The sequence below is a fragment of the Convolutriloba macropyga genome, chromosome 9 (genome assembly GCF_964194025.1).
Source record: "Convolutriloba macropyga chromosome 9, txConMacr16.3, whole genome shotgun sequence".
In the NCBI taxonomy this organism is placed as follows: Eukaryota; Metazoa; Xenacoelomorpha; order Acoela; family Convolutidae; genus Convolutriloba; species Convolutriloba macropyga.
The window spans coordinates 23,612,710-23,676,021 of NC_134476.1; the positions used below are offsets into that span (position 1 = coordinate 23,612,710).

The 63,312-nt window shown below is 38.4% G+C and overlaps 11 non-coding genes across 11 annotated transcripts; all 11 read right to left on the reverse strand.

Moving 5' to 3' along the window:
• Positions 1 to 2,556: 2,556 nt before the first annotated feature.
• Positions 2,557 to 2,675, reverse strand: LOC142347331 (5S ribosomal RNA). The gene has a single exon (XR_012760327.1). It is a non-coding gene; the product is annotated as a 5S ribosomal RNA (ribosomal RNA).
• A 1,135-nt stretch (positions 2,676 to 3,810) lies between these two features.
• Positions 3,811 to 3,929, reverse strand: LOC142347332 (5S ribosomal RNA). The gene has a single exon (XR_012760328.1). It is a non-coding gene; the product is annotated as a 5S ribosomal RNA (ribosomal RNA).
• Positions 3,930 to 6,381: 2,452 nt separating this feature from the next.
• LOC142347052 (5S ribosomal RNA) lies at positions 6,382 to 6,500 on the reverse strand. The gene has a single exon (XR_012760078.1). It is a non-coding gene; the product is annotated as a 5S ribosomal RNA (ribosomal RNA).
• Positions 6,501 to 8,911: 2,411 nt separating this feature from the next.
• On the reverse strand, positions 8,912 to 9,030 carry LOC142347333 (5S ribosomal RNA). The gene has a single exon (XR_012760329.1). It is a non-coding gene; the product is annotated as a 5S ribosomal RNA (ribosomal RNA).
• Positions 9,031 to 15,214: 6,184 nt separating this feature from the next.
• LOC142347334 (5S ribosomal RNA) lies at positions 15,215 to 15,333 on the reverse strand. Its single transcript, XR_012760330.1, has one exon. It is a non-coding gene; the product is annotated as a 5S ribosomal RNA (ribosomal RNA).
• Positions 15,334 to 19,911: 4,578 nt separating this feature from the next.
• LOC142347336 (5S ribosomal RNA) lies at positions 19,912 to 20,030 on the reverse strand. The gene has a single exon (XR_012760333.1). It is a non-coding gene; the product is annotated as a 5S ribosomal RNA (ribosomal RNA).
• A 1,142-nt stretch (positions 20,031 to 21,172) lies between these two features.
• LOC142346910 (5S ribosomal RNA) lies at positions 21,173 to 21,291 on the reverse strand. The gene has a single exon (XR_012759945.1). It is a non-coding gene; the product is annotated as a 5S ribosomal RNA (ribosomal RNA).
• Positions 21,292 to 37,186: 15,895 nt separating this feature from the next.
• Positions 37,187 to 37,305, reverse strand: LOC142347005 (5S ribosomal RNA). Its single transcript, XR_012760034.1, has one exon. It is a non-coding gene; the product is annotated as a 5S ribosomal RNA (ribosomal RNA).
• Positions 37,306 to 39,568: 2,263 nt separating this feature from the next.
• On the reverse strand, positions 39,569 to 39,687 carry LOC142347337 (5S ribosomal RNA). The gene has a single exon (XR_012760334.1). It is a non-coding gene; the product is annotated as a 5S ribosomal RNA (ribosomal RNA).
• A 19,625-nt stretch (positions 39,688 to 59,312) lies between these two features.
• Positions 59,313 to 59,431, reverse strand: LOC142347338 (5S ribosomal RNA). Its single transcript, XR_012760335.1, has one exon. It is a non-coding gene; the product is annotated as a 5S ribosomal RNA (ribosomal RNA).
• Positions 59,432 to 60,566: 1,135 nt separating this feature from the next.
• On the reverse strand, positions 60,567 to 60,685 carry LOC142347339 (5S ribosomal RNA). Its single transcript, XR_012760336.1, has one exon. It is a non-coding gene; the product is annotated as a 5S ribosomal RNA (ribosomal RNA).
• Positions 60,686 to 63,312: the final 2,627 nt, after the last annotated feature.

The following is a 63,312-nucleotide window of genomic DNA, read 5'->3' on the forward strand; positions in this document are numbered from 1 at the left end:
TTTCTTCTTAATCCACTGATCGTTCAAGAAGTGTTTTGCGATTTGCGCGTTTTGTTGTTTTTGTGTTTCACTAAGTGGCCTTTTGGCGCCTGGTCTGTACTGTTTGAGAACAGCATTATTATCAAGCTCTAAAGATTGAAACTTCTCTGTATTAAGATAGGCGGAATCATTACATTCAGCGTTTTGTATGTTGGTTGAGGTTTTGTCAGCGTTTTCTGTTTCTTGTTCTATGACTGTAGCATTTTCTGTTGTGCCACTACAAATTTCTTCTGTATAAGTTTCTTCCACTTCCTCTTCATCTATGGTCAAGTTGCAAGAGGAGGTGTCACTGATTGTTTCAGTTTCGGGAGCTTTATGAAAATTTGTTGGTTTCTGCTTTTCAGCACGATTATTCTTTGTTTCTTTGTTTATGTTTTGCACATTTTTGATTCTTTGTAGCTGGTTTTGCCATAAGTAGCACCAATCTTTATGGTGTCCCCGATACTGTAGTTTGCTTTGTTCACAGTAACTGCAGTTATGTAATGAGGGAGCATGGAACTTGATCTCTAAGCTGTTCCATTCTTTGAATTCTGCGATCCGATTTTCATATGACCAAGTTTTCAATCTTTCCTCTTCAGTTGCGTTTTTCACTGTCACACTCAGTGTTGCATAACCATTGAAGATGAGATCGCCTCCTATGTTGTCTTTCATTCGAATAACTGCGGGGCTATGTTCTATTCCCTCTGGAAGATCTATTAGTTTCAGGGCTTCAGTGTCTCTGCAAACATAAGGGAGATTACTGAATTTGATATTGTATCTTCTAGGATAGAATGATTTTTCTGTGTTGAGGAAATGTTTGCCCATAGGAAAAACGGTTTTGCCTAGTAAATTTAGGCCTCTGGATCTAATCGAATGGTATTGCTTTTTGACAGTTGGTGGTGAAACAACAGTCAGCGAATGAAGTCTTTTGTCTCTTATGTATGCGAATGTTTTGCTGATTGTTATTTGATTTCGTGCTTCTTGCGGGAATTCGTGCAGAATTGATTTAGCACACTGAAGATAGGCGTTGTTCAAAGAATCTGTGTTTGAAATAATTGATTTCGTAAAAGGAGGAATAATTTGCATGATCTGGAATTCGCTTGAGTTGGTTTCTTTCGACAAGCCTTTTTGAGTGATTGAAGAATACATATTTTGGTTTTCGCTGGGAGTAGGCGTAATCAACGAGGGGATAGTGTTCTCCCCCATAGGGGAAAACTTAATTGTTTGAAGACGAAGACTTATGAAAAGTAGATTGTGACAAACGAAAGGTTTCTCAAATAAAAATTAGTGTTTTGGAAAACTCAGAAGTTAACTTAATAAGAACTCTAAGCGCTCTACAGTAAAGGAGAGAGCAACTTAAAAAGAGGAACTTAAAAAGCTAAAGCTAAGGAGGAAAGGGATTTAAAAGAAATTTTGAAGAGTAAAATTAGGAGAAAAAGGTAAAAGAAAAAGCCAGGATTTTAAATCTTAGTGAAAAAGCAGCTTTTAGTGAAAAATCTCTTTTTATAAAAGACTCACTCCCAAAGGACGTTCCTGCACAAAGTGGAGTACTTGCTTTCGCTTTCCTATCACACTTTGCGGTAATAATCCGAGAGTGACATTATCAGAATGTTTATCATCATCACAACAATTAGGCTAGCGTTAGCGGAGTGCAGCCTAAAGAATGGAACTGAGCGATTTGCACTAACTTAAAAGTTAGTTTAATAAAGGGAAATTATACAATTAGTATTGATGTTTCCGAGACAGTTCCAAATATCAAATATGCATAATACGCAAGCAGGGGAACTATTATAATGGCCTTTACAAGTATATGGGGTGTGTTTGGAGCAATGGTTACTGCTGAAATTGTCATTTACAAAAAGTATCCGCGCTCGATGAGGCTTAACTTTTTCGATCACCGAACTTTGTATTGGTCACCAAATCGTCAATTTTAGTCCGATTTAGCTCATTTTTTGTGGGCATGCTCCACTTGAGCCATAATTTGGGATAAAATAAAAAAATCTGGCACCGCGAACCATTTTGGACAAGTTTTTACCGATTTCCAAAAAAGTATCCGCGCTCGATGAGGCTTAACTTTTTCGATCACCGAACTTTGTTTTGGTCACCAAATCGTCAATTTTAGTCCGATTTGGCTCATTTTTTGTGGGCATGCTCCACTTGAGCCATAGTTTGGGATAAAATAAAAAAATTTGGCACCGCGAACCATTTTGGACAAGTTTTTACCGATTTCCAAAAAAGTATCCGCGCTCGATGAGGCTTAACTTTTTCAATCACCGAACTTTGTATTGGTCACCAAATCGTCAATTTTAGTCCGATTTGGCTCATTTTTTGTGGGCATGCTCCACTTGAGCCATAGTTTGGGATAAAATAAAAAAAACTGGCACCGCGAACCATTTTGGACAAGTTTTTACCGATTTCCAAAAAAGTATCGGCGCTCGATGAGGCTTAACTTTTTCGATCACCGAGGCTTTTTGAGGCTCTAAAATGTGTAAATATCGAATAAAAGTATTCTATGAGGTTTGAATACTCAAAAGAAAAAGCCTACAACACCTGGTGTTCCCAAGCGGTCACCCATCCAAGTACTAACCAGGCCCAATGTTGCTTAACTTCGGTGATCGGACGAGAACCGGTGCATTCAACATGGTATGGTCGTAGGCATTTGCGTAAGCGGGAGCGAATTTATATACAACAGTATTGTATTGTAGTCTCATATTCATATACAGGATCACTTTAACTCGCCGCCTTGTGGTTTGCAAAATAGTCACTTAATACATGCAATTTTAGCCACGGTTGTGTTATAATTTATGCAATTCGTAGCCATACAGTGTATTATGACAAACGCGCAAACTTTTTGCTTCCAAACATCCACAATACAGTGGAACGGCCGCAAAACAAAGCACAGATGAATTGGGTACGAGGAACCTGTATAACCGGACATTGAACCGGAAGTATGACTTCAGTGGGTTTAGGCCGGTAATTGGGAAAATCAGTAGCGAGTTGCTTTTAGCCTAATTGTTGTGATAAACTTATTAAATAGGTAAGTATTAACTCTATTTGATAAGTTTTATTTGAATGCACTCTGCGTTAGCGGAGTGCAGCCTAAAGAATGGAACTGAGCGATTTGCACTAACTTAAAAGTTAGTTTAATAAAGGGAAATTATACAATTAGTATTGATGTTTCCGAGACAGTTCCAAATATCAAATATACATAATACGCAAGCAGGGGAACTATTATAATGGCCTTTACAAGTATATGGGGTGTGTTTGGAGCAATGGTTACTGCTGAAATTGTCATTTACAAAAAGTATCCGCGCTCGATGAGGCTTAACTTTTTCGATCACCGAACATTGTATTGGTCACCAAATCGTCAATTTTAGTCCGATTTAGCTCATTTTTTGTGGGCATGCTCCACTTGAGCCATAATTTGGGATAAAATAAAAAAATCTGGCTCCGCGAACCATTTTGGACAAGTTTTTACCGATTTCCAAAAAAGTATCCGCGCTCGATGAGGCTTAACTTTTTCGATCACCGAACTTTGTTTTGGTCACCAAATCGTCAATTTTAGTCCGATTTGGCTCATTTTTGTGGGCATGCTCCGCTTGAGCCATAGTTTGGGATAAAATAAAAAAAACTGGCACCGCGAACCATTTTGGACAAGTTTTTACCGATTTCCAAAAAAGTATCGGCGCTCGATGAGGCTTAACTTTTTCGATCACCGAGGCTTTTTGAGGCTCTAAAATGTGTAAATATCGAATAAAAGTATTCTATGAGGTTTGAATACTCAAAAGAAAAAGCCTACAACACCTGGTGTTCCCAAGCGGTCACCCATCCAAGTACTAACCAGGCCCAATGTTGCTTAACTTCGGTGATCGGACGAGAACCGGTGCATTCAACATGGTATGGTCGTAGGCATTTGCGTAAGCGGGAGCGAATTTATATACAACAGTATTGTATTGTAGTCTCATATTCATATACAGGATCACTTTAACTCGCCGCCTTGTGGTTTGCAAAATAGTCACTTAATACATGCAATTTTAGCCACGGTTGTGTTATAATTTATGCAATTCGTAGCCATACAGTGTATTATGACAAACGCGCAAACTTTTTGCTTCCAAACATCCACAATACAGTGGAACGGCCGCAAAACAAAGCACAGATGAATTGGGTACGAGGAACCTGTATAACCGGACATTGAACCGGAAGTATGACTTCAGTGGGTTTAGGCCGGTAATTGGGAAAATCAGTAGCGAGTTGCTTTTAGCCTAATTGTTGTGATAAACTTATTAAATAGGTAAGTATTAACTCTATTTGATAAGTTTTATTTGAATGCACTCTGCGTTAGCGGAGTGCAGCCTAAAGAATGGAACTGAGCGATTTGCACTAACTTAAAAGTTAGTTTAATAAAGGGAAATTATACAATTAGTATTGATGTTTCCGAGACAGTTCCAAATATCAAATATACATAATACGCAAGCAGGGGAACTATTATAATGGCCTTTACAAGTATATGGGGTGTGTTTGGAGCAATGGTTACTGCTGAAATTGTCATTTACAAAAAGTATCCGCGCTCGATGAGGCTTAACTTTTTCGATCACCGAACATTGTATTGGTCACCAAATCGTCAATTTTAGTCCGATTTAGCTCATTTTTTGTGGGCATGCTCCACTTGAGCCATAATTTGGGATAAAATAAAAAAATCTGGCTCCGCGAACCATTTTGGACAAGTTTTTACCGATTTCCAAAAAAGTATCCGCGCTCGATGAGGCTTAACTTTTTCGATCACCGAACTTTGTTTTGGTCACCAAATCGTCAATTTTAGTCCGATTTGGCTCATTTTTGTGGGCATGCTCCGCTTGAGCCATAGTTTGGGATAAAATAAAAAAAAACTGGCACCGCGAACCATTTTGGACAAGTTTTTACCGATTTCCAAAAAAGTATCCGCGCTCGATGAGGCTTAACTTTTTCGATCACCGAACTTTGTTTTGGTCACCAAATCGTCAATTTTAGTCCGATTTGGCTCATTTTTGTGGGCATGCTCCGCTTGAGCCATAGTTTGGGATAAAATAAAAAAAAACTGGCACCGCGAACCATTTTGGACAAGTTTTTACCGATTTCCAAAAAAGTATCCGCGCTCGATGAGGCTTAACTTTTTCGATCACCGAACTTTGTTTTGGTCACCAAATCGTCAATTTTTGTCCGATTTGGCTCATTTTTTGTGGGCATGCTCCACTTGAGCCATAGTTTGGGATAAAATAAAAAAATCTGGCACCGCGAACCATTTTGGACAAGTTTTTACCGATTTCCAAAAAAGTATCCGCGCTCGATGAGGCTTAACTTTTTCGATCACCGAACATTGTTTTGGTCACCAAATCGTCAATTTTAGTCCGATTTAGCTCATTTTTTGTGGGCATGCTCCACTTGAGCCATAATTTGGGATAAAATAAAAAAACCTGGCTCCGCGAACCATTTTGGACAAGTTTTTACCGATTTCCAAAAAAGTATCCGCGCTCGATGAGGCTTAACTTTTTCGATCACCGAACTTTGTTTTGGTCACCAAATCGTCAATTTTAGTCCGATTTGGCTCATTTTTGTGGGCATGCTCCACTTGAGCCATAGTTTGGAATAAAATAAAAAAATCTGGCACCGCGAACCATTTTGGACAAGTTTTTACCGATTTCCAAAAAAGTATCCGCGCTCGATGAGGCTTAACTTTTTCGATCACCGAACTTTGTATTGGTCACCAAATTGTCAATTTTAGTCCGATTTGGCTCATTTTTTGTGGGCATGCTCCACTTGAGCCATAGTTTGGGATAAAATAAAAAAAAACTGGCACCGCGAACGATTTTGGACAAGTTTTTACCGATTTCCAAAAAAGTATCCGCGCTCGATGAGGCTTAACTTTTTCGATCACCGAACTTTGTTTTGGTCACCAAATCGTCAATTTTAGTCCGATTTGGCTCATTTTTTGTGGGCATGCTCCACTTGAGCCATAGTTTGGGATAAAATAAAAAAATCTGGCACCGCAAACCATTTTGGACAAGTTTTTACCAATTTCCAAAAAAGTATCCGCGCTCGATGAGGCTTGACTTTTTCGATCACCGAACTTTGTATTGGTCACCAAATCGTCAATTTTAGTCCAATTTGGCTCATTTTTTGTGGGCATGCTCCACTTGAGCCATAGTTTGGGATAAAATAAAAAAATCTGGCACCGCGAACCATTTTGGACAAGTTTTTACCGATTTCCAAAAAAGTATCCGCGCTCGATGAGGCTTAACTTTTTCGATCACCGAGGCTTTTTGAGGCTCTAAAATGTGTAAATATCAAATAAAAGTATTCTATGAGGTTTGAATACTCAAAAGAAAAAGCCTACAACACCTGGTGTTCCCAAGCGGTCACCCATCCAAGTACTAACCAGGACCAATGTTGCTTAACTTCGGTGATCGGACGAGAACCGGTGCATTCAACATGGTATGGTCGTAGGCATTTGCGTAAGCGGGAGCGAATTTATATACAACAGTATTGTATTGTAGTCTCATATTCATATACAGGATCACTTTAAATCGCCGCCTTGCGGTTTGCAAAATAGTCACTTAATACATGCAATTTTAGCCACGGTTGTGTTATAATTTATGCAATTCGTAGCCATACAGTGTATTATGACAAACGCGCAAACTTTTTGCTTCCAACCATCCACAATACAGTGGAACGGCCGCAAAACAAAGCACAGATGAATTGGGTACGAGGAACCTGTATAACCGGACATTGAACCGGAAGTATGACTTCAGTGGGTTTAGGCCGGTAATTGGGAAAATCAGTAGCGAGTTGCTTTTAGCCTAATTGTTGTGCAGACGACATTACTTGCTCAATACGCATATCATCGATTGAAGGGCTATTTGACACTGTCAAAGATTTTTGCGATTGCACTCAACTAGAAATCAACGTGAAAAAGAGTGAGATCCTGTCAACGAGAGACATAGCTTTCTATAAAACTTTACGTGTAACAAAAATCCTGGGCATTAAATTCTTTACTGATAAATCATCAACAAACTTACTTGATCTCATCAAAACACAAATTGCCATTTACATGCGCTTCATTTCTCGATCGAGAACTTTAAGAGCAAAGAGACAAATCATTGAAACTTTTATCCTTCCAAAGTTCCTGTATTATTCAAGACACACGGACACAACAGTAAATATTCTGACGAATGTTCAAAAACTCATCAACAATCTACTAAAAACTGGTGACAAAATGGAAATTAGAAGTGAAGTTCTTTACCAATCTGTTGCTGTGGGCGGTATCTCTCTTCCACATATTACATCAAAAATAATCTCAGCAAAACTGATAGACGAAATTAACTCATCAAACGAGAACGATGTTTCCTTTCCAAATGACTTAACAATTTTGTTAAAATCTTTAAAGCTCAAAGTCTCTCAAACTGACAACAGTATCCTTCTGTTTAAGAACAACATCGAAACTTCCCTGAGACTTAACAAAGCCTTAAGAACAAGTGAGATTTACTTGTATATCATTGCTCAAGTTTTTCCAACAAGTTTTATCGAGGACCGCTTAAACAAATCCGTCATAAAGTACAATTGTTCAACGAAAGAATTAACTCTCTTTAGCAAACATATCTGGAAATTTTACAAACTTTTGCCACAACAACAAAATCTTTTATATCGCCTTGCCTTCAATTGTCTTGTTGACAAACAGATTAGATGGATGAAAAATTTTTCAGAGTCACCAATTTGCAGCTATTGCGAAAAAGAGTTTGAAACATCGGAACATTTAATTCTCAAATGCGAACAATTATCTGGAGCGAGAAGTACCCTAAGGCTGAATAGTTGGCGCGACGTCTTTGTAAATATGAAAGTTGAAACTCTTAGATTTACGGCAAGTGTCCTAAATGGATCCTGGCGAGAAACCCCTGAACAAACAAAAAACTATTTGAATTTTGTACTTAATTTGTAAAGCTTCAACAATGAAATCTGATAAATTTTCCTTGTAAATACCAACTGTAACGATTCATCAATGAAACCTGCTGAATTATTTCAACATCATTGTAAATAACAACTACAAATAATAGCATCTGAATTTATTATTTAAAAGCCTAATTGTTGTGATAAACTTATTAAATAGGTAAGTATTAACTCTATTCGATAAGTTTTATTTGAATGCACTCTGCGTTAGCGGAGTGCAGCCTAAAGAATGGAACTGAGCGATTTGCACTAACTTAAAAGTTAGTTTAATAAAGGGAAATTATACAATTAGTATTGATGTTTCCGAGACAGTTCCAAATATCAAATATACATAATACGCAAGCAGGGGAACTATTATAATGGCCTTTACAAGTATATGGGGTGTGTTTGGAGCAATGGTTACTGCTGAAATTGTCATTTACAAAAAGTATCCGCGCTCGATGAGGCTTAACTTTTTCGATCACCGAACTTTGTATTGGTCACCAAATCGTCAATTTTAGTCCGATTTAGCTCATTTTTTGTGGGCATGCTCCACTTGAGCCATAATTTGGGATAAAATAAAAAAATCTGGCACCGCGAACCATTTTGGACAAGTTTTTACCGATTTCCAAAAAAGTATCCGCGCTCGATGAGGCTTAACTTTTTCGATCACCGAACTTTGTATTGGTCACCAAATCGTCAATTTTAGTCCGATTTGGCTCATTTTTTGTGGGCATGCTCCACTTGAGCCATAGTTTGCGATAAAATAAAAAAATCTGGCACCGTGAACCATTTTGGACAAGTTTTTACCGATTTCCAAAAAAGTATCCGCGCTCGATGAGGCTTAACTTTTTCGATCACCGAGGCTTTTTGAGGCTCTAAAATGTGTAAATATCGAATAAAAGTATTCTATGAGGTTTGAATACTCAAAAGAAAAAGCCTACAACACCTGGTGTTCCCAAGCGGTCACCCATCCAAGTACTAACCAGGCCCAATGTTGCTTAACTTCGGTGATCGGACGAGAACCGGTGCATTCAACATGGTATGGTCGTAGGCATTTGCGTAAGCGGGAGCAAATTTATATACAACAGTATTGTATTGTAGTCTCATATTCATATACAGGATCACTTTAACTCGCCGCCTTGCGGTTTGCAAAATAGTCACTTAATACATGCAATTTTAGCCACGGTTGTGTTATAATTTATGCAATTCGTAGCCATACAGTGTATTATGACAAACGCGCAAACTTTTTGCTTCCAACCATCCACAATACAGTGGAACGGCCGCAAAACAAAGCACAGATGAATTGGGTACGAGGAACCTGTATAACCGGACATTGAACCGGAAGTATGACTTCAGTGGGTTTAGGCCGGTAATTGGGAAAATCAGTAGCGAGTTGCTTTTAGCCTAATTGTTGTGCCTAATTGTTGTGATGATGATTAAAACGCTATTAATGTCACTTTCGGATCAGTACCTCAAAGTGTGATAGGAAAGCCACAAGCAAGTACTCCACTTTGTGTAGGAACGTCCTTTGGGAGTGAGTCTTTTTTAAAAAGAGATTTTTCACTAAAAGTTGCTTAAGTTTTAAAATCCTGCCTTTTCTCTTACCTTTTTCTCTTACCTTTTTGCTCTTAGCCTTCGCTCTTTAAAAGTTCTTTTAAATACACGCCTCATCAGCTCTAGCTTTTTAAGTTGTTTAAGTTAGAGATCTCCCTTTCAATCGTTTACGAGTTTTTAAGCTGTTTTCCCCAATGGGGGAGAACACTTTCCCTTCAATAATAGCCCCAACCGCGAGCGAAAATCGAAGCATGTATTCCACTGCGATCCAAAACGGCCTTTCAAAAGTAACAGCTTCTAATGACTTTCAAATCATGCAAATTATCCCTCCTTTTACTAAATCGATGCTTGCAAACACAGGATCTTTGAACGATGCTTACATTCAATGTGCTAAATCTATTCTGAAAGAGTTCCCACAAGAAGTACGATCTCAAATTACCATTAGCCGAACATTCGCGCAGATAAGAGAAAAAACTCTGCACACACTGACCGTTACTTCCCCTCCAACTGTTAGAACGCAATATCACTCGATAAGATCGCGAGGCATCAATTTGCTGGGCAAAACTGTATTCCCAATGGGCAAGCATATCCTGAACAAAGAAAGAAATTTCTACCCCAGAAGATACAACATTAAATTTGTAAATCTTCCTTACGTTTGTTCGGATACCGAAACTCTGAAATTGATCGAACTCCCAGAGGGAATAGAGCACAACCCGACAATCAATCGCATGAAAGTAAATATTGATGGGGACTTTATTTTCGACGGATATGCAACTTTAAGTGTTACTGTCCACAATGCTAACGAAGAAGAAAAGCTAAGAAAATGGTCTTATGAGAGCAAAATTGCCGATTTTAAAGACTGGAATGGCCTAGAAATCAAATTCCATGTTCCCGCGCTCCATAGCTGTAGTTTTTGCGAAGAAAAAAGCCGCCAATATATTGGACACCATAAAGACTGGTGCTTTCTATGGCAAAAGGAAATGCATAAAATTGAAAGGCAAAACCGTCAAAATGTAAGCACAGAACAGGAAAACACCCATCTGAAAACACAAGAAACAAATCCTGACAACGCCCAGGAACAAGAAACGCTCGATCAAGACACTTTTGGCAATCTAACTATAGACGAAGAAGAAATTCAAGAAACGTTTGTTGAGGAAATTTGTAGCGGATCAACGGAAAGCCCTGAAATGTGTACCAAAACAACAGAAAGCACAAAAACCACAGAACAAATTGAATCCTTGTCTAACCAAATTTCAACTGAAAAACAAAGCAACAACATTATGAAATCAAACTCTCCAAACAGACTAAATTCATCAAACGTTGAGCCTCTCAAAGGAGTTGTTTTGAAACAATACAGGACAGTCAACAAACAAACTCAAAACCATCAACGAAAGCAACAGAACACTGAAATACCAAGACACTTTCTGAACACTGAATGGCGTAAAAAGAAAAACGAGTTGAATAACAATAGCAAATGGTTGAGCATAAAATTTTCAGCTTGAATTCCTGTGGCATTAAGAGCCCGAAAAAATTCTTCTCAATAATTGAAAAGTGTTACCAACTAGCTCGAGGAACCTTTTTTTTTCTATGTGTTCAAGAAACGAAAATTCTCACTCTACCTCGCTCACATGAAGCAATTCTTGAACAATACAAATTGAGCTACCATTTAGTGCCGGCAATAAACTGTAGTGGTGGTTTAATAACAGTTTGGAGCGAAGAAATCAATACCAACGAACAAAGATTGCAATCAAGAGATCATTCAGCAATAACGTTTCCAAATTTAAACCTTGTTTTAATCAATACTTATTTAAATCCAAACAATTACACATCAAAGCTCATCCATTTAAGCTCAAGTCTCGCTAAAATTGAACCTGGACGATTCGTAGTTTTAACAGGAGATTTCAATGCATTTAGCCATGATCCAAGAAACACCTCAAATGCTCTGAGAAGTGAAGATGACAGAATAAAGCGATTCGCTAAACTAAAGCCGGTCATCGAGAAAGCGCTCCTTCTTGATATAGCAGTCGAACTAGACGTCCAAGACTTCACACATTATGATAAGAGAACATCATCTTTCTCGCGCATAGATTACTTTTTTACTAATGATCTCAATTACAGTATCATGAAAATACATAGAAATAACCTCTCAGATCACATGCTTTTGGAGCTAAGCAACAAAGTTGAAGAAAAAGAACGTGGTCAGAGCTTTTGGAAAATGAATGACACTGTTTTAGTAGAAAAATAAAAACTATATCAGAGAAGAACTGAAACAATTTGGTAATCTTTGGCCGATTGAGGACACATATGAAGAGTTGATGTGCCATATACGAGATGTGTGCCAAGCTTTAGCGATAAACAAATCTCGAGTGATAAGCTCAAAGATGAAAGACAGCTTACGTGAAGAAAAGGAACTAAGAGAAAATATTCAGCAAGGTAAATCAGACCAAACTATTTTAAATCGATACAATGCAACACTATCCCAAATCAACGAGCACGAGAACAACAAACAACAACTGAGCTTTAAACACTTTAAAAAATTGATGCAATCCTGTGAAATTGGTAATGCCAGAGATCTCAAATCATGGTCGAAAACTAAAAATAACACAAATAGTATTACATCACTGAAAGTTGGTGACAGTGTAACAAGTAATCAAGAAGAGATCATTAAAATTTTTGAAAATCATTTCTCAAAACTGTATAAAAGTAAAAAGAAATCGTCCTTTGAAAGCTTGCTTGATCAACTGCAGGAGCAAGAAACTGATATGACAACAGAAAACGAAATCACCTTAGACGAAGTGAAGAAAGCAATCGACAAACTAAACGCAGATAGTTCACCAGGATCAGACGGTATTACTTCGAACTTTTATAAAGTATTTAAACGAGAAATGGCTCCCATATTGAAAAAAGTTTTCAACAATGTAGTGAACACCAATAGACTTCCAGACAACCAACAAATTGCAATATTGAAACCCCTTCCAAAAACCGAAAACCCCAAAACAGTAGACGAGTTCAGACCCATAAGCCTACTGAACACTGACTTAAAAATTCTGTCGCATATTCTAGCTAACAGGCTAATCAAAAACCTCGAAGACGTAATTGGTCAACACCAACATGCCTACCTAAACAAACGACAAATTAATATCGCACTGATTAAGGTACGCAAAGCTCACAAACAATTGAATAACAGTAAATGTATCGTAAATCTAGACTTCTCGAAAGCTTTTGACAAAGTAGATAGGGATTATATATTCGCTCTTCTCGATAGAATTGGTGTAGATAATTTTACGAAATCTGCAATAAAAGCAATATATAAGCAAACCAAAGCAATTATTGAAATCAATGGATACCTCTCCCAGACAATTGTTCTCGAACGTGGAGTTAGACAAGGTTGTCCTCTATCAGCTATGCTTTTTATTCTTGCTATTGAGCCGTTACTTTGTTCTGTTGACAACTCAACTCACATCAAAGGTTTCGTAAACGCAAAAACTCTTGCTTATGCTGATGACATTACATGTCTAGTTCATAAATCATCGATTGAAGCGCTCTTTGATACTGTAAAAGAATTTTGTGATCAAACTCAGCTAGAAATTAATGTGAAAAAGAGCGAAATCCTATCTACTACCAACATTCCCTTTTATAAAACTGTGCAATCAACAAAAATCCTTGGTATAGTTTTCCACGCTGACAAATCTCAACCGAATCTTCTTGGTCTCCTGAAAACACAAATAGCCATCTACAGTCGTTTTATTTCACGAGCGAAAACACTGAAAGCCAAGAAAAATATTATTGAAACATTCATTCTTCCAAAATTCCTTTACTATGCTCGACACACAGACACGACCATGAAAAGCTTGGGAATAATGCAGAACCTCGTTAACAACCTTTTGAAAACTGGTCAGAAAATGGAAATTAGAAGCGAAGTCCTATACCAGTCATCAACTAGAGGCGGGATATCCCTTCCACACATTATCTCAAAAATTGTTTCTGCAAAACTTTTCGACGAATTAAATTCATCTGACGAGAACTCGATCACCTTTTCGAAAGAACTATCCATTTTAATAACCTCTTTAAAGCTCAAAGTTGTCCAGAACGAGAATGTTCTACTTCTAATCAAAAACAACAGAGAATCTTCGCTCAGGTTGCATAATCACATGAAAACAAAAGAAATCTACTGGTACATAATCAATGAAATTTTCCCCTTCAGTTTTACTGAAAATCGTTTACGCAATGCTGTCATTAAATACCATTGTTCAACGGAAGAATTAACCCGCTTTTGTGCAGATATTTGGAAAGTAAACAAGCTCCTACCCCAACAGCAAAATTTGCTGTATCGACTAGCATTCAACTGTCTCGTTGACAAACAAGTCAGATGGCTGAAAAATTTCTCTGACTCGCCACTTTGCAGTTTCTGTGAAAAAAAATTCGAAACATCTGAACACTTAGTTTTTGAATGCGACAAATTAACTGCAGCAAGAAATATATTACAATTGACGAACTGGCGTCAGATATTTGTCCATATGAGAGTCGAAACTCTACGATTTACTGCAAGTGTTTTAAACGGATCATGGCAAGAAACTCCTGAGCAAACTAAAAACTATTTAAACTTTTTACTCAATCTCTAATGTTGTCTCTTTCAAGCGACTTGCAATTCGCTTATTAGCATTTGTAAATACCTACTTCGGAAGTTTTTAATTAATGGCCTAATTGCTGTGTAAAGCCTAATTGGTGTGTCTTAGTCTATTTTTGTAACTATTTGTAAAGCTTCAACGATGAAACCTAGTGAATTTCCTCTTAACTTCTTTGTAAATACCAAATGTAACGTTTCGTCAATACTTACCTTCTTTGTAACTTTGTAATAACCAACTGTAAAAATAGCATCTGAATTTATTATTTAAAAGCCTAATTGTTGTGATAAACTTATTAAATAGGTAAGTATTAAATCTATTTGATAAGTTTTATTTGAATGCACTCTGCGTTAGCGGAGTGCAGCCTAAAGAATGGAACTGAGCGATTTGCACTAAGTTAAAAGTTAGTTTAATAAAGGGAAATTATACAATTAGTATTGATGTTTCCGAGACAGTTCCAAATATCAAATATACATAATACGCAAGCAGGGGAACTATTATAATGGCCTTTACAAGTATATGGGGTGTGTTTGGAGCAATGGTTACTGCTGAAATTGTCATTTACAAAAAGTATCCGCGCTCGATGAGGCTTAACTTTTTCGATCACCGAACTTTGTATTGGTCACCAAGTCGTCAATTTTAGTCCGATTTAGCTCATTTTTTGTGGGCATGCTCCACTTGAGCCATAATTTGGGATAAAATAAAAAAATCTGGCACCGCGAACCATTTTGGACAAGTTTTTACCGATTTCCAAAAAAGTATCCGCGCTCGATGAGGCTTAACTTTTTCGATCACCGAACTTTGTATTGGTCACCAAATCGTCAATTTTAGTCCGATTTGGCTCATTTTTTGTGGGCATGCTCCACATGAGCCATAGTTTGGGATAAAATAAAAAAATTGGCACCGCGAACCATTTTGGACAAGTTTTTACCGATTTCCAAAAAAGTATCCGCGCTCAATGAGGCTTAACTTTTTCGATCACCGAGGCTTTTTGAGGCTCTAAAATGTGTAAATATCGAATAAAAGTATTCTATGAGGTTTGAATACTCAAAAGAAAAAGCCTACAACACCTGGTGTTCCCAAGCGGTCACCCATCCAAGTACTAACCAGGCCCAATGTTGCTTAACTTCGGTGATCGGACGAGAACCGGTGCATTCAACATGGTATGGTCGTAGGCATTTGCGTAAGCGGGAGCGAATTTATATACAACAGTATTGTATTGTAGTCTCATATTCATATACAGGATCACTTTAACTCGCCGCCTTGCGGTTTGCAAAATAGTCACTTAATACATGCAATTTTAGCCACGGTTGTGTTATAATTTATGCAATTCGTAGCCATACAGTGTATTATGACAAACGCGCAAACTTTTTGCTTCCAACCATCCACAATACAGTGGAACGGCCGCAAAACAAAGCACAGATGAATTGGGTACGAGGAACCTGTATAACCGGACATTGAACCGGAAGTATGACTTCAGTGGGTTTAGGCCGGTAATTGGGAAAATCAGTAGCGAGTTGCTTTTAGCCTAATTGTTGTGAAAAAAAAAAACTAAAAACTGATAATCAAATACTGCAATCACGAGATCACTCTGGAATTAATTTTACGGAACTCAATCTAACTGTATTCAATGTATATCTGAATACAAGCTCCTATTGTGAAAAGTTGAAGCAATTAAGCTCAAATCTCTCGAAACTCAACACGGAACGATCTATTGTTTTAGCAGGGGATTTTAATGCTTTCAGTCATGATTCGCGAAACACATCAACTGCTCTTCAAAGCGTAGACGATAGAGTTAAGCGATTTGTAAAGCTCCAAACGGTTACAGAGCATGCTCTACTATTTGATGCAGCGGTAGAACTGGACGTACTTGATTTCACACACTATGACAAAAGAACATCGTCTTTTTCACGAATAGACTATTTTTTTACAAACCAAACCCAGTACAGCGAAATGAAAGTACATCGGAGCAATTTCTCAGATCACATGCTGTTAGAACTAAGCAACAAAAGCGAAGAAAAAGAACGAGGCCAAAGCTTTTGGAAAATGAACGATGCTATTTTATTTCCAAACAAAGAGTACATCAAAACAGAAATAGAAGCCTTTGGAATGAACTGTTTGACACATGAAAGTTATGAAGAGCTGAAGTGCCACATACGTGATGTCTGCTAAGCCTTAGCTATTAATAAATCAAAAATCTTAAGCTCGCAAATGAAAAACATCCTGGCCGAAGAGAAAAGGCTGAGAGAACAAATACAAAATCATGACTCCAATGAAAAAATTTTAAAACGATATAATGATACAGTCTCGAAAATAAATGCGTATGACAACAACAAACAAAAAGATCAGTTCATCCACTTCAAGAAACTGACCCAATCATGCGAACTTGGAAACGCGAAAGACTTAAAAACTTGGGCAAAGCAAAAAAACAACACGAACAAAATTACTTCACTTAGGGTTGGTGCAAGTGTTACAACAAATCAGGAAGAAATCATCAAAGTCTTTGAAAACCATTTTTCACAGCTTTACAAAAGCAAGAAAAAAGGCTCTTTTGAGATTTTTCTTGACCATTTGAACGAGCGCAAAAACGAAGCAACAAATGATGTAAATGAAATCACCATAGATGAAGTATTGAAAGCAATTAACAAACTCAACGCAAAGAGCTCACCGGGTTCGGATGGAATAACCTCAAACTTTTACAAGATTTTTAAGAGAGAAATGGCCCCATTGCTACAAAGCGTTTTCAACAATATTGTTCGAACTGAAAAAGTCCCTGAAAGCCAAAATATTGCAATCTTAAAACTTCTGCCTAAAACTGATAATCCGAGAACTGTTGATGAATTTAGACCTATAAGCTTGCTGAACACTGACCTCAAAATTCTATCACACATTCTATCTGCCAGAATCATAATAGATCTTGAAGACATAATAGGCCAACATCAGCATGCATACTTGAGCAAAAGACAAATCCATATAGCATTAAATAAAGTTCGAAAAGCCCATAAGCAACTAAATAACAGCAAATGCCTTGTGAATCTGGATTTTTCAAAAGCTTTTGACAAAGTTGACAGAGATTACATCTTCGCCCTTCTCGATAAAATTGGCATTGACCAATACACAAAATCTGCCATCAGAACAGTTTACAATGAAACGAAAGCAATTATTGAAATCAATGGCTACCTTTCCAAAACAATTGTACTACAACGCGGAGTTAGGCAAGGTTGTCCCCTTTCAGCTTTACTTTTCATACTTGCTGTTGAGCCCTTGCTTTGCTGTATAGACAACTCACCACATATTAAAGGATTCACCAGCTCAAAAACAGTGGCTTATGCAGACGACATTACTTGCTCAAAACGCATATCATCGATTGAAGGACTATTTGACACTGTCAAAGATTTTTGCGATTGCACTCAACTAGAAATCAACGTCAAAAAGAGTGAGATCTTGTCAACGAGAGACATAGCTTTGTATAAAACTGTACGTGTAACAAAAATCCTGGGCATTAAATTCTTTACTGATAAATCATCAACAAACTTACTTGATCTCATCAAAACACAAATTGCCATTTACATGCGCTTCATTTCTCGATCGAAAACTTTAAGAGCCAAGAGACAAATCATTGAAACTTTTATCCTTCCAAAGTTCCTGTATTATTCAAGACACACGGACACAACAGTAAATATTCTGACGAATGTTCAAAAACTCATCAACAATCTACTAAAAACTGGTGACAAAATGGAAATTAGAAGTGAAGTTCTTTACCAATCTGTTGCTGCGGGCGGTATCTCTCTTCCACATATTACATCAAAAATAATCTCAGCAAAACTGATAGACGAAATTAACTCATCAAACGAGAACGATGTTTCCTTTCCAAATGACTTAACAATTTTGTTAAAATCTTTAAAGCTCAAAGTCTCTCAAACTGACAACAGTATCCTTCTGTTTAAGAACAACATCGAAACTTCCCTGAGACTTAACAAAGCCTTAAGAACAAGTGAGATTTACTGGTATATCATTGCTCAAGTTTTTCCAACAAGTTTTATCGAGGACCGCTTAAACAAATCCGTCATAAAGTACAATTGTTCAACGAAAGAATTAACTCTCTTTAGCAAAAATATCTGGAAATTTTACAAACTTTTGCCACAAAACAAAATCTTTTATATCGCCTTGCCTTCAATTGTCTTGTTGACAAACAGATTAGATGGATGAAAAATTTTTCAGAGTCACCAATTTGCAGCTATTGCGAAAAAGAGTTTGAAACATCGGAACATTTAATTCTCAAATGCGAACAATTATCTGGAGCGAGAAGTACCCTAAGGCTGAATAGTTGGCGCGACGTCTTTGTAAATATGAAAGTTGAATCTCTTAGATTTACGGCAAGTGTCCTAAATGGATCCTGGCAAGAAACCCCTGAACAAACAAAAAACTATTTGAATTTTGTACTTAATTTGTAAAGCTTCAACAATGAAATCTGATAAATTTTCCTTGTAAATACCAACTGTAACGATTCATCAATGAAACCTGCTGAATTATTTCAACATCATTGTAAATAACAACTGTAAATAATAGCATCTGAATTTATTATTTAAAAGCCTAATTGTTGTGATAAACTTATTAAATAGGTAAGTATTAACTCTATTTGATAAGTTTTATTTGAATGCACTCTGCGTTAGCGGAGTGCAGCCTAAAGAATGGAACTGAGCGATTTGCACTAACATAAAAGTTAGTTTAATAAAGGGAAATTATACAATTAGTATTGATGTTTCCGAGACAGTTCCAAATATCAAATATACATAATACGCAAGCAGGGGAACTATTATAATGGCCTTTACAAGTATATGGGTTGTGTTTGGAGCAATGGTTACTGCTGAAATTGTCATTTACAAAAAGTATCCGCGCTCGATGAGGCTTAACTTTTTCGATCACCGAACTTTGTATTGGTCACCAAATCGTCAATTTTAGTCCGATTTAGCTCATTTTTTGTGGGCATGCTCCCCTTGAGCCATAATTTGCGATAAAATAAAAAAATCTGGCACGGCGAACCATTTTGGACAAGTTTTTACCGATTTCCAAAAAAGTATCCGCGCTCGATGAGGCTTAACTTTTTCGATCACCGAACTTTGTTTTGGTCACCAAATCGTCAATTTTAGTCCGATTTCGCTCATTTTTTGTGGGCATGCTCCACTTGAGCCATAATTTGGGATAAAATAAAAAAATCTGGCACCGCGAACCATTTTGGACAAGTTTTTACCGATTTCCAAAAAAGTATCCGCGCTCGATGAGGCTTAACTTTTTCGATCACCGAACTTTGTTTTGGTCACCAAATCGTCAATTTTAGTCCGATTTGGCTCATTTTTTGTGGGCATGCTCCACTTGAGCCATAATTTGGGATAAAATAAAAAAATCTGGCACCGCGAACCATTTTGGACAAGTTTTTACCGATTTCCAAAAAAGTATCCGCGCTCGATGAGGCTTAATTTTTTCGATCACCGAACTTTGTATTGGTCACCAAATCGTCAATTTTAGTCCGATTTGGCTCATTTTTTGTGGGCATGCTCCACTTGAGCCATAGTTTGGGATAAAATAAAAAAAAACTGGCACCGCGAACCATTTTGGACAAGTTTTTGCCGATTTCCAAAAAAGTATCCGCGCTCGATGAGGCTTAACTTTTTCGATCACCGAGGATTTTTGAGGCTCTAAAATGTGTAAATATCGAATAAAAGTATTCTATGAGGTTTGAATACTCAAAAGAAAAAGCCTACAACACCTGGTGTTCCCAAGCGGTCACCCATCCAAGTACTAACCAGGCCCAATGTTGCTTAACTTCGGTGATCGGACGAGAACCGGTGCATTCAACATGGTATGGTCGTAGGCATTTGCGTAAGCGGGAGCGAATTTATATACAACAGTATTGTATTGTAGTCTCATATTCATATACAGGATCACTTTAACTCGCCGCCTTGCGGTTTGCAAAATAGTCACTTAATACATGCAATTTTAGCCACGGTTGTGTTATAATTTATGCAATTCGTAGCCATACAGTGTATTATGACAAACGCGCAAACTTTTTGCTTCCAACCATCCACAATACAGTGGAACGGCCGCAAAACAAAGCACAGATGAATTGGGTACGAGGAACCTGTATAACCGGACATTGAACCGGAAGTATGACTTCAGTGGGTATAGGCCGGTAATTGGGAAAATCAGTAGCGAGCTTCTTTTAGCCTAATTGTTGTGATAAACTTATTAAATAGGTAAGTATTAACTCTATTTGATAAGTTTTATTTGAATGCACTCTGCGTTAGCCTAAAGAATGTGCAGCCTAAAGAATGGAACTGAGCGATTTGCACTAACTTAAAAGTTAGTTTAATAAAGGGAAATTATACAATTAGTATTGATGTTTCCGAGACAGTTCCAAATATCAAATATACATAATACGCAAGCAGGGGAACTATTATAATGGCCTTTACAAGTATATGGGGTGTGTTTGGAGCAATGGTTACTGCTGAAATTGTCATTTACAAAAAGTATCCGCGCTCGATGAGGCTTAACTTTTTCGATCACCGAACTTTGTTTTGGTCACCAAATCGTCAATTTTAGTCCGATTTGGCTCATTTTTTGCGGGCATGCTCCACTTGAGCCATAGTTTTGGATAAAATAAAAAAATCTTGCACAGCGAACCATTTTGGACAAATTTTTACCGATTTCCAAAAAAGTATCCGCTCTCGATGAGGCTTAACTTTTTCGATCACCGAACTTTGTTTTGGTCACCAAATCGTCAATTTTAGTCCGATTTGGCTCATTTTTTGTGGGCATGCTCCACTTGAGCCATAGATTGGGATAAAATAAAAAAATCTGGCACCGCGAACCATTTTGGACGAGTTTTTACCGATTTCCAAAAAAGTATCCGCGCTCGATGAGGCTTAACTTTTTCGATCACCGAGGCTTTTTGAGGCTCTAAAATGTGTAAATATCGAATAAAAGTATTCTATGAGGTTTGAATACTCAAAAGAAAAAGCCTACAACACCTGGTGTTCCCAAACGGTCACCCATCCAAGTACTAACCAGGCCCAATGTTGCTTAACTTCGGTGATCGGACGAGAACCGGTGCATTCAACATGGTATGGTCGTAGGCATTTGCGTAAGCGGGAGCGAATTTATATACAACAGTATTGTATTGTAGTCTCATATTCATATACAGGATCACTTTAACTCGCCGCCTTGCGGTTTGCAAAATAGTCACTTAATACATGCAATTTTAGCCACGGTTGTGTTATAATTTATGCAATTCGTAGCCATACAGTGTATTATGACAAACGCGCAAACTTTTTGCTTCCAACCATCCACAATACAGTGGAACGGCCGCAAAACAAAGCACAGATGAATTGGGTACGAGGAACCTGTATAACCGGACATTGAACCGGAAGTATGACTTCAGTGGGTTTAGGCCGGTAATTGGGAAAATCAGTAGCGAGTTGCTTTTAGCCTAATTGTTGCTTTTAGCCTAATTGTTGTGATGATGATAAACATTCTGATAATGTCACTCTCGGATTATTACCGCAAAGTGTGATAGGAAAGCGAAAGCAAGTACTCCACTTTGTGCAGGAACGTCCTTTGGGAGTGAGTCTTTTATAAAAAGAGATTTTTCACTAAAAGCTGCTTTTTCACTAAGATTTAAAATCCTGGCTTTTTCTTTTACCTTTTTCTCCTAATTTTACTCTTCAAAATTTCTTTTAAATCCCTTTCCTCCTTAGCTTTAGCTTTTTAAGTTCCTCTTTTTAAGTTGCTCTCTCCTTTACTGTAGAGCGCTTAGAGTTCTTATTAAGTTAACTTCTGAGTTTTCCAAAACACTAATTTTTATTTGAGAAACCTTTCGTTTGTCACAATCTACTTTTCATAAGTCTTCGTCTTCAAACAATTAAGTTTTCCCCTATGGGGGAGAACACTATCCCCTCGTTGATTACGCCTACTCCCAGCGAAAACCAAAATATGTATTCTTCAATCACTCAAAAAGGCTTGTCGAAAGAAACCAACTCAAGCGAATTCCAGATCATGCAAATTATTCCTCCTTTTACGAAATCAATTATTTCAAACACAGATTCTTTGAACAACGCCTATCTTCAGTGTGCTAAATCAATTCTGCACGAATTCCCGCAAGAAGCACGAAATCAAATAACAATCAGCAAAACATTCGCATACATAAGAGACAAAAGACTTCATTCGCTGACTGTTGTTTCGCCACCAACTGTCAAAAAGCAATACCATTCGATTAGATCCAGAGGCCTAAATTTACTAGGCAAAACCGTTTTTCCTATGGGCAAACATTTCCTCAACACAGAAAAATCACTCTATCCTAGAAGATACAATATCAAATTCAGTAAATTCAGTGTTTGCACAGACACTGAAGCCCTGAAACTAATAGATCTTCCAGAGGGAATAGAACATAGCCCCGCAATTATTCGAATGAAAGACAACATAGGAGGCGATCTCATCTTCAATGGTTATGCAACACTGAGTGTGACAGTGAAAAACGCAACTGAAGAGGAAAGATTAAAAACTTGGTCATATGAAAATCGGATCGCAGAATTCAAAGAATGGAACAGCTTAGAGATCAAGTTCCATGCTCCCTCATTACATAACTGCAGTTACTGTGAAGAAAGCAAACTACAGTATCGGGGACACCATAAAGATTGGTGCTACTTATGGCAAAACCAGCTACAAAGAATCAAAAATGTGCAAAACATAAACAAGGAAACAAAGAATAATCGTGCTGAAAAGCAAAAACCAACAAATTTTCATAAAGTTCCCGAAACTGAAACAATCAGTGACACCTCCTCTTGCAACTTGACCATAGATGAAGAGGAAGTGGAAGAAACTTATACAGAAGAAATTTGTAGTGGCACAACAGAAAATGCTACAGTCATAGAACAAGAAACAGAGAACGCTGACAAAACCTCAACCATCATACAAAACGCTGAATGTAATGATTCCGCCTATCTTAATACAGAGAAGTTTCAATCTTCAGAGCTTGATAATAGTGCTGTTCTCAAACAGTATAGACCAGGCGCCAAAAGGCCACTTAGGGAAACACAAAAACAACAAAACGCGCAAATCGCAAAACACTTCTTGAACGATCAGTGGATTAAGAAGAAAAATCAGTTCGAACAAAACAAAAATGATTGAGCACAAAGTTTTCTGTTTGAATTCATGTGGCCTTAAGAGCCCGAAAAAATTCTTCGCAATAATCGAAAAATGCTACAAATTAGCTAGCGGAACTTTATTCATGTTGTGTATCCAAGAATCGAAAATTCCTGCTCTATCTCGTTCACACGAAACAGTTCTTGAGCAATACAAATTACGCTATCATCTAGTGCCTGCAATAAACTGCAGTGGAGGTTTAGTTACAGTTTGGAGTGAAGAACTAAAAACTGATAATCAAATACTGCAATCACGAGATCACTCTGGAATTAATTTTACGGAACTCAATCTAACTGTATTCAATGTATATCTGAACACAAGCTCCTACTGTGAAAAGTTGAAGCAATTAAGCTCAAATCTCTCGAAACTCAACACGGAACGATCTATTGTTTTAGCAGGGGATTTTAATGCTTTCAGTCATGATTCGCGAAACACATCAACTGCTCTTCGAAGCGTAGACGATAGAGTTAAGCAATTTGTAAAGCTCCAAACGGTTACAGAGCATGCTCTACTATTTGATGCAGCGGTAGAACTGGACGTACTTGATTTCACACACTATGACAAAAGAACATCGTCTTTTTCACGAATAGACTATTTTTTTACAAACCGAACCCAGTACAGCGAAATGAAAGTACATCGGAGCAATTTCTCAGATCACATGCTGTTAGAACTAAGCAACAAAAGCGAAGAAAAAGAACGAGGCCAAAGCTTTGGGAAAATGAACGATGCTATTTTATTTCCAAACAAAGAGTACATCAAAACAGAAATTGAAGCATTTGGAATGAACTGTTTGACACATGAAAGTTATGAAGAGCTGAAGTGCCACATACGTGATGTCTGCCAAGCCTTAGCTATTAATAAATCAAAAATCTTAAGTTCGCAAATGAAAAACATCCTGGCCGAAGAGAAAAGGCTGAGAGAACAAATACAAAATCATGACTCCAATGAAAAAATTTTAAAACGATATAATGATACAGTCTCGAAAATAAATGCGTATGACAACAACAAACAAAAAGATCAGTTCATCCACTTCAAGAAACTGACCCAATCATGCGAACTTGGAAACGTGAAAGACTTGAAAACTTGGGCAAAGCAAAAAAACAACACGAACAATATTACTTCACTTAGGGTTGGTGCAAGTGTTACAACAAATCAGGAAGAAATCATCAAAGTCTTTGAAAACCATTTTTCACAGCTTTACAAAAGCAAGAAAAAAGGCTGTTTTGAGATTTTTCTTGACCATTTGAACGAGCGCAAAAACGAAGCAACAAATGATGTAAATGAAATCACCATAGATGAAGTATTGAAAGCAATTAACAAACTCAATGCAAAGAGCTCACCGGGTTCGGATGGAATAACCTCAAACTTTCACAAGATTTTTAAGAGAGAAATGGCCCCATTGCTACAAAGCGTTTTCAACAATATTGTTCGAACTGAAAAAGTCCCTGAAAGCCAAAATATTGCAATCTTAAAACTTCTGCCTAAAACTGATAATCCGAGAACTGTTGATGAATTTAGACCTATAAGCTTGCTGAACACTGACCTCAAAATTCTATCACACATTCTATCTGCCAGAATCATAATAGATCTTGAAGACATAATAGGCCAACATCAGCATGCATACTTGAGCAAAAGACAAATCCATATAGCATTAAATAAAGTTCGAAAAGCCCATAAGCAACTAAATAACAGCAAATGCCTTGTGAATCTGGATTTTTCAAAAGCTTTTGACAAAGTAGACAGAGATTACATCTTCGCCCTTCTCGATAAAATTGGCATTGACCAATACACAAAATCTGCCATCAGAACAGTTTACAATGAAACGAAAGCAATTATTGAAATCAATGGCTACCTTTCCAAAACAATTGTACTACAACGCGGAGTTAGGCAAGGTTGTCCCCTTTCAGCTTTACTTTTCATACTTGCTGTTGAGCCCTTGCTTTGCTGTATAGACAACTCACCACATATTAAAGGATTCACCAGCTCAAAAACAGTGGCTTATGCAGACGACATTACTTGCTCAATACGCATATCATCGATTGAAGGACTATTTGACACTGTCAAAGATTTTTGCGATTGCACTCAACTAGAAATCAACGTCAAAAAGAGTGAGATCCTGTCAACGAGAGACATAGCTTTCTATAAAACTGTACGTGTAACAAAAATCCTGGGCATTAAATTCTTTACTGATAAATCATCAACAAACTTACTTGATCTCATCAAAACACAAATTGCCATTTACATGCGCTTCATTTCTCGATCGAAAACTTTAAGAGCCAAGAGACAAATCATTGAAACTTTTATCCTTCCAAAGTTCCTGTATTATTCAAGACACACGGACACAACAGTAAATATTCTGACGAATGTTCAAAAACTCATCAACAATCTACTAAAAACTGGTGACAAAATGGAAATTAGAAGTGAAGTTCTTTACCAATCTGTTGCTGTGGGCGGTATCTCTCTTCCACATATTACATCAAAAATAATCTCAGCAAAACTGATAGACGAAATTAACTCATCAAACGAGAACGATGTTTCCTTTCCAAATGACTTAACAATTTTGTTAAAATATTTAAAGCTCAAAGTCTCTCAAACTGACAACAGTATCCTTCTGTTTAAGAACAACATCGAAACTTCCCTGAGACTTAACAAAGCCTTAAGAACAAATGAGATTTACTGGTATATCATTGCTCAAGTTTTTCCAACAAGTTTTATCGAGGACCGCTTAAACAAATCCGTCATAAAGTACAATTGTTCAACGAAAGAATTAACTCTCTTTAGCAAAAATATCTGGAAACTTTACAAACTTTTGCCACAACAACAAAATCTTTTATATCGCCTTGCCTTCAATTGTCTTGTTGACAAACAGATTAGATGGATGAAAAATTTTTCAGAGTCACCAATTTGCAGCTATTGCGAAAAAGATTTTGAAACATCGGAACATTTAATTCTCAAATGCGAACAATTATCTGGAGCGAGAAGTACCCTAAGGCTGAATAGTTGGCGCGACGTCTTTGTAAATATGAAAGTTGAAACTCTTAGATTTACGGCAAGTGTCCTAAATGGATCCTGGCAAGAAACCCCTGAACAAACAAAAAACTATTTGAATTTTGTACTTAATTTGTAAAGCTTCAACAATGAAATCTGATAAATTTTCCTTGTAAATACCAACTGTAACGATTCATCAATGAAACCTGCTGAATTATTTCAACATCATTGTAAATAACAACTGTAAATAATAGCATCTGAATTTATTATTTAAAAGCCTAATTGTTGTGATAAACTTATTAAATAGGTAAGTATTAACTCTATTTGATAAGTTTTATTTGAATGCACTCTGCGTTAGCGGAGTTAAGCCTAAAGAATGGAACTGAGCGATTTGCACTAAGTTAAAAGTTAGTTTAATAAAGGGAAATTATACAATTAGTATTGATGTTTCCGAGACAGTTCCAAATATCAAATATGCATAATACGCAAGCAGGGGAACTATTATAATGGCCTTTACAAGTATATGGGGTGTGTTTGGAGCAATGGTTACTGCTGAAATTGTCATTTACAAAAAAAATCCGCGCTCGATGAGGCTTAACTTTTTCGATCACCGAACTTTGTATTGGTCACCAAATCGTCAATTTTAGTCCGATTTAGCTCATTTTTTGTGGGCATGCTCCACTTGAGCCATAATCTGGGATAAAATAAAAAAATCTGGCACCGCGAACCATTTTGGACAAGTTTTTACCGATTTCCAAAAAAGTATCCGCGCTCGATGAGGCTTAACTTTTTCGATCACCGAACTTTGTTTTGGTCACCAAATCGTCAATTTTAGTCCGATTTGGCTCATTTTTTGTGGGCATGCTCCACTTGAGCCATAGTTTGGGATAAAATAAAAAATCTGGCACCGCGAACCATTTTGGACAAGTTTTTACCGATTTCCAAAAAAGTATCCGCGCTCGATGAGGCTTAACTTTTTCGATCACCGAACTTTGTTTTGGTCACCAAATCGTCAATTTTAGTCCGATTTGGCTCATTTTTTGTGGGCATGCTCCACTTGAGCCATAGTTTGGGATAAAATAAAAAAATCTGGCACCGCGAACCATTTTGGACAAGTTTTTACCGATTTCCAAAAAAGTATCCGCGCTCGATGAGGCTTAACTTTTTCGATCACCGAACATTGTTTTGGTCACCAAATCGTCAATTTTAGTCCGATTTGGCTCATTTTTTGTGGGCATGCTCCACTTGAGCCATAGTTTGGGATAAAATAAAAAAATCTGGCACCACGAATCATTTTGGACAAGTTTTTACCGATTTCCAAAAAAGTATCCGCGCTCGATGAGGCTTAACTTTTTCGATCACCGAACTTTGTTTTGGTCACCAAATCGTCAATTTTAGTCCGATTTGGCTCATTTTTTGTGGGCATGCTCCACTTGAGCCATAGTTTGGGATAAAATAAAAAAAATCTGGCACCGCGAACCATTTTGGACAAGTTTTTACCGATTTCCAAAAAAGTATCCGCGCTCGATGAGGCTTAACTTTTTCGATCACCGAACTTTGTTTTGGTCACCAAATCGTCAATTTTAGTCCGATTTAGCTCATTTTTTGCGGGCATGCTCCACTTGAGCCATAAATTGGGATAAAATAAAAAAAATCTGGCACCGCGAACCATTTTGGACAAATTTTTACCGATTTCCAAAAAAGTATCCGCGCTCGATGAGGCTTAACTTTTTCGATCACCGAACTTTGTTTTGGTCACCAAATCGTCAATTTTAGTCCGATTTGGCTCATTTTTTGTGGGCATGCTCCACTTGAGCCATAGTTTGGGATAAAATAAAAAAATCTGGCACGGCGAACCATTTTGGACAAGTTTTTACCGATTTCCAAAAAAGTATCCGCGCTCGATGAGGCTTAACTTTTTCGATCACCGAACTTTGTTTTGGTCACCAAATCGTCACTTTTAGTCCGATTTGGCTCATTTTTTGTGGGCATGCTCCACTTGAGCCATAGTTTGGGATAAAATAAAAAAATCTGGCACCGCGAACCATTTTGGACAAGTTTTTACCGATTTCCAAAAAAGTATCCGCGCTCGATGAGGCTTAACTTTTTCGATCACCGAACTTTGTTTTGGTCACCAAATCGTCAATTTTAGTCCGATTTGGCTCATTTTTTGTGGGCATGCTCCACTTGAGCCATAGTTTGGGATAAAATAAAAAAATCTGGCACCGCGAACCATTTTGGACAAGTTTTTACCAATTTCCAAAAAAGTATCCGCGCTCGATGAGGCTTAACTTTTTCGATCAACGAACTTTGTTTTGGTCACCAAATCGTCAATTTTAGTCCGATTTGGCTCATTTTTTGTGGGCATGCTCCACTTGAGCCATAGTTTGGGATAAAATAAAAAAATCTGGCACCGCGAACCATTTTGGACAAGTTTTTACCAATTTCCAAAAAAGTATCCGCGCTCGATGAGGCTTAACTTTTTCGATCACCGAACTCTGTATTGGTCACCAAATCGTCAATTTTAGTCCGATTTAGCTCATTTTTTGTGGGCATGCTCCACTTGAGCCATAATTTGGGATAAAATAAAAAATCTGGCACCGCGAACCATTTTGGACAAGTTTTTACCGATTTCCAAAAAAGTATCCGCGCTCGATGAGGCTTAACTTTTTCGATCACCGAACTTTGTTTTGGTCACCAAATCGTCAATTTTAGTCCAATTTGGCTCATTTTTTGTGGGCATGCTCCACTTGAGCCATAGTTTGGGATAAAATAAAAAAATCTGGCACCGCGAACCATTTTGGACAAGTTTTTACCGATTTCCAAAAAAGTATCCGCGCTCGATGAGGCTTAACTTTTTCGATCACCGAACTTTGTTTTGGTCACCAAATCGTCAATTTTAGTCCGATTTGGCTCACTTTTTGTGGGCATGCTCCACTTGAGCCATAGTTTGGGATAAAATAAAAAAAATCTGGCACCGCGAACCATTTTGGACAAGCTTTTACCGATTTCCAAAAAAGTATCCGCGCTCGATGAGGCTTAACTTTTTCGATCACCGAACTTTGTTTTGGTCACCAAATCGTCAATTTTAGTCCGATTTGGCTCATTTTTTGTGGGCATGCTCCACTTGAGCCATAGTTTGGGATAAAAAAAAAAATCTGGCACCGCGAACCATTTTGGACAAGTTTTTACCAATTTCCAAAAAAGTATCCGCGCTCGATGAGGCTTAACTTTTTCAATCACCGAACTTTGTTTTGGTCACCAAATCGTCAATTTTAGTCCGATTTGGCTCATTTTTTGTGGGCATGCTCCACTTGAGCCATAGTTTGGGATAAAATAAAAAAATCTGGCACCGCGAACCATTTTGGACAAGTTTTTACCGATTTCCAAAAAAGTATCCGCGCTCGATGAGGCTTAACTTTTTCGATCACCGAACTTTGTTTTGGTCACCAAATCGTCAATTTTAGTCCGATTTGGCAGATTTTTTGTGGGCATGCTCCACTTGAGCCATAGTTTGGGATAAAATAAAAAAATCTGGCACCGCGAACCATTTTGGACAAGTTTTTACCAATCTCCAAAAAAGTATCCGCGCTCGATGAGGCTTAACTTTTTCGATCACCGAACTTTGTATTGGTCACCAAATCGTCAATTTTAGTCCGATTTAGCTCATTTTTTGTTGGCATGCTCCACTTGAGCCATAATTTGGGATAAAATAAAAAAATCTGGCACCGCGAACCATTTTGGACAAGTTTTTACCGATTTCCAAAAAAGTATCCGCGCTCGATGAGGCTTAACTTTTTCGATCACCGAACTTTGTTTTGGTCACCAAATCGTCAATTTTAGTCCGATTTGGCTCATTTTTTGTGGGCATGCTCCACTTGAGCCATAGTTTGGGATAAAATAAAAAAATCTGGCACCGCGAACCATTTTGGACAAGTTTTTACCGATTTCCAAAAAAGTATCCGCGCTCGATGAGGCTTAACTTTTTCGATCATCGAACTTTGTTTTGGTCACCAAATCGTCAATTTTAGTCCGATTTGGCTCATTTTTTGTGGGCATGCTCCACTTGAGCCATAGTTTGGGATAAAATAAAAAAACCTGGCACCGCGAACCATTTTGGACAAGTTTTTACCAATTTCCAAAAAAGTATCCGCGCTCGATGAGGCTTAACTTTTTCGATCACCGAACTTTGTTTTGGTCACCAAATCGTCAATTTTAGTCCGATTTGGCTCATCTTTTGTGGGCATGCTCCACTTGAGCCATAGTTTGGGATAAAATAAAAAAATCTGGCACCGCGAACCATTTTGGACAAGTTTTTACCGATTTCCAAAAAAGTATCCGCGCTCGATGAGGCTTAACTTTTTCGATCACCGAACTTTGTTTTGGTCACCAAATCGTCAATTTTAGTCCGATTTGGCTCATTTTTTGTGAGCATGCTCCACTTGAGCCATAGTTTGGGATAAAATAAAAAAATCTTGCACCGCGAACCATTTTGGACAAGTTTTTACCAATTTCCAAAAAAGTATCCGCGCTCGATGAGGCTTAACTTTTTCGATCACCGAACTTTGTTTTGGTCACCAAATCGTCAATTTTAGTCCGATTTGGCTCATTTTTTGTGGGCATGCTCCACTTGAGCCATAGTTTGGGATAAAATAAAAAAATCTGGCACCGCGAACCATTTTGGACAAGTTTTTACCGATTTCCAAAAAAGTATCCGTGCTCGATGAGGCTTAACTTTTTCGATCACCGAACTTTGTTTTGGTCACCAAATCGTCAATTTTAGTGCGATTTGGCTCATTTTTTGTGGGCATGCTCCACTTGAGCCATAGTTTGGGATAAAATAAAAAAATCTGGCACCGCGAACCATTTTCGACAAGTTTTTACCGATTTCCAAAAAAGTATCCGCGCTCGATGAGGCTTAACTTTTTCGATCACCGAACTTTGTTTTGGTCACCAAATCGTCAATTTTAGTCCGATTTGGCTCATTTTTTGTGGGCATGCTCCACTTGAGCCATAGTTTGGGATAAAATAAAAAAATCTGGCACCGCGAACCATTTTGGACAAGTTTTTACCGATTTCCAAAAAAGTATCCGCGCTCGATGAGGCTTAACTTTTTCGATCACCGAACTTTGTTTTGGTCACCAAATCGTCAATTTTAGTCCGATTTGGCTCATTTTTTGTGGGCATGCTCCACTTGAGCCATAGTTTGGGATAAAATAAAAAAATCTGGCACCGCCAACCATTTTGGACAAGTTTTTACCAATTTCCAAAAAAGTATCCGCGCTCGATGAGGCTTAACTTTTTCGATCACCGAACTTTGTTTTGGTCACCAAATCGTCAATTTTAGTCCGATTTGGCTCATTTTTTGTGGGCATGCTCCACTTGAGCCATAGTTTGGGATAAAATAAAAAAATCTGGCACCGCGAACCATTTTGGACAAGTTTTTACCGATTTCCAAAAAAGTATCCGTGCTCGATGAGGCTTAACTTTTTCGATCACCGAACTTTGTTTTGGTCACCAAATCGTCAATTTTAGTGCGATTTGGCTCATTTTTTGTGGGCATGCTCCACTTGAGCCATAGTTTGGGATAAAATAAAAAAATCTGGCACCGCGAACCATTTTGGACAAGTTTTTACCGATTTCCAAAAAAGTATCCGCGCTCGATGAGGCTTAACTTTTTCGATCACCGAACTTTGTTTTGGTCACCAAATCGTCAATTTTAGTCCGATTTGGCTCATTTTTTGTGGGCATGCTCCACTTGAGCCATAGTTTGGGATAAAATAAAAAAATCTGGCACCGCGAACCATTTTGGACAAGTTTTTACCGATTTCCAAAAAAGTATCCGCGCTCGATGAGGCTTAACTTTTTCGATCACCGAACTTTGTTTTGGTCACCAAATCGTCAATTTTAGTCCGATTTGGCTCATTTTTTTGTTGGCATGCTCCACTTGAGCCATAGTTTGAGATAAAATAAAAAAATCTGGCACCGCGAACCATTTTGGACAAGTCTTTACCGATTTCCAAAAAAGTATCCGCGCTCGATGAGGCTTAACTTTTTCGATCACCGAACTTTGTTTTGGTCACCAAATCGTCAATTTTAGTCCGATTTGGCTCATTTTTTGTGGGCATGCTCCACTTGAGCCATAGTTTGGGATAAAATAAAAAAATCTGGCACCGCGAACCATTTTGGACAAGTCTTTACCGATTTCCAAAAAAGTATCCGCGCTCGATGAGGCTTAACTTTTTCGATCACCGAACTTTGTTTTGGTCACCAAATCGTCAATTTTAGTCCGATTTGGCTCATTTTTTGTGGGCATGCTCCACTTGAGCCATAGTTTGGGATAAAATAAAAAAATCTGGCACCGCGAACCATTTTGGACAAGTTTTTACCGATTTCCAAAAAAGTATCCGCGCTCGATGAGGCTTAACTTTTTCGATCACCGAACTTTGTTTTGGTCACCAAATCGTCAATTTTAGTCCGATTTGGCTCATTTTTTGTGGGCATGCTCCACTTGAGCCATAGTTTGGGATAAAATAAAAAAATCTGGCACCGCGAACCATTTTGGACAAGTTTTTACCGATTTCCAAAAAAGTATCCGCGCTCGATGAGGCTTAACTTTTTCGATCACCGAACTTTGTTTTGGTCACCAAATCGTCAATTTTAGTCCGATTTGGCTCATTTTTTGTGGGCATGCTCCACTTGAGCCATTGTTTGGGATAAAATAAAAAAATCTAGCACCGCGAACCATTTTGGACAAGTCTTTACCGATTTCCAAAAAAGTATCCGCGCTCGATGAGGCTTAACTTTTTCGATCACCGAACTTTGTTTTGGTCACCAAATCGTCAATTTTAGTCCGATTTGGCTCATTTTTTGTGGGCATGCTCCACTTGAGCCATAGTTTGGGATAAAATAAAAAAATCTGGCACAGCGAACCATTTTGGACAAGTTTTTACCGATTTCCAAAAAAGTATCCGCGCTCGATGAGGCTTAACTTTTTCGATCACCGAACTTTGTTTTGGTCACCAAATCGTCAATTTTAGTCCGATTTGGCTCATTTTTTGTGGGCATGCTCCACTTGAGCCATAGTTTGGGATAAAATAAAAAAATCTGGCACCGCGAACAATTTTGGACAAGTTTTTACCGATTTCCAAAAAAGTATCCGCGCTCGATGAGGCTTAACTTTTTCGATCACCGAACTTTGTTTTGGTCACCAAATCGTCAATTTTAGTCCGATTTGGCTCATTTTTTGTGGGCATGCTCCACTTGAGCCATAGTTTGGGATAAAATAAAAAAATCTGGCACTGCGAACCATTTTGGACAAGTTTTTACCAATTTCCAAAAAAGTATCCGCGCTCGATGAGGCTTAACTTTTTCGATCACCGAACTTTGTTTTGGTCACCAAATCGTCAATTTTAGTCCGATTTGGCTCATTTTTTGTGGGCATGCTCCACTTGAGCCATAGTTTGGGATAAAATAAAAAATCTGGCACCGCGAACCATTTTGGACAAGTTTTTACCAATTTCCAAAAAAAGTATCCGCGCTCGATGAGGCTTAACTTTTTCGATCACCGAACTTTGTTTTGGTCACCAAATCGTCAATTTTAGTCCGATTTGGCTCATTTTTTGTGGGCATGCTCCACTTGAGCCATAGTTTGGGATAAAATAAAAAAATCTGGCACCGCGAACCATTTTGGACAAGTTTTTACCGATTTCCAAAAAAGTATCCGTGCTCGATGAGGCTTAACTTTTTCGATCACCGAACTTTGTTTTGGTCACCAAATCGTCAATTTTAGTCCAATTTGGCTCATTTTTTCTGGGCATGCTCCACTTGAGCCATAGTTTGGGAGAAAATAAAAAAATCTGGCACCGCGAACCATTTTGGACAAATTTTTTTCCAATTTCCAAAAAAGTATCCGCGCTCGATGAGGCTTAACTTTTTCGATCACCGAACTTTGTTTTGGTCACCAAATCGTCAATTTTAGTCCGATTTGGCTCATTTTTTGTGGGCATGCTCCACTTAAGCCATAGTTTGGGATAAAATAAAAAAATCTGGCACCGCGAACCATTTTGGACAAGTTTTTACCAATTTCCAAAAAAGTATCCGCGCTCGATGAGGCTTAACTTTTTCGATCACCGAACTTTGTTTTGGTCACCAAATCGTCAATTTTAGTCCGATTTGGCTCATTTTTTGTGGGCATGCTCCACTTGAGCCATAGTTTGGGATAAAATAAAAAAATCTGGCACCGCGAACCATTTTGGACAAGTTTTTACCAATTTCCAAAAAAGTATCCGCGCTCGATGAGGCTTAACTTTTTCGATCACCGAATTTTGTTTTGGTCACCAAATCGTCAATTTTAGTCCGATTTGGCTCATTTTTTGTGGGCATGCTCCACTTGAGCCATAGTTTGGGATAAAATAAAAAATCTGGCACCGCGAACCATTTTGGACAAGTTTTTACCAATTTCCAAAAAAAGTATCCGCGCTCGATGAGGCTTAACTTTTTCGATCACCGAACTTTGTTTTGGTCACCAAATCGTCAATTTTAGTCCGATTTGGCTCATTTTTTGTGGGCATGCTCCACTTGAGCCATAGTTTCGGATAAAATAAAAAAATCTGGCACCGCGAACCATTTTGGACAAGTTTTTACCGATTTCCAAAAAAGTATCCGTGCTCGATGAGGCTTAACTTTTTCGATCACCGAACTTTGTTTTGGTCACCAAATCGTCAATTTTGGTCCAATTTGGCTCATTTTTTGTGGGCATGCTCCACTTGAGCCATAGTTTGGGAGAAAATAAAAAAATCTGGCACCGCGAACCATTTTGGACAAATTTTTTTCCAATTTCCAAAAAAGTATCCGCGCTCGATGAGGCTTAACTTTTTCGATCACCGAACTTTGTTTTGGTCACCAAATCGTCAATTTTAGTCCGATTTGGCTCATTTTTTGTGGGCATGCTCCACTTAAGCCATAGTTTGGGATAAAATAAAAAAATCTGGCACCGCGAACCATTTTGGACAAGTTTTTACCAATTTCCAAAAAAGTATCCGCGCTCGATGAGGCTTAACTTTTTCGATCACCGAACTTTGTTTTGGTCACCAAATCGTCAATTTTAGTCCGATTTGGCTCATTTTTTGTGGGCATGCTCCACTTGAGCCATAGTTTGGGATAAAATAAAAAAATCTGGCACCGCGAACCATTTTGGACAAGTTTTTACCGATTTCCAAAAAAGTATCCGCGCTCGATGAGGCTTAACTTTTTCGATCACCGAACTTTGTTTTGGTCACCAAATCGTCAATTTTAGTCCGATTTGGCTCATTTTTTGTGGGCATGCTCCACTTGAGCCATAGTTTGGGATAAAATAAAAAAATCTGGCACCGCGAACCATTTTGGACAAGTTTTTACCGATTTCCAAAAAAGTATCCGCGCTCGATGAGGCTTAACTTTTTCGGTCACCGAACTTTGTTTTGGTCACCAAATCGTCAATTTTAGTCCGATTTGGCTCATTTTTTGTGGGCATGCTCCACTTGAGCCATAGTTTGGGATAAAATAAAAAAATCTGGCACCGCGAACCATTTTGGACAAGTTTTTACCAATTTCCAAAAAAGTATCCGCGCTCGATGAGGCTTAACTTTTTCGATCACCGAACTTTGTTTTGGTCACCAAATCGTCAATTTTAGTCCGATTTGGCTCATTTTTTTGTTGGCATGCTCCACTTGAGCCATAGTTTGGGATAAAATAAAAAAATCTGGCACCGCGAACCATTTTGGACAAGTCTTTACCGATTTCCAAAAAAGTATCCGCGCTCGATGAGGCTTAACTTTTTCGATCACCGAACTTTGTTTTGGTCACCAAATCGTCAATTTTAGTCCGATTTGGCTCATTTTTTGTGGGCATGCTCCACTTGAGCCATAGTTTGGGATAAAATAAAAAAATCTGGCACCGCGAACCATTTTGGACAAGTTTTCACCGATTTCCAAAAAAGTATCCGCGCTCGATGAGGCTTAACTTTTTCGATCACCGAACTTTGTTTTGGTCACCAAATCGTCAATTTTAGTCCGATTTGGCTCATTTTTTGTGGGCATGCTCCACTTGAGCCATAGTTTGGGATAAAATAAAGAAATCTGGCACCGCGAACAATTTTGGACAAGTTTTTACCGATTTCCAAAAAAGTATCCGCGCTCGATGAGGCTTAACTTTTTCGATCACCGAACTTTGTTTTGGTCACCAAATCGTCAATTTTAGTCCGATTTGGCTCATTTTTTGTGGGCATGCTCCACTTGAGCCATAGTTTGGGATAAAATAAAAAAATCTGGCACCGCGAACCATTTTGGACAAGTTTTTACCAATTTCCAAAAAAGTATCCGCGCTCGATGAGGCTTAACTTTTTCGATCACCGAACTTTGTTTTGGTCACCAAATCGTCAATTTTAGTCCGATTTGGCTCATTTTTTGTGGGCATGCTCCACTTGAGTCATAGTTTGGGATAAAATAAAAAAATCTGGCACCGCGAACCATTTTGGACAAGTTTTTACCAATTTCCAAAAAAGTATCCGCGCTCGATGAGGCTTAACTTTTTCGATCACCGAACTTTGTTTTGGTCACCAAATCGTCAATTTTAGTCCGATTTGGCTCATTTTTTGTGGGCATGCTCCACTTGAGTCATAGTTTGGGATAAAATAAAAAAATCTGGCACCGCGAACCATTTTGGACAAGTCTTTACCAATTTCCAAAGAAAGTATCCGCGCTCGATGAGGCTTAACTTTTTCGATCACCGAGGCTTTTTGAGGCTCTAAAATGTGTAAATATCGAATAAAAGTATTCTATGAGGATTGAATACTCAAAAGAAAAAGCCTACAACACCTGGTGTTCCCAAGCGGTCAACCATCCAAGTACTAACCAGGCCCAATGTTGCTTAACTTCGGTGATCGGACGAGAACCGGTGCATTCAACATGGTATGGTCGTAGGCATTTGCGTAAGCGGGAGCGAATTTATATACAACAGTATTGTATTGTAGTCTCATATTCATATACAGGATCACTTTAACTCGCCGCCTTGCGGTTTGCAAAATAGTCACTTAATACATGCAATTTTAGCCACGGTTGTGTTATAATTTATGCAATTCGTAGCCATACAGTGTATTATGACAAACGCGCAAACTTTTTGCTTCCAACCATCCACAATACAGTGGAACGGCCGCAAAACAAAGCACAGATGAATTGGGTACGAGGAACCTGTATAACCGGACATTGAACCGGAAGTATGACTTCAGTGGGTATAGGCCGGTAATTGGGAAAATCAGAAGCGAGTTACTTTTAGCCTAATTGTTGTGATAAACTTATTAAATAGGTAAGTATTAACTTTATTTGATAAGTTTAATTGCATGCACTCTGCGTTAGCGGAGTGCAGCCTAAAGAATGGAACTGAGCGATTTGCACTAAGTTAAAAGTTAGTTTAATAAAGGGAAATTATACAATTAGTATTGATGTTTCCGAGACAGTTCCAAATATCAAATATACATAATACGCAAGCAGGGGAACTATTATAATGGCCTTTACAAGTATATGGGGTGTGTTTGGAGCAATAGTTACTGCTGAAATTGTCATTTACAAAAAGTATCCGAGCTCGATGAGGCTTAACTTTTTCGATCACCGAACTTTGTATTGGTCACCAAATCGTCAATTTTAGTCCGATTTAGCTCATTTTTTGTGGGCATGCTCCAATTGAGCCATAATTGGGGATAAAATAAAAAAATCTGGCACCGCGAACCATTTTGGACAAGTTTTTACCGATTTCCAAAAAAGTATCCGCGCTCGATGAGGCTTAACTTTTTCGATCACCGAACTTTGTTTTGGTCACCAAATCGTCAATTTTAGTCCGATTTGGCTCATTTTTTATGGGCATGCTCCACTTGAGCCATAGATTGGGATAAAATAAAAAAATCTGGCACCGCGAACCATTTTGGACAAGTTTTTACCGATTTCCAGAAAAGTATCCGCGCTCGATGAGGCTTAACTTTTTCGATCACCGAACTTTGTTTTGGTCACCAAATCGTCAATTTTAGTCCGATTTGGCTCATTTTTTGTGGGCATGCTCCACTTGAGCCATAGTTTGGGATAAAATAAAAAAATCTGGCACCGCGAACCATTTTGGACAAGTTTTTACCGATTTCCAAAAAAGTATCCGCGCTCGATGAGGCTTAACTTTTTCGATCACCGAACCTTGTTTTGGTCACCAAATCGTCAATTTTAGTCCCATTTGGCTCATTTTTCGTGGGCATGCTTCACTTGAGCCATAGTTTGGGATCAAATAAAAAAATCTGGCACCGCGAACCATTTTGGACAAGTTTTTACCAATTTCCAAAAAAGTATCCGCGCTCGATGAGGCTTAACTTTTTCGATCACCGAACTTTGTATTGGTCACCAAATCGTCAATTTTAGTCCGATTTGGCTCATTTTTTGTGGGCATGCTCCACTTGAGCCATAGTTTGAGATAAGATAAAAAAATCTGGCACAGCGAACCATTTTGGACAAGGTTTTACCGATTTCCAAAAAAGTATCCGCGCTCGATGAGGCTTAACTTTTTCGATCACCGAACTTTGTTTTGGTCACCAAATCGTCAATTTTAGTCCGATTTGGCTCATTTTTTGTTGGCATGCTCCACTTGAGCCATAGTTTGGGATAAAATAAAAAAATCTGGCACCGCGAACCATTTTGGACAAGTTTTTACCGATTTCCAAAAAAGTATCCGCGCTCGATGAGGCTTAACTTTTTCGATCACCGAACTTTGTTTTGGTCACCAAATCGTCAATTTTAGTCCGATTTGGCTCATTTTTTGTGGGCATGCTCCACTTGAGCCATAGTTTGGGATAAAATAAAAAAATCTGGCACCGCGAACCATTTTGGACAAGTTTTTACCGATTTCCAAAAAAGTATCCGCGCTCGTTGAGGCTTAACTTTTTCGATCACCGAACTTTGTATTGGTCACCAAATCGTCAATTTTAGTCCGATTTGGCTCATTTTTTGTGGGCATGCTCCACTTGAGCCATAGTTTGGGATAAAATAAAAAAAACTGGCACCGCGAACCATTTTGGACAAGTTTTTACCGATTTCCAAAAAAGTATCCGCGCTCGATGAGGCTTAACTTTTTCGATCACCGAGGCTTTTTGAGGCTCTAAAATGTGTAAATATCGAATAAAAGCATTCTATGAGGTTTGAATACTCAAAAGAAAAAGCCTACAACACCTGGTGTTCCCAAGCGGTCACCCATCCAAGTACTAACCAGGCCCAATGTTGCTTAACTTCGGTGATCGGACGAGAACCGGTGCATTCAACATGGTATGGTCGTAGGCATTTGAGTAAGCGGGAGCGAATTTATATACAACAGTATTGTATTGTAGTCTCATTTTCATATACAGGATCACTTTAACTCGCCGCCTTGCGGTTTGCAAAATAGTCACTTATTACATGCAATTTTAGCCACGGTTGTGTTATAATTTATGCAATTCATAGCCATACAGTGTATTATGACAAACGCGCAAACTTTTTGCTTCCAACCATCCACAATACAGTGGAACGGCCGCAAAACAAAGCACAGATGAATTGGGTACGAGGAACCTGTATAACCGGACATTGAACCGGAAGTATGACTTCAGTGGGTTTAGGCCGGTAATTGGGAAAATCAGTAGCGAGTTGCTTTTAGCCTAATTGTTGTGATGATGATAAACATTCTGATAATGTCACTCTCGGATTATTACCGCAAAGTGTGATAGGAAAGCGAAAGCAAGTACTCCACTTTGTGCAGGAACGTCCTTTGGGAGTGAGACTTTTATAAAAAGAGATTTTTCACTAAAAGCTGCTTTTTCACTAAGATTTAAAATCCTGGCTTTTTCTTTTACCTTTTTCTCCTAATTTTACTCTTCAAAATTTCAATTAAATCCCTTTCCTCCTTAGCTTTAGCTTTTTAAGTTCCTCTTTTTAAGTTGCTCTCTCCTTTACTGTAGAGCGCTTAGAGTTCTTATTAAGTTAACTTCTGAGTTTTCCAAAACACTAATTTTTATTTGAGAAACCTTTCGTTTGTCACAATCTACTTTTCATAAGTCTTCGTCTTCAAACAATTAAGTTTTCCCCTATGGGGGAGAACACTATCCCCTCGTTGATTACGCCTACTCCCAGTGAAAACCAAAATATGTATTCTTCAATCACTCAAAAAGGCTTGTCGAAAGAAACCAACTCAAGCGAATTCCAGATCATGCAAATTATTCCTCCTTTTACGAAATCAATTATTTAAAACACAGATTCTTTGAACAACGCCTATCTTCAGTGTGCTAAATCAATTCTGCACGAATTCCCGCAAGAAGCACGAAATCAAATAACAATCAGCAAAACATTCGCATACATAAGAGACAAAAGACTTCATTCGCTGACTGTTGTTTCACCACCAACTGTCAAAAAGCAATACCATTCGATTAGATCCAGAGGCCTAAATTTACTAGGCAAAACCGTTTTTCCTATGGGCAAACATTTCCTCAACACAGAAAAATCATTCTATCCTAGAAGATACAATATCAAATTCAGTAATCTCCCTTATGTTTGCACAGACACTGAAGCCCTGAAACTAATAGATCTTCCAGAGGGAATAGAACATAGCCCCGCAATTATTCGAATGAAAGACAACATAGGAGGCGATCTCATCTTCAATGGTTATGCAACACTGAGTGTGACAGTGAAAAACGCAACTGAAGAGGAAAGATTAAAAACTTGGTCATATGAAAATCGGATCGCAGAATTCAAAGAATGGAACAGCTTAGAGATCAAGTTCCATGCTCCCTCATTACATAACTGCAGTTACTGTGAAGAAAGCAAACTACAGTATCGGGGACACCATAAAGATTGGTGCTACTTATGGCAAAACCAGCTACAAAGAATCAAAAATGTGCAAAACATAAACAAAGAAACAAAGAATAATCGTGCTGAAAAGCAGAAACCAACAAATTTTCATAAAGCTCCCGAAACTGAAACAATCAGTGACACCTCCTCTTGCAACTTGACCATAGATGAAGAGGAAGTGGAAGAAACTTATACAGAAGAAATCTGTAGTGGCACAACAGAAAATGCTACAGTCATAGAACAAGAAACAGAAAACGCTGACAAAACCTCAACCAACATACAAAACGCTGAACGTAATGATTCCGCCTATCTTAATACAGAGAAGTTTCAATCTTTAGAGCTTGATAATAGTGCTGTTCTCAAACAGTACAGACCAGGCGCCAAAAGGCCACTTAGTGAAACACAAAAACAACAAAACGCGCAAATCGCAAAACACTTCTTGAACGATCAGTGGATTAAGAAGAAAAATCAGTTCGAACAAAACAAAAATGATTGAGCACAAAGTTTTCTGTTTGAATTCATGTGGCCTTAAGAGCCCGAAAAAATTCTTCGCAATAATCGAAAAATGCTACAAATTAGCTAGCGGAACTTTATTCATTTTGTGTATCCAAGAATCGAAAATTCCACCTCTATCTCGTTCACACGAAACAGTTCTTGAGCAATACAAATTACGCTATCATCTAGTGCCTGCAATAAACTGCAGTGGAGGTTTAGTTACAGTTTGGAGTGAAGAACTAAAAACTGATAATCAAATACTGCAATCACGAGATCACTCTGGAATTAATTTTACGGAACTCAATCTAACTGTATTCAATGTATATCTGAATACAAGCTCCTATTGTGAAAAGTTGAAGCAATTAAGCTCAAATCTCTCGAAACTCAACACGGAACGATCTATTGTTTTAGCAGGGATTTTAATGCTTTCAGTCATGATTCGCGAAACACATCAACTGCTCTTCGAAGCGTAGACGATAGAGTTAAGCGATTTGTAAAGCTCCAAACGGTACAGAGCATGCTCTACTATTTGATGCAGCGGTAGAACTGGACGTACTTGATTTCACACACTATGACAAAAGAACATCGTCTTTTTCACGAATAGACTATTTTTTTACAAACCAAACCCAGTACAGCGAAATGAAAGTACATCGGAGCAATTTCTCAGATCACATGCTGTTAGAACTAAGCAACAAAAGCGAAGAAAAAGAACGAGGCCAAAGCTTTTGGAAAATGAACGATGCTATTTTATTTCCAAACAAAGAGTACATCAAAACAGAAATAGAAGCCTTTGGAATGAACTGTTTGACACATGAAAGTTATGAAGAGCTGAAGTGCCACATACGTGATGTCTGCCAAGCCTTAGCTATTAATAAATCAAAAATCTTAAGCTCGCAAATGAAAAACATCCTGGCCGAAGAGAAAAGGCTGAGAGAACAAATACAAAATCATGACTCCAATGAAAAAATTTTAAAACGATATAATGATACAGTCTCGAAAATAAATGCGTATGACAACAACAAACAAAAAGATCAGTTCATCCACTTCAAGAAACTGACCCAATCATGCGAACTTGGAAACGCGAAAGACTTGAAAACTTGGGCAAAGCAAAAAAACAACACGAACAATATTACTTCACTTAGGGTTGGTGCAAATGTTACAACAAATCAGGAAGAAATCATCAAAGTCTTTGAAAACCATTTTTCACAGCTTTACAAAAGCAAGAAAAAAGGCTCTTTTGAGATTTTTCTTGACCATTTGAACGAGCGCAAAAACGAAGCAACAAATGATGTAAATGAAATCACCATAGATGAAGTATTGAAAGCAATTAACAAACTCAATGCAAAGAGCTCACCGGGTTCGGATGGAATAACCTCAAACTTTTACAAGATTTTTAAGAGAGAAATGGCCCCATTGCTACAAAGCGTTTTCAACAATATTGTTCGAACTGAAAAAGTCCCTGAAAGCCAAAATATTGCAATCTTAAAACTTCTGCCTAAAACTGATAATCCGAGAACTGTTGATGAATTTAGACCTATAAGCTTGCTGAACACTGACCTCAAAATTCTATCACACATTCTATCTGCCAGAATCATAATAGATCTTGAAGACATAATAGGCCAACATCAGCATGCATACTTGAGCAAAAGACAAATCCATATAGCATTAAATAAAGTTCGAAAAGCCCATAAGCAACTAAATAACAGCAAATGCCTTGTGAATCTGGATTTTTCAAAAGCTTTTGACAAAGTAGACAGAGATTACATCTTCGCCCTTCTCGATAAAATTGGCATTGACCAATACACAAAATCTGCCATCAGAACAGTTTACAATGAAACGAAAGCAATTATTGAAATCAATGGCTACCTTTCCAAAACAATTGTACTACAACGCAGAGTTAGGCAAGGTTGTCCCCTTTCAGCTTTACTTTTCATACTTGCTATTGAGCCCTTGCTTTGCTGTATAGACAACTCACCACATATTAAAGGATTCACCAGCTCAAAAACAGTGGCTTATGCAGACGACATTACTTGCTCAATACGCATATCATCGATTGAAGGACTATTTGACACTGTCAAAGATTTTTGCGATTGCACTCAACTAGAAATCAACTTCAAAAGGAGTGAGATCCTGTCAACGAGAGACATAGCTTTCTATAAAACTGTACGTGTAACAAAAATCCTGGGCATTAAATTCTTTACTGATAAATCATCAACAAACTTACTTGATCTCATCAAAACACAAATTGCCATTTACATGCGCTTCATTTCTCGATCGAAAACTTTAAGAGCCAAGAGACAAATCATTGAAACTTTTATCCTTCCAAAGTTCCTGTATTATTCAAGACACACGGACACAACAGTAAATATTCTGACAAATGTTCAAAAACTCATCAACAATCTACTAAAAACTGGTGACAAAATGCAAATTAGAAGTGAAGTTCTTTACCAATCTGTTGCTGTGGGCGGTATCTCTCTTCCACATATTACATCAAAAATAATCTCAGCAAAACTGATAGACGAAATTAACTCATCAAACGAGAACGATGTTTCCTTTCCAAATGACTTAACAATTTTGTTAAAATCTTTAAAGCTCAAAGTCTCTCAAACTGACAACAAAATCCTTCTGTTTAAGAACAACATCGAAACTTCCCTGAGACTTAACAAAGCCTTAAGAACAAGTGAGATTTACTGGTATATCATTGCTCAAGTTTTTCCAACAAGTTTTATCGAGGAACGCTTAAACAAATCCGTCATAAAGTACAATTGTTCAACGAAAGAATTAACTCTCTTTAGCAAAAATATCTGGAAATTTTACAAACTTTTGCCACAACAACAAAATCTTTTATATCGCCTTGCCTTCAATTGTCTTGTTGACAAACAGATTAGATGGATGAAAAATTTTTCAGAGTCACCAATTTGCAGCTAATGCGAAAAAGAGTTTGAAACATCGGAACATTTAATTCTCAAATGCGAACAATTATCTGGAGCGAGAAGTACCCTAAGGCTGAATAGTTGGCGCGACGTCTTTGTAAATATGAAAGTTGAAACTCTTAGATTTACGGCAAGTGTCCTAAATGGATCCTGGCAAGAAACCCCTGAACAAACAAAAAACTATTTGAATTTTGTACTTAATTTGTAAAGCTTCAACAATGAAATCTGATAAATTTTCCTTGTAAATACCAACTGTAACGATTCATCAATGAAACCTGCTGAATTATTTCAACATCATTGTAAATAACAACTGTAAATAATAGCATCTGAATTTATTATTTAAAAGCCTAATTGTTGTGATAAACTTATTAAATAGGTAAGTATTAACTTTATTTGATAAGTTTTATTTGAATGCACTCTGCGTTAGCGGAGTGCAGCCTAAAGAATGGAACTGAGCGATTTGCACTAAGTTAAAAGTTAGTTTAATAAAGGGAAATTATACAATTAGTATTGATGTTTCCGAGACAGTTCCAAATATCAAATATACATAATACGCAAGCAGGGGAACTATTATAATGGCCTTTACAAGTATATGGGGTGTGTTTGGAGCAATGGTTACTGCTGAAATTCTCATTTACAAAAAGTATCCGCGCTCGATGAGATTTAACTTTTTCGATCACCGAACTTTGTATTGGTCACCAAATCGTCAATTTTAGTCCGATTTGGCTCATTTTTTGTGGGCATGCTCCACTTGAGCCATAGTTTGGGGTAAAATAAAAAAATCTGGCACCGCGAACCATTTTGGACAAGTTTTTACCGATTTCCAAAAAAGTATCCGCGCTCGATGAGGCTTAACTTTTTCGATCACCGAACATTGTTTTGGTTACCAAATCGTCAATTTTAGTCAGATTTGGCTCATTTTTTGTGGGCATGCTCCACTTGAGCCATAGTTTGGGATAAAATAAAAAAATCTGGCACCGCGAACCATTTTGGACAAGTTTTTACCAATTTCCAAAAAAGTATCCGCGCTCGATGAGGCTTAACTTTTTCGATCACCGAACTTTGTTTTGGTCACCAAATCGTCAATTTTAGTCCGATTTGGCTCATTTTTTGTGGGCATGCTCCACTTGAGCCATAGTTTGGGATAAAATAAAAAAATCTGGCACCGCGAACCATTTTGGACAAGTTTTTACCGATTTCCAAAAAAGTATCCGCGCTCGATGAGGCTTAACTTTTTCGATCACCGAACCTTGTTTTGGTCACCAAATCGTCAATTTTAGTCCGATTTGGCTCATTTTTTGTGGGCATGCTCCACATGAGCCATAGTTTGGGATAAAATAAATAAATCTGGCACCGCGAACCATTTTGGACAAGTTTTTACCGATTTCCAAAAAGTATCCGCGCTCGATGAGGCTTAACTTTTTCGATCACCGAACTTTGTTTTGGTCACCAAATCGTCAATTTTAGTCCGATTTGGCTCATTTTTTGTGGGCATGCTCCACTTGAGCCATAGTTTGGGATAAAATAAAAAAATCTGGCACCGCGAACCATTTTGGACAAGTTTTTACCGATTTCCAAAAAAGTATCCGCGCTAGATGAGGCTTAACTTTTTCGATCACCGAACTTTGTTTTGGTCACCAAATCGTCAATTTTAGTCCGATTTGGCTCATTTTTTGTGGGCATGCTCCACTTGAGCCATAGTTTGGGATAAAATAAATAAATCTGGCACCGCGAACCATTTTGGACAAGTTTTTACCGATTTCCAAAAAAGTATCCGCGCTAGATGAGGCTTAACTTTTCGATCACCGAACTTTGTTTTGGTCACCAAATCGTCAATTTTAGTCCGATTTGGCTCATTTTTTGTGGGCATGCTCCACTTGAGCCATAGTTTGGGATAAAATAAATAAATCTGGCACCGCGAACCATTTTGGACAAGTTTTTACCGATTTCCAAAAAAGTATCCGCGCTAGATGAGGCTTAACTTTTTCGATCACCGAACTTTGTTTTGGTCACCAAATCGTCAATTTTAGTCCGATTTGGCTCATTTTTTGTGGGCATGCTCCACTTGAGCCATAGTTTGGGATAAAATAAATAAATCTGGCACCGCGAACCATTTTGGACAAGTTTTTACCGATTTCCAAAAAAGTATCCGCGCTCGATGAGGCTTAACTTTTTCGATCACCGAACTTTGTTTTGGTCACCAAATCGTCAATTTTAGTCCGATTTGGCTCATTTTTTGTGGGCATGCTCCACTTGAGCCATAGTTTGGGATAAAATAAAAAAATCTGGCACCGCGAACCATTTTGGACAAGTTTTTACCGATTTCCAAAAAAGTATCCGCGCTCGATGAGGCTTAACTTTTTCGATCACCGAACTTTGTTTTGGTCACCAAATCGTCAATTTTAGTCCGATTTGGCTCATTTTTTGTGGGCATGCTCCACTTTAGCCATAGTTTGGGATAAAATAAATAAATCTGGCACCGCGAACCATTTTGGACAAGTTTTTACCGATTTCCAAAAAAGTATCCGCGCTCGATGAGGCTTAACTTTTTCGATCACCGAACTTTGTTTTGGTCACCAAATCGTCAATTTTAGTCCAATTTGGCTCATTTTTTGTGGGCATGCTCCACTTGAGCCATAGTTTGGGATAAAATAAAAAATCTGGCACCGCGAACCATTTTGGACAAGTTTTTACCGATTTCCAAAAAAGTATCCGCGCTCGATGAGGCTTAACTTTTTCGATCACCGAACTTTGTTTTGGTCACCGAATCGTCAATTTTAGTCCGATTTGGCTCATTTTTTGTGGGCATGCTCCACTTGAGCCATAGTTTTGGATAAAATAAAAAAATCTGGCACCGCGAACCATTTTGGACAAGTTTTTACCAATTTCCAAAAAAGTATCCGCGCTCGATGAGGCTTAACTTTTTCGATCACCGAACTTTGTTTTGGTCACCAAATCGTCAATTTTAGTCCGATTTGGCTCATTTTTTGTGGGCATGCTCCACTTGAGCCATAGTTTGGGATAAAATAAATAAATCTGGCACCGCGAACCATTTTGGACAAGTTTTTACCGATTTCCAAAAAAGTATCCGCGCTAGATGAGGCTTAACTTTTTCGATCACCGAACTTTGTTTTGGTCACCAAATCGTCAATTTTAGTCCGATTCGGCTCATTTTTTGTGGGCATGCTCCACTTGAGCCATAGTTTGGGATAAAATAAAAAAATCTGGCACCGCGAAACATTTTGGACAGGTTTTTACCAATTTCCAAAAAAGTATCCGCGCTCGATGAGGCTTAACTTTTTCGATCACCGAACTTTGTTTTGGTCACCAAATCGTCAATTTTAGTCCGATTTGGCTCATTTTTTGTGGGCATGCTCCAATTGAGCCATAGTTTGGGATAAATAAAAAAATCTGGCACCGCGAACCATTTTGGACAAGTTTTTACCGATTTCCAAAAAAGTATCCGCGCTCGATGAGGCTTAACTTTTTCGATCACCAAACTTTGTTTTGGTCACCAAATCGTCAATTTTAGTCCGATTTGGCTCATTTTTTGTGGGCATGCTCCACTTGAGCCATAGTTTGGGATAAAATAAAAAAATCTGGCACCGCGAACCATTTTGGACAAGTTTTTACCGATTTCCAAAAAATAATCCGCGCTCGATGAGGCTTAACTTTTTCGATCACCGAACTTTGTTTTGGTCACCAAATCGTCAATTTTAGTCCGATTTGGCTCATTTTTTGTGGGCATGCTCCACTTGAGCCATAGTTTGGGATAAAATAAAAAAATCTGGCACCGCGAACCATTTTGGACAGGTTTTTACCAATTTCCAAAAAAGTATCCGCGCTCGATGAGGCTTAACTTTTTCGATCACCGAACTTTGTTTTGGTCACCAAATCGTCAATTTTAGTCCGATTTGGCTCATTTTTTGTGGGCATGCTCCACTTGAGCCATAGTTTGGGATAAAATAAAAAAATCTGGCACCGCGAACCATTTTGGACAAGTTTTTACCAATTTCCAAAAAAGTATCCGCGCTCGATGAGGCTTAACTTTTTCGATCACCGAACTTTGTTTTGGTCACCAAATCGTCAATTTTAGTCCGATTTGGCTCATTTTTTGTGGGCATGCTCCACTTGAGCCATAGTTTGGGATAAATAAAAAAATCTGGCACCGCGAACCATTTTGGACAAGTTTTTACTGATTTCCAAAAAAGTATCCGCGCTCGATGAGGCTTAACTTTTTCGATCACCGAACTTTGTTTTGGTCACCAAATCGTCAATTTTAGTCCGGTTTGGCTCATTTTTTGTGGGCATGCTCCACTTGAGCCATAGTTTGGGATAAAATAAAAAAATCTGGCACCGCGAACCATTTTGGACAAGTTTTTACCGATTTCCAAAAAAGAATCCGCGCTCGATGAGGCTTAACTTTTTCGATCACCGAACTTTGTTTTGGTCACCAAATCGTCAATTTTGGTCCGATTTGGCTCATTTTTTGTGGGCATGCTCCACTTGAGCCATAGTTTGGGATAAAATAAATAAATCTGGCACCGCGAACCATTTTGGACAAGTTTTTACCGATTTCCAAAAAAGTATCCGCGCTCGATGAGGCTTAACTTTTTCGATCACCGAACTTTGTTTTGGTCACCAAATCGTCAATTTTAGTCCAATTTGGCTCATTTTTTGTGGGCATGCTCCACTTGAGCCATAGTTTGGGATAAAATAAAAAAATCTGGCACCGCGAACCATTTTGGACAAGTTTTTACCGATTTCCAAAAAAGTATCCGCGCTCGATGAGGCTTAACTTTTTCGATCACCGAACTTTGTTTTGGTCACCAAATCGTCAATTTTAGTCCGATTTGGCTCATTTTTTGTGGGCATGCTCCACTTGAGCCATAGTTTGGGATAAAATAAAAAAATCTGGCACCGCGAACCCTTTTGGACAAGTTTTTACCAATTTCCAAAAAAGTATCCGCGCTCGATGAGGCTTAACTTTTTCGATCACCGAACTTTATTTTGGTCACCAAATCGTCAATTTTAGTCCGATTTGGCTCATTTTTTGTGGGCATGCTCCACTTGAGCCATAGTTTGGGATAAGATAAAAAAATCTGGCACCGCGAACCATTTTGGACAAGTTTTTACCGGTTTCCAAAAAAGTATCCGCGCTCGATGAGGCTTAACTTTTTCGATCACCGAACTTTGTTTTGGTCACCAAATCGTCAATTTTAGTCCGATTTGGCTCATTTTTTGTGGGCATGCTCCACTTGAGCCATAGTGTGGGATAAAATAAAAAAATCTGGCACCGCGAACCATTTTGGACAAGTTTTTACCGATTTCCAAAAAAGTATCCGCGCTCGATGAGGCTTAACTTTTTCGATCACCGAACTTTGTTTTGGTCACCAAATCGTCAATTTTAGTCCTATTTGGCTCATTTTTTGTGGGCATGCTCCACTTGAGCCATAGTTTGGGATAAAATAAAAAAATCTGGCACCGCGAACCATTTTGGACAAGTTTTTACCGATTTCCAAAAAAGTATCCGCGCTCGATGAGGCTTAACTTTTTCGATCACCGAACTTTGTTTTGGTCACCAAATCGTCAATTTTAGTCCGATTTGGCTCATTTTTTGTGGGCATGCTCCACTTGAGCCATAGTTTGGGATAAAATAAAAAAATCTGGCACCGCGAACCATTTTGGACAAGTTTTTACCGATTTCCAAAAAAGTATCCGCGCTCGATGAGGCTTAACTTTTTCGATCACCGAACTTTGTTTTGGTCACCAAATCGTCAATTTTAGTCCGATTTGGCTCATTTTTTGTGGGCATGCTCCACTTGAGCCATAGTTTGGGATAAAATAAAAAAATCTGGCACCGCGAACCATTTTGGACAAGTTTTACCGATTTCCAAAAAAGTATCCGCGCTCGATGAGGCTTAACTTTTTCGATCACCGAACTTTGTTTTGGTCACCAAATCGTCAATTTTAGTCCTATTTGGCTCATTTTTTGTGGGCATGCTCCACTTGAGCCATAGTTTGGGATAAAATAAAAAAATCTGGCACCGCGAACCATTTTGGACAAGTTTTTACCGATTTCCAAAAAAGTATCCGCGCTCGATGAGGCTTAACTTTTTCGATCACCGAACTTTGTTTTGGTCACCAAATCGTCAATTTTAGTCCGATTTGGCTCATTTTTTGTGGGCATGCTCCACTTGAGCCATAGTTTGGGATAAAATAAAAAAATCTGGCACCGCGAACCATTTTGGACAAGTTTTTACCGATTTCCAAAAAAGTATCCGCGCTCGATGAGGCTTAACTTTTTCGATCACCGAACTTTGTTTTGGTCACCAAATCGTCAATTTTAGTCCGATTTGGCTCATTTTTTGTGGGCATGCTCCACTTGAGCCATAGTTTGGGATAAAATAAAAAAATCTGGCACCGCGAACCATTTTGGACAAGTTTTTACCAATTTCCAAAAAAGTATCCGCGCTCGATGAGGCTTAACTTTTTCGATCACCGAACATTGTTTTGGTCACCAAATCGTCAATTTTAGTCCGATTTGGCTCATTTTTTGTGGGCATGCTCCACTTGAGCCATAGTTTGGGATAAAATAAAAAAATCTGGCACCGCGAACCATTTTGGACAAGTTTTTACCGATTTCCAAAAAAGTATCCGCGCTCGATGAGGCTTAACTTTTTCGATCACCGAACTTTGTTTTGGTCACCAAATCGTCAATTTTAGTCCGATTTGGCTCATTTTTTGTGGGCATGCTCCACTTGAGCCATAGTTTGGGATAAAATAAAAAAATCTGGCACCGCGAACCATTTTGGACAAGTTTTTACCGATTTCCAAAAAAGTATCCGCGCTCGATGAGGCTTAACTTTTTCGATCACCGAACTTTGTTTTGGTCACCAAATCGTCAATTTTAGTCCGATTTGGCTCATTTTTTGTGGGCATGCTCCACTTGAGCCATAGTTTGGGATAAAATAAAAAAATCTGGCACCGCGAACCATTTTGGACAAGTTTTTACCAATTTCCAAAAAAGTATCCGCGCTCGATGAGGCTTAACTTTTTCGATCACCGAACATTGTTTTGGTCACCAAATCGTCAATTTTAGTCCGATTTGGCTCATTTTTTGTGGGCATGCTCCACTTGAGCCATAGTTTGGGATAAAATAAAAAAATCTGGCACCGCGAACCATTTTGGACAAGTTTTTACCGATTTCCAAAAAAGTATCCGCGCTCGATGAGGCTTAACTTTTTCGATCACCGAACTTTGTTTTGGTCACCAAATCGTCAATTTTAGTCCGATTTGGCTCATTTTTTGTGGGCATGCTCCACTTGAGCCATAGTTTGGGATAAAATAAAAAAATCTGGCACCGCGAACCATTTTGGACAAGTTTTTACCGATTTCCAAAAAAGTATCCGCGCTCGATGAGGCTTAACTTTTTCGATCACCGAACTTTGTTTTGGTCACCAAATCGTCAATTTTAGTCCGATTTGGCTCATTTTTTGTGGGCATGCTCCACTTGAGCCATAGTTTGGGATAAAATAAAAAAATCTGGCACCGCGAACCATTTTGGACAAGTTTTTACCAATTTCCAAAAAAGTATCCGCGCTCGATGAGGCTTAACTTTTTCGATCACCGAACATTGTTTTGGTCACCAAATCGTCAATTTTAGTCCGATTTGGCTCATTTTTTGTGGGCATGCTCCACTTGAGCCATAGTTTGGGATAAAATAAAAAAATCTGGCACCGCGAACCATTTTGGACAAGTTTTTACCGATTTCCAAAAAAGTATCAGCGCTCGATGAGGCTTAACTTTTTCGATCACCGAACTTTGTTTTGGTCACCAAATCGTCAATTTTAGTCCGATTTGGCTCATTTTTTGTGGGCATGCTCCACTTGAGCCATAGTTTGGGATAAAATAAAAAAATCTGGCACCGCGAACCATTTTGGACAAGTTTTTACCAATTTCCAAAAAAGTATCCGCGCTCGATGAGGCTTAACTTTTTCGATCACCGAACTTTGTTTTGATTACCAAATCGTCAATTTTAGTCCGATTTGGCTCATTTTTTGTGGGCATGCTCCACTTGAGCCATAGTTTGGGATAAAATAAAAAAAACTGGCACCGCGAACCATTTTGGACAAGTTTTTACCGATTTCCAAAAAAGTATCCGCGCTCGATGAGGCTTAACTTTTTCGATCACCGAACTTTGTTCTGGTCACCAAATCGTCAATTTTAGTCCGATTTGGCTCATTTTTTGTGGGCATGCTCCACTTGAGCCATAATTTGGGATAAAATAAAAAAATCTGGCACCGCGAACCATTTTGGACAAGTTTTTACCGATTTCCAAAAAAGTATCCGCGCTCGATGAGGCTTAACTTTTTCGATCACCGAACTTTGTTTTGGTCACCAAATCGTCAATTTTAGTCCGATTTGGCTCATTTTTTGTGGGCATGCTCCACTTGAGCCATAGTTTGGGATAAAATAAAAAAATCTGGCACCGCGAACCATTTTGGACAAGTTTTTACCAATTTCCAAAAAAGTATCCGCGCTCGATGAGGCTTAACTTTTTCGATCACCGAACTTTGTTTTGGTCACCAAATCGTCAATTTTAGTCCGATTTGGCTCATTTTTTGTGGGCATGCTCCACTTGAGCCATAGTTTGGGATAAAATAAAAAAATTTGGCACCGCGAACCATTTTGGACAAGTTTTTACCGATTTCCAAAAAAGTATCCGCGCTCGATGAGGCTTAACTTTTTCGATCACCGAACTTTGTTTTGGTCACCAAATCGTCAATTTTAGTCCGATTTGGCTCATTTTTTGTGGGCATGCTCCACTTGAGCCATAGTTTGGGATAAAATAAAAAAATCTGGCACCGCGAACCATTTTGGACAAGTTTTTACCAATTTCCAAAAAAGTATCCGCGCTCGATGAGGCTTAATTTTTTCGATCACCGAACTTTGTTTTGGTCACCAAATCGTCAATTTTAGTCCGATTTGGCTCATTTTTTGTGGGCATGCTCCACTTGAGCCATAGTCTGGGATAAATAAAAAAATCTGGCACCGCGAACCATTTTGGACAAGTTTTTACCGATTTCCAAAAAAGTATCCGCGCTCGATGAGGCTTAACTTTTTCGATCACCGAACTTTGTTTTGGTCACCAAATCGTCAATTTTAGTCCGATTTGGCTCATTTTTTGTGGGCATGCTCCACTTGAGCCATAGTTTGGGATAAAATAAAAAAATCTGGCACCGCGAACCATTTTGGACAAGTTTTTACCGATTTCCAAAAAAGTATCCGCGCTCGATGAGGCTTAACTTTTTCGATCACCGAACTTTGTTTTGGTCACCAAATCGTCAATTTTAGTCCGATTTGGCTCATTTTTTGTGGGCATGCTCCACTTGAGCCATAGTTTGGGATAAAATAAAAAAATCTGGCACCGCGAACCATTTTGGACAAGTTTTTACCAATTTCCAAAAAAGTATCCGCGCTCGATGAGGCTTAACTTTTTCGATCACCGAACTTTGTTTTGGTCACCAAATCGTCAATTTTAGTCCGATTTGGCTCATTTTTTGTGGGCATGCTCCACTTGAGCCATAGTTTGGGATAAAATAAAAAAATCTGGCACCGCGAACCATTTTGGACAAGTTTTTACCGATTTCCAAAAAAGTATCCGCGCTCGATGAGGCTTAACTTTTTCGATCACCGAACTTTGTTTTGGTCACCAAATCGTCAATTTTAGTCCGATTTGGCTCATTTTTTGTGGGCATGCTCCACTTGAGCCATAGTTTGGGATAAAATAAAAAAATCTGGCACCGCGAACCATTTTGGACAAGTTTTTACCGATTTCTAAAAAAGTATCCGCGCTCGATGAGGCTTAACTTTTTCGATCACCGAACTTTGTTTTGGTCACCAAATCGTCAATTTTAGTCCGATTTGGCTCATTTTTTGTGGGCATGCTCCACTTGAGCCATAGTCTGGGATAAATAAAAAAATCTGGCACCGCGAACCATTTTGGACAAGTTTTTACCGATTTCCAAAAAAGTATCCGCGCTCGATGAGGCTTAACTTTTTCGATCACCGAACTTTGTTTTGGTCACCAAATCGTCAATTTTAGTCCGATTTGGCTCATTTTTTGTGGGCATGCTCCACTTGAGCCACAGTTTGGGATAAAATAAAAAAATCTGGCACCGCGAACCATTTTGGACAAGTTTTTACCAATTTCCAAAAAAGTATCCGCGCTCGATGAGGCTTAACTTTTTCGATCACCGAACTTTGTTTTGGTCACCAAATCGTCAATTTTAGTCCGATTTGGCTCATTTTTTGTGGGCATGCTCCACTTGAGCCATAGTTTGGGATAAAATAAAAAAATCTGGCACCGCGAACCATTTTGGACAAGTTTTTACCGATTTCCAAAAAAGTATCCGCGCTCGATGAGGCTTAACTTTTTCGATCACCGAACTTTGTTTTGGTCACCAAATCGTCAATTTTAGTCCGATTTGGCTCATTTTTTGTGGGCATGCTCCACTTGAGCCACAGTTTGGGATAAAATAAAAAAATCTGGCACCGCGAACCATTTTGGACAAGTTCTTACCGATTTCCAAAAAAGTATCCGCGCTCGATGAGGCTTAACTTTTTCGATCACCGAACTTTGTTTTGGTCACCAAATCGTCAATTTTAGTCCGATTTGGCTCATTTTTTGTGGACATGCTCCACTTGAGCCATAGTTTGGGATAAAATAAAAAAATCTGGCACCGCGAACCATTTTGGACAAGTTTTTACCGATTTCTAAAAAAGTATCCGCGCTCGATGAGGCTTAACTTTTTCGATCACCGAACTTTGTTTTGGTCACCAAATCGTCAATTTTAGTCCGATTTGGCTCATTTTTTGTGGGCATGCTCCACTTGAGCCATAGTTTGGGATAAAATAAAAAAATCTGGCACCGCGAACCATTTTGGACAAGTTTTTACCAATTTCCAAAAAAGTATCCGCGCTCGATGAGGCTTAACTTTTTCGATCACCGAACTTTGTATTGGTCACCAAATCGTCAATTTTAGTCCGATTTGGCTCATTTTTTGTGGGCATGCTCCACTTGAGCCATAGTTTGGGATAAAATAAAAAAATCTGGCACCGCGAACCATTTTGGACAAGTTTTTACCGATTTCCAAAAAAGTATCCGCGCTCGATGAGGCTTAACTTTTTCGATCACCGAACTTTGTTTTGGTCACCAAATCGTCAATTTTAGTCCGATTTGGCTCATTTTTTGTGGGCATGCTCCACTTGAGCCATAGTTTGGGATAAAATAAAAAAATCTGGCACCGCGAACCATTTTGGACAAGTTTTTACCAATTTCCAAAAAAGTATCCGCGCTCGATGAGGCTTAACTTTTTCGATCACCGAACTTTGTTTTGGTCACCAAATCGTCAATTTTAGTCCGATTTGGCTCATTTTTTGTGGGCATGCTCCACTTGAGCCATAGTTTGGGATAAAATAAAAAAATCTGGCACCGCGAACCATTTTGGACAAGTTTTTACCGATTTCCAAAAAAGTATCCGCGCTCGATGAGGCTTAACTTTTTCGATCACCGAACTTTGTTTTGGTCACCAAATCGTCAATTTTAGTCCGATTTGGCTCATTTTTTGTGGGCATGCTCCACTTGAGCCATAGTTTGGGATAAAATAAAAAAATTTGGCACCGCGAACCATTTTGGACAAGTTTTTACCAATTTCCAAAAAAGTATCCGCGCTCGATGAGGTTTAACTTTTTCGATCACCGAACTTTGTATTGGTCACCAAATCGTCAATTTTAGTCCGATTTAGCTCATTTTTTGTGGGCATGCTCCACTTGAGCCATAATTTGGGATAAAATAAAAAAATCTGGCACCGCGAACCATTTTGGAAAAGTTTTTTCCGATTTCCAAAAAAGTATCCGCGCTCGATGAGGCTTAACTTTTTCGATCACCGAACTTTGTTTTGGTCACCAAATCGTCAATTTTAGTCCGATTTGGCTCATTTTTTGTGGGCATGCTCCACTTGAGCCAGAGTTTGGGATAAAATAAATAAATTTGGCACCGCGAACCATTTTGGACAAGTTTTTACCGATTTCCAAAAAAGTATCCGCGCTCGATGAGGCTTAACTTTTTCGATCACCGAACTTTGTTTTGGTCACCAAATCGTCAATTTTAGTCCGATTTGGCTCATTTTTTGTGGGCATGCTCCACTTGAGCCATAGTTTGGGATAAAATAAAAAAATCTGGCACCGAGAACCATTTTGGACAAGTTTTTACGATTTCCAAAAAAGTATCCGCGCTCGATATGGCTTAACTTTTTCGATCACCGAACTTTGTATTGGTCACCAAATCGTCAATTTTAGTCCGATTTGGCTCATTTTTTGTGGGCATGCTCCACTTGAGCCATAGTTTGGGATAAAATAAAAAAATCTGGCACCGCGAACCATTTTGGGCAAGTTTTTACCGATTTCCAAAAAAGTATCCGCGCTCGATGAGGCTTAACTTTTTCGATCACCGAACTTTGTATTGGTCACCAAATCGTCAATTTTAGTCCGATTTAGCTCATTTTTTGTGGGCATGCTCCACTTGAGCCATAATTTGGGATAAAATAAAAAAATCTGGCACCGCGAACCATTTTGGAAAAGTTTTTTCCGATTTCCAAAAAAGTATCCGCGCTCGATGAGGCTTAACTTGTTCGATCACCGAACTTTGTTTTGGTCACCAAATCGTCAATTTTAGTCCGATTTGGCTCATTTTTTGTGGGCATGCTCCACTTGAGCCAGAGTTTGGGATAAAATAAATAAATTTGGCACCGCGAACCATTTTGGACAAGTTTTTACCGATTTCCAAAAAAGTATCCGCGCTCGATGAGGCTTAACTTTTTCGATCACCGAACTTTGTTTTGGTCACCAAATCGTCAATTTTAGTCCGATTTGGCTCATTTTTTGTGGGCATGCTCCACTTGAGCCATAGTTTGGGATAAAATAAAAAAATCTGGCACCGAGAACCATTTTGGACAAGTTTTTACCGATTTCCAAAAAAGTATCCGCGCTCGATATGGCTTAACTTTTTCGATCACCGAACTTTGTATTGGTCACCAAATCGTCAATTTTAGTCCGATTTGGCTCATTTTTTGTGGGCATGCTCCACTTGAGCCATAGTTTGGGATAAAATAAAAAAATCTGGCACCGCGAACCATTTTGGGCAAGTTTTTACCGATTTCCAAAAAAGTATCCGCGCTCGATGAGGCTTAACTTTTTCGATCACCGAACTTTGTTTTGGTCACCAAATCGTCAATTTTAGTCCGATTTGGCTCATTTTTTGTGGGCATGCTCCACTTGAGCCATAGTTTGGGATAAACTAAAAAAATCTGGCACCGCGAACCATTTTGGACAAGTTTTTACCGATTTCCAAAAAAGTATCCGCGCTCGATGAGGCTTAACTTTTTCGATCACCGAACTTTGTATTGGTCACCAAATCGTCAATTTTAGTCCGATTTGGCTCATTTTTTGTGGGCATGCTCCACTTGAGCCATAGTTTGGGATAAAATAAAAAAATCTGGCACCGCGAACCATTTTGGACAAGTTTTTACCGATTTCCAAAAAAGTATCCGCGCTCGATGAGGCTTAACTTTTTCGATCACCGAACATTGTATTGGTCACCAAATCGTCAATTTTAGTCCGATTTAGCTCATTTTTTGTGGGCATGCTCCACTTGAGCCATAATTTGGGATAAAATAAAAAAATCTGGCACCGCGAACCATTTTGGACAAGTTTTTACAAATTTCCAAAAAAGTATCCGCTCTCGATGAGGCTTAACTTTTTCGATCACCGAACTTTGTTTTGGTCACCAAATCGTCAATTTTAGTCCGATTTGGCTCATTTTTTGTGGGCATGCTCCACTTGAGCCATAGTTTGGGATAAAATAAAAAAATCTGGCACCGCGAACCATTTTGGACAAGTTTTTACCGATTTCCAAAAAAGTATCCGCGCTCGATGAGGCTTAACTTTTTCGATCACCGAACTTTGTATTGGTCACCAAATCGTCAATTTTAGTCCGATTTAGCTCATTTTTTGTGTGCATGCTCCACTTGAGCCATAATTTGGGATAAAATAAAAAAATCTGGCACCGCGAACCATTTTGGACAAGTTTTTACCGATTTCCAAAAAAGTATCCGCGCTCGATGAGGCTTAACTTTTTCGATCACCGAACTTTGTTTTGGTCACCAAATCGTCAATTTTAGTCCGATTTGGCTCATTTTTTGTGGGCATGCTCCACTTGAGCCATAGTTTGGGATAAAATAAAAAAAAATCTGGCACCGCGAACCATTTTGGACAAGTTTTTACCGATTTCCAAAAAAGTATCCGCGCTCGATGAGGCTTAACTTTTTCGATCACCGAACTTTGTATTGGTCACCAAATCGTCAATTTTAGTCCGATTTGGCTCATTTTTTGTGGGCATGCTCCACTTGAGCCATAGTTTGGGATAAAATAAAAAAGCTGGCACCGCGAACCATTTTGGACAAGTTTTTACCGATTTCCAAAAAAGTATCCGCGCTCGATGAGGCTTAACTTTTTCGATCACCGAGGCTTTTTGAGGCTCTAAAATGTGTAAATATCGAAGAAAAGTATTCTATGAGGTTTGAATACTCAAAAGAAAAAGCCTACAACACCTGGTGTTCCCAAGCGGTCACCCATCCAAGTACTAACCAGGCCCAATGTTGCTTAACTTCGGTGATCGGACGAGAACCGGTGCATTCAACATGGTATGGTCGTAGGCATTTGCGTAAGCGGGAGCGAATTTATATACAACAGTATTGTATTGTAGTCTCATATTCATATACAGGATCACTTTAACTCGCCGCCTTGCGGTTTGCAAAATAGTCACTTAATACATGCAATTTTAGCCACGGTTGTGTTATAATTTATGCAATTCGTAGCCATACAGTGTATTATGACAAACGCGCAAACTTTTTGCTTCCAACCATCCACAATACAGTGGAACGGCCGCAAAACAAAGCACAGATGAATTGGGTACGAGGAACCTGTATAACCGGACATTGGACCGGAAGAATGACTTCAGTGGGTTTAGGCCGGTAATTGGGAAAATCAGTGGCATTGCTTTTAGCCTATTTGTTGTGATAAACTTATTAAATAGGTAAGTATTAACTTTATTTGATAAGTTTTATTTGAATGCACTCTGCGTTAGCGGAGTGCAGCCTAAAGAATGGAACTGAGCGATTTGCACTAAGTTAAAAGTTAGTTTAATAAAGGGAAATTATACAATTAGTATTGATGTTTCCGAGACAGTTCCAAATATCAAATATACATAATACGCAAGCAGGGGAACTATAATAATGGCCTTTACAAGTATATGGGGTGTGTTTGGAGCAATGGTTACTGCTGAAATTGTCATTTACAAAAAGTATCCGCGCTCGATGAGGCTTAACTTTTTCGATCACCGAACTTTGTATTGGTCACCAAATCGTCAATTTTAGTCCGATTTGGCTCATTTTTTGTGGGCATGCTCCACTTGAGCCATAGTTTGGGATAAAAATAAAAAAATCTTGCACAGCGAACCATTTTGGACAAATTTTTACCGATTTCCAAAAAAGTATCCGCGCTCGATGAGGCTTAACTTTTTCGATCACCGAACTTTGTTTTGATCACCAAATCGTCAATTTTAGTCCGATTTGGCTCATTTTTTGTGGGCATGCTCCACTTGAGCCATAGTTTGGGATAAAATAAAAAAATCTGGCACCGCGAACCATTTTGGACAAGTTTTTACCGATTTCCAAAAAAGTATCCGCGCTCGATGAGGCTTAACTTTTTCGATCACCGAGGCTTTTTGAGGCTCTAAAATGTGTAAATATCGAATAAAAGTATTCTATGAGGTTTGAATACTCAAAAGAAAAAGCCTACAACACCTGGTGTTCCCAAGCGGTCACCCATCCAAGTACTAACCAGGCCCAATGTTGCTTAACTTCGGTGATCGGACGAGAACCGGTGCATTCAACATGGTATGGTCGTAGGCATTTGCGTAAGCGGGAGCGAATTTATATACAACAGTATTGTATTGTAGTCTCATATTCATATACAGGATCACTTTAACTCGCCGCCTTGCGGTTTGCAAAATAGTCACTTAATACATGCAATTTTAGCCACGGTTGTGTTATAATTTATGCAATTCGTAGCCATACAGTGTATTATGACAAACGCGCAAACTTTTTGCTTCCAACCATCCACAATACAGTGGAACGGCCGCAAAACAAAGCACAGATGAATTGGGTACGAGGAACCTGTATAACCGGACATTGGACCGGAAGAATGACTTCAGTGGGTTTAGGCCGGTAATTGGGAAAATCAGTGGCATTGCTTTTAGCCTATTTGTTGTGATAAACTTATTAAATAGGTAAGTATTAACTTTATTTGATAAGTTTTATTTGAATGCACTCTGCGTTAGCGGAGTGCAGCCTAAAGAATGGAACTGAGCGATTTGCACTAAGTTAAAAGTTAGTTTAATAAAGGGAAATTATACAATTAGTATTGATGTTTCCGAGACAGTTCCAAATATCAAATATACATAATACGCAAGCAGGGGAACTATAATAATGGCCTTTACAAGTATATGGGGTGTGTTTGGAGCAATGGTTACTGCTGAAATTGTCATTTACAAAAAGTATCCGCGCTCGATGAGGCTTAACTTTTTCGATCACCGAACTTTGTATTGGTCACCAAATCGTCAATTTTAGTCCGATTTGGCTCATTTTTTGTGGGCATGCTCCACTTGAGCCATAGTTTGGGATAAAAATAAAAAAATCTTGCACAGCGAACCATTTTGGACAAATTTTTACCGATTTCCAAAAAAGTATCCGCGCTCGATGAGGCTTAACTTTTTCGATCACCGAACTTTGTTTTGATCACCAAATCGTCAATTTTAGTCCGATTTGGCTCATTTTTTTTGGGCATGCTCCACTTGAGCCATAGTTTGGGATAAAATAAAAAAATCTGGCACCGCGAACCATTTTGGACAAGTTTTTACCGATTTCCAAAAAAGTATCCGCGCTCGATGAGGCTTAACTTTTTCGATCACCGAACTTTGTTTTGGTCACCAAATCGTCAATTTTAGTCCGATTTGGCTCATTTTTTGTGGGCATGCTCCACTTGAGCCATAGTTTGGGATAAAATAAAAAAATCTGGCACCGCGAACCATTTTGGACAAGTTTTTACCGATTTCCAAAAAAGTATCCGCGCTCGATGAGGCTTAACTTTTTCGATCACCGAACTTTGTTTTGGTCACCAAATCGTCAATTTTAGTCCGATTTGGCTCATTTTTTGTGGGCATGCTCCACTTGAGCCATAATTTGGAATAAAATAAAAAAATCTTGCACAGCGAACCATTTTGGACAAGTTTTTACCAATTTCCAAAAAAGTATCCGCGCTCGATGAGGCTTAATTTTTTCGATCACCGAACTTTGTTTTGGTCACCAAATCGTCAATTTTAGTCCGATTTGGCTCATTTTTTGTGGGCATGCTCCACTTGAGCCATAGTTTGGGATAAAATAAAAAAATCTGGCACCGCGAACCATTTTGGACAAGTTTTTACCGATTTCCAAAAAAGTATCCGCGCTCGATGAGGCTTAACTTTTTCGATCACCGAACTTTGTATTGGTCACCAAATCGTCAATTTTAGTCCGATTTGGCTCATTTTTTGTGGGCATGCTCCACTTGAGCCATAGTTTGGGATAAAATAAAAAAATCTGGCACCGCGAACCATTTTGACAAGTTTTTACCAATTTCCAAAAAAGTAGCCGCGCTCGATGAGGCTTAATTTTTTCGATCACCGAACTTTGTTTTGGTCACCAAATCGTCAATTTTAGTCCGATTTGGCTCATTTTTTGTGGGCATGCTCCACTTGAGCCATAGTATGGGATAAAATAAAAAAATCTGGCACCGCGAACCATTTTGGACAAGTTTTTACCGATTTCCAAAAAAGTATCCGCGCTCGATGAGGCTTAACTTTTTCGATCACCGAACTTTGTTTTGATCACCAAATCGTCAATTTTAGTCCGATTTGGCTCATTTTTTGTGGGCATGCTCCACTTGAGCCATAGTTTGGGATAAAATAAAAAAATCTGGCACCGCGAACCATTTTGGACAAGTTTTTACCAATTTCCAAAAAAGTAGCCGCGCTCGATGAGGCTTAATTTTTTCGATCACCGAACTTTGTTTTGGTCACCAAATCGTCAATTTTAGTCCGATTTGGCTCATTTTTTGTGGGCATGCTCCACTTGAGCCATAGTATGGGATAAAATAAAAAAATCTGGCACCGCGAACCATTTTGGACAAGTTTTTACCGATTTCCAAAAAAGTATCCGCGCTCGATGAGGCTTAACTTTTTCGATCACCGAACTTTGTTTTGATCACCAAATCGTCAATTTTAGTCCGATTTGGCTCATTTTTTGTGGGCATGCTCCACTTGAGCCATAGTTTGGGATAAAATAAAAAAAATCTTGCACAGCGAACAATTTTGGACAAGTTTTTACCGATTTCCAAAAAAGTATCCGCGCTCGATGAGGCTTAACTTTTTCGATCACCGAACTTTGTTTTGGTCACCAAATCGTCAATTTTAGTCCGATTTGGCTCATTTTTTGTGGGCAT